This window comes from Pempheris klunzingeri, chromosome 2 (assembly GCF_042242105.1).
Source record: "Pempheris klunzingeri isolate RE-2024b chromosome 2, fPemKlu1.hap1, whole genome shotgun sequence".
Lineage (NCBI taxonomy): Eukaryota > Metazoa > Chordata > Actinopteri > Acropomatiformes > Pempheridae > Pempheris > Pempheris klunzingeri.
This window is the reverse complement of record NC_092013.1, coordinates 13,331,111-13,397,413: the sequence shown is the minus strand read 5'-3', so window position 1 is coordinate 13,397,413 and position 66,303 is coordinate 13,331,111. Positions and strand designations below refer to the sequence as shown.

The window sequence follows — 66,303 nt, the reverse complement described above, 5'->3', positions numbered from 1 at the left end:
GTCTCCTCCCACGCCACAAACTTGCCTGTTTGGACTTTGCAAGGGAGCGCCAAACATGGGGCATTGAAAGGTGGAAGAAAGTTTTATTCTCTGATGAGAAAAAATGTAACCTGGATGGTCCTGATGGCTTCCAACGTTACTGGCATGACAAGGAGATCCCACTGGAGATGTTTTCTACGCGGCACAGTGGAGGAGGCTCCATCATGATCTGGGATGCTTTTTCCTTCAGTGGAACAATGGAGCTTCAGGTTGTGCAGGGACGTCAAACGGCGGCTGGTTATGTGAAGATGTTGCAGCGGGCGTCCCTCTTGACTGAGGGCCCTCGTCTGTGTGGTAATGGGTAATGGGTAACTGGGTCTTTCATCAGGACAATGCTGCAGGTCACAGCGCCCGTCTGATGAAGGACTTCTTCCAGGAGAATAACGTTGCCCTTTTGGACCATCCTGCGTGTTCCCCTGGTCTAAATCTCATTGAGAATGTTTAGGGATGGATGGTGAGGGAAGTTTACAAAAACGGACGTCAGTTCAAGACCATGGATGCCCGTCGTGTAGCCATCTTCACCACATGGAGGAACGTTCCCACCAGCCTCCTGGAAACACTCTCATCAAGCATGCCTGAACAAATTTTTAGTTCTGTTTTGGGGTTTTTTTGGGCTATGGTCTTAAACTTTTGATCAGCTGAAAACAGCCTGTTTGAGTTTAAATGCAGTTTTCATTAAATTGCCTACTCTCTATTTTTTGTCTCTTGCTACTGTTTCTTCTTTTTGTATTTTGAAGCTCTTCTTGCAACCTCCTTACAATCCAGCAATGCGAAATGCGAATTCTTGTAATTTTTCCCCCAGTCTTAAGATTTTGATCAGGAGTGTATTTCTATGGTCATTTGTTATTTCCTGTGACATCCAACCTTAACTGCAGATGTAACCTCAAATCACATGATTTGTTTCGTCCTGGTCAATTTGACCTGACATGAGACTATACTCACAGTCAATTAATTTCAAGGTTGTGCAACGTCAAACTGTGGTGGAGGGAGACTAACTTACCACTGCTCGATTTGCTTGCTCGTACCTGTATGAGAGAAATAGTAATGTGTATTCTCATACTTAAACAAATTTTCTAATTTTAAAAAGTTGTTGTTATGGAAACACACAGTATAATCTGAATCGAAGACAACCTGTTCTTAGATCCCCAACCTATAATCACAATGACTACCTTCCTCTTGTACAGACACTGCGTCCTGGGTAAATATTTGCACGCCTCTTACTTATTTGAATGAGACAGTCTAGCGACACACCTGAGCAGACAATCCAGAGGGCTGTGGCAAATAATTTAAAAAATGCAGGGCGAAAAAGCTGAATCAGACTCAGGTTTTGCTGCAATGTACCATTACATCACCTGGCAAGGTGCTGATTTGGCCAATCTTATACATGAAGGTGCACAATCCTGGTGGGTTACTTTGTGCAAAGGTGAATGTTGTATTTCTACTGTCTACCTTTTGAAGATAAAACAGAAAAAATGAAAACAGGACAAAATAGTTGCAGCATTGATATATTGTAAAAATGTGTCTCTGAATATAATAAACCACTGTGCAGTGTTAAATGTCCCGACATGCCTTCGAATTCATGAATCTGTTACTCAAACTGGACTTGAAGTACCCTGAGAGGATATGAATGACAGTAGAATTGGTCATGACAAGATATGAAGGACAGCAGAAATGGCCACAGCGAGCCAGAAACTTCTACGATGATCACAAAAGACAAAAAGAAAGTGTGAATTGAAATGACAATGATTCAAACTCTTTTCAGTGCAATTTAGAGTAGTAATTCTTCACCTGGTCGCAACAGTTTCTTCTCACAGCTTCTTCTCACACTAATGCCAAAGTTGAGGAGGAACGTCTTGGGGAATTTCCTCATCTGCATCTGACACTGACATCTATTTGTGAGCAGTGGTTAGCTACAGCAGGCTTTGCTTGAGGCCCATGCTTACACTATCACCTGCCATTAATTAGCACTAGAGACAGGCTGTCAGGGAGAAATGCTCAACAATTTAACAATCAAATGATATGAAGTATGATAGATAGAGTTGTGGTTAAGTATTATATAAAACAATGAGATCATATTCTACTTTCTCCTACTTCACACCCATTAAATTATACCAGATGTGGCCGAGCCAGGATAAGATGTGTTTGAGATGCGGAGAAGCACAGTAACCTCCTCCATGAAATGTGGGAATGTCCTATTATACAACCAATATGGGAAAGGGTTTTCACATTGCATGGAGCATGTCCTTGAGCATCTAACACCATGAAGTGCTGGAGTGAGTCTGTAATGTGATAAATCAATCAATCCATTGTTTTTACTGCATATCCTTAAGGGTCACGGGGGGGTGGAGCCAATCCCAGCCGACACTGGGTGAGAGGCAGGGTGCACCCTGGACTGGTCACCAGTCAATCACAGAGCCAACACATAGAGACAGACAACCATTCAAGCTCACACTCACTCCTACAGGCAATTTATAGTCACCAGTTTACCTGCCCTGCATGTCTTTAGCACAGAAAGGTTCAAGGTTCAAACCACAAACCGGTCGGCCAGCAGAATTGAACCCACAACCTTCTTGCCGTGAGGCAACAGTGCAACAGTAATGTGATAAATCTCAGAATGAAATTGAATTAGATTGAATTGAAGATTGTATTTATTGTTTTTAAAATTCAGTAGAGTTCAACCCTCTTACAAGATAGATGGCTGGATGGATGGATATGAAAGTGCATGCCCGTGGGTTTAGATAAAGAATGAATTTGTTGTTTGTTCCCAAGTGCTTTATAGATATTTTGTTGTTTATGTGTTGTTCTTAGTCTATGTATTGTAGCATGACAGTTTCCACTGTCAATGTTCTGTGTATTACTGATTTTTTTTGAAATAACAAAAGGTAGAACCCAAATTCTGAAATCAAAAAAAGAACTGAGACTGGTCTCATTGTATTAACACTTTTTGTTTTCATTGCAACAATTAAGAGAGCAAGATCGTACCCTTTTTATCTGTCCATCAACAGCCCATCAAATTTTGTAGTAAAACAAAACCTCTGGCTTCTAGCTTCATATTGAGTGCATTCCAGTCTGAAATAATTCAAACATACTTTGTCACATAGAGCAGAGTATGTCAGAGAGACATTTCTTGGCTGCTCACTTGGTTTCAGTCAGATCTGTGTATTTACAAATGAAAGAAGATATTGTGTTTAAAGAGTTGGTGTGTGAAATGAAAGAAATCCACAGTCAATGAGTATAAAAGGCGAAAAAGATTTTCCTTTTGCAAAAGAGCTCAATCTAAGAGCTATCAACTAAGCTAACCAGGAATTAGAGGCAGTCAGTTAGAAAGCTTCATTTAAAAAAATATTAACGCTTTGGGACGATAAAACATAAATTTAAGACATCAAAGACATTCAACAGAAAGTTGTTATTCCTTCTTCGTTATCTAGCAAAGTGTCTTTGAGGTGGTTTATCTACAGCCAGAGTCCAAGAGTGAGCAACATAACCTTAGAGTCAAAACACACAATAAGTGAAAACACCAGACATTCTTTGGAAACCACAAGTGTCTGTGCAAAATTGTATCTTAATCCATCTAATAGCCTTCGAGATATTTTGGTTTGGACCAAAGTGGTGCACCGACCAACTGAGACGGTGGCAAAAAATGTATCTTTACAAAATAACCTCTTAAAATGGTTAAAGTAGAAAGGAGAATCATATTTAGACTACAAGTTCATGTAATTCATGAATTATTGTTGCATTCCCAGTGAAAAACTAAATGTCAGATGGTTAGGCTGACAATAAGCTACACCCTCATGATCTATTCCTAATATCTCAGTTCTATACAGTATGTATATGAAATATAATTTGCTTATCACCATTTAACACCTTTGTACATTTAACTAATTCATTCAATTTAAAGATTTAATTGGAAACAATACAGTTGCAGCTAATTATTAGGTTCATGTGCATCACAGCCTATTTTCAAAATAACGTGTATAATGTGTAAAAAACTCTTGAATCAGAGTTAATCAGGAACTATTCACTAATCGGTTTGCTTTACATATAATAGCATACATCTGAATTGTAATAGTCCTTTTTGTAGTCTGTCTTTGTTCAGAGAGAAGTGCCTCCACTCTAGAGCAGTATGTGCTCATTTCCATTTTTCATTTATGGATTTAATAAATAATATTTCAGACTAAATATCATGGTGCTGTTAACTTCCAACATTTACATGAACTGATACCAGACTGTGTCTTAACAAATGAATTAATTGTAGAACTGGTCCACTTAGGAACCAGCTAATAACTTTAGCAGTACTGAAAATGATAAAAAAAAACAATCTTTTTTTCCATTTTATCAGTGCCTGTCAGTGCCTAATGATTGTCAGTCTAATTTTACCTTGTCGTAGGGTATTCTGAGATGTTCTCAGACTCAGGCCGTAACCAAAATGGAAAGAGTGGGTGTTAGTTGCCCCAGGCCAAGAGTATGTGAAAACAGTGTAAAATAAATCAATGCTATCTGTCACATAATGTGATGACAGCACATGTAGTGTGGTGGGTTGATAAGCAATGCAAAACAGAGTAAGTATCTGTAATCAGATCATGTATGTTTCCTTAACCTTCTGAACCCTGGCTTTCCCCTTAAAGTTTCCCCATACATAGCTTTTCAAATATATGTCTGACAACATTACATATTTTGTATCTGCCTGTTCCACCACTTCATTGAGTGAACTATTTAAAGCCAAGACACAGTTTTTCTATGGCTGCACCATTACTTTAAATGGGAATATTCTATATATCTTATGCAGAATTTCTGGCTCACGTATTTTCGGAAATGTTGGGATCTTGGGAAGTTGTGTGCATGAACACGAAACACAAAGGTTGTTAACAAAACATGAGTTTGTATTGTCTTATGGACAACGAAACAAATAAACTGTGTGCATGAAACTAGTGCAAAAATGTTTTATAAGAATAAAGTAACAAATGTGCACCTCCCCCCTCTCTCCAGCTCATTCTTATTCATTCTGACTGACAGCCTCTCTTTTGTGCGGACACCATTGTAGTTTGCGCTACTGTGTTAGCTCAGTAACTTAGCTGAGTCTGTCGCTGGGCAGTGGCTCTGACTCGATTTTCAGCTCAGTTTCTGTGCTACAGGTTCACTCACTGAAAGATTCGAGGACTCACATGCACTAATATGCATGCCCCAACATCCGGACGACCAAAACAAAAGACAGAGAAGCTCAGATCACAACACATAACGTACATACGTAATTCCCTGCTCAAGTTGCCATCACTCCTCTATATCTTTACATAGTAAACAGTTGTTTAATGCTATTAATGTTCTAAATCTCGTACAGATAACCTTTAAATTAGTCCATGTGTTTAATATAGATTGTTTTAAAAGCACAATATACTGCATACAGTCCAGCATAAAAACATTTATGAAACAGACCCAGATACACTTTGAAAGTAATACAGTAGCAGTATTTTGTTTTTATCAGGACATGAGCTAAAAATAAAATCTTGAGGGATCTATGGCACCCTCTTCAACATTCTGGGGTGATTAAATTTTAACAGGAAAATTCAATTTATAGCTCACATTTAGGAGTAAGTGGTTAATCTTCAGTGAAATCTGAAGGCCTGTTACATATGGTGCTTATTACCTTGTCCATTTATGTCTTTTTCCTTCTTTGAGGCAGTTTCACAACATGCTATGAAACATGTTATCATGTGGCTCAGTGAGCAAATATCTTTCAACCTTCCGATTCAAGCAAATGAGAAATGTGAGAATATAGAAGGAGAAAAGATGCAACAAGTTCAAATACAAATTCTTAATGAATCAAAGGAATGGGTCAATACTTTGGGAAACATGTTTATTTTCTTTGTTACCAACAGGTAGATGAGACACCATACTTATACCTGTATGATAACTAAAAAGCTAGAGCAGATGATTAGCTAGCTTAACATTAACTCACTGGCCAAGCTAAGAAGTAGTTCCAGCATGTTCGAGCAATAAAATCACATATTTTGCTTTCAGAGTTTGGCTTTGAACTTGAACCTTTAGAGGTGCTGGTAGGTGTATTGTGTTTTATGATGAGCTAAGCTAACCATCTGTTGGCTAGCCTTATTATAAGCCTAAAGACTATAAGAGTGGTATCAAACGTCTTCTCTAAAACTAGAAACCAGTATACAATAAATATTTAATTGTGATTTAGTTATAAAAAAGAAAGAAAGAAGCAAACAGAGCCTAATGCAGTTATGCCACAAGCCAGACGGCCTCTTCTTATGTTATCAATCGCTCCTCCAGTTTAATAGACAGCAGTTCCTATGCTGTAGCAAGTGAATTTACTGTCTCATCTACTGAGGAAAATATACAGTGACAATAAACAACAATAAACGTGGCAAATGTATAAAAGTCTAATACATATGATAAACGTAACGATACCAGATGGAAAAAGAATGCAATTCAATTCATACCAGAGAATGGCAGGCGTGTTTATGTACCATTATCTGCCAGGCAGGTATGAAACTTTTCCTTTTTTGTCAGCAACACTGGCATGAGCAATGCAAAAGCTGTTCTCAACTAACATCATGATTTAATTTAACTTTTTCACATCAACTCTTGTTTTGATTTTCTGCCTGTAACTTATCACTACATCACTGAAGGAAATGAGAGTTAGTCACAGGCGGTTGTTATGTTTATAGAATAAAATAAGATAGCAACACACAAGAGGAAATTACAGTTTCCCAACCGTGGTTTACTTCGATCATCCTCTAAGTGAGCTCTCACAGGATTCATTTGAATGAATGTTCCTTTAAACATGTTGTATTCAGTCAGATATGTAAATGCACATGGATTTATTTCCTATTGATTTACACACATTAGAATTGCTGACAAACAAAATGCTGTTGCAACTTTTCCCACTAATCATATAAGGAGGATTTACACCCTCTGAGATGTACAGTGGGTACGGAAAGTATTCAGAGCAGGTGTGCCAAGCTTGTAGCATCATACCCAAGAAGACTTGAGGCTGTAATCGCTGCCACAGGTGCCTCAACAAAGTACTGAATAAAGGGTGTGAATACTTATGTACATATGATATTTCAGTTTTTTATTTTTAATACATTTGCAAAAATTTCTAAAAAACTTTTTCACTTCGTCATCATGGGGTATTGTGTGTAGATTGATGAGGAAAAAAAGAAATTAATCCATTTTGGAATAAGGCTGTAACATAACAAAATGTGGAAAAAGTGAAGGGGTCTGAATACTCTCCGTACCCACTGTAAATATTCTGTAGATAAAAGAAAATGGAAAAGTGCTGTTTTAGATGGATCACAACAATATATATGTTTTCATTGTGCTTAATAACCTAAAAACAAAAAAATCACCCATGTCCCAGACTGGATGTAAACTTTTGCTGTTTTGGGGTTAACTTGGTCAAACAACAATAAATCACTATTACCAAGCCCAGGCCTTCTTACATGTCAACACAAAGGTTAACAACACATCCACTTACCAGCTTAGTTGTGATGAAAAGTGGTTGACAACTGATCTGTATTTGTGTTTCTCTTATCTCCAAAAGTATATCAAAGTCAGATGTTTTCTTTAGATATGGCATTCCTGGCCATTAATTGACATTTCTACCAATGGCATCCAGACAAATTAGCTTTGAAAATATTTGTCAAAGTGAAGAAAACATTTTAGGTCCAGAAAAGTCAACCAAAGCATAAATCATGTTTCAGTGACTCCTGCCTGCCGCAGCATAGTGTGTCTACGATGAGTTCACCATTAATATCTGCCAGGCTTGGAGAGAGAGACTTTGTTTCTTAGCATTCATTCAACTCTTTATTTGTGAGAGTAACTAAAACCACAGGAAAACCTGAAATGTAGTGACACTAGATTAACGCAAAAGAGATGTACTGTATATTTATAGGTAACATATGGCATAGGATGAGGCCTTATTTTAGTTATCAACTCCTGCTTGGTTACTGGACTGGAAGCAGCTCAGTACTTTGTAACTGCTGTTTTGAAAAGTGTTTTATAACATAGTGTTATATTTATATATAGTGTTATATTTACATACCCTCTCCGCGGCTGTCCTTTCTCCACCCTCTTCCTCGCTTTCCTCCACAACCACAGAGCTCTGTAACCAAAGATAGCATCAGTTAGACGCCCTGGCATGTCCTCTTCCAATAGCCGTTTTTGTCTGTAAAGTTACTGTGCTATCGTGTTAGCTCATGTGTTAGCTCACTCACCGGACTGAGTCTGTCTCTGCGCCGCAGCTCTGTGTGTGCGTGCACAGCGCTAGTTTACCCTACAACTTAAGGACTTAAATGCACTAATATGCACATGTGTGAGTGTGTATGTGGCGACTCTTTATCTTTATTTATATAGCGCCAATTCATAGCAGCGTTATCTCAAGACGCTTTCCATAAAGAGCAGGTCTAGACCAAACTCTTTGATTAAGAGAGAAACCCAACGATTCAGGAATTCCAAATTAATGATTCAAGAATCCCCACATGAGCAGCATCAGATATTATATTAGGCAACAATGGCAGGAATAACTTCCCTTTAACGGGAAGAAACCTCGAACAGAACCAGGCTCAGTGGTGGGCTGCTTTCTGTTGGGGTCCATGTTGGGTGGAGGTTGGACAGACAGAGAGAGAGAGATAAAACAAACAGCAACCAAAATAATAACAGCAACTGTAGTGCTGACAATAGGAATATGACTAATAATTAGCAATATGGTAACATTGAAAAACTCACATGCGTGCAACATTTACTTGCAACATGTGCTAACATGCCCACACGGCCATTTGACAACCAAAACAAAAAACAGAGACGGTTGGATTACAACAAAGTGTAATTTCTTTCTTTGCTCAGGACACAATTACTCATGACAGTAGCCATGACATTACTACCACATGTTTACATATTAAATGGTTGTTATATGCTACATTCATATTTTGAGAACCTTTAATGTACATTAGAGGCTGTATAATTATAGAACTCACTTAAAAAGTGGCAGTGAAATTCTTCCCGGTACGGCAGGACAGTACCATGACAAATGACCATGATATTAGTGCAAAAGATGTCAGAATCATATAGACTTTACATGCAATTCAGAACTGTTTCCTTAACATAAACATCCTTTTCTATATAATGAATTAACTCTCATTGTTTCCATGTTCAAATTGTCTGATCAGACACTTTCTACTGATCTAACATCATTAGTCAGATCAAAGGAAAAGCCTTCTTTGATTTATATAACCCCTTTCAGTTAACATGCAGTCCTTCTACCGAAAGGAAAATCACAAGATATTTTTAGTTCCTGGTGTCATGTATTTCACTGATTCTCTCCCCAGCAGATCCCTGCAGACTGGTGGTCATTTCAATAAGTAAACAAATATAATCAGCTTTTCCAGTTCTGCCTCTTTAGATCTGAGCAAACAAATCCAGATACTAAACAGCACCCCAAAGCTCTTTGGCTAATCACAAACACATTGGATCTTCCCTTTTTTAAGAGAGCACAACATGCTAAATGTACATTTAGCATGTATAAGCATCTACATTTATAAATCTGATGAGTGTCAAACATTTGTATAAATGAGATGAAAAAAGTCTTCTGCACTTCTTCTAGCATCAAGTTGTAGAATAAAAATGAAAAGAATTATTACAATGTTACTGGAAGGGACAAATAAAAATTCTCTCTCGTTGTGAGACAATTTGTGCAGCTCTTCAAAAATGTCAGTGTTCAACTCATCACAGCATGTTGACATGACAGCTATCTCCAAACAGGAGTTGTAGTTGTTATGTAAGATGAGTCAAATTTGGTCTTCATAGCATGTCTGGAGTGAATCTGTAAAGTTGAACTGCATCTCCTGATTTTTGGATGAGTATGGAGGAGAAGAGGAATAAAGGAAAGCTCTCACATCTTTTCCTTCAATTCCTGGTAACAGATTCTAAATATTTACATGCTGAGCTGCGCAAACTGTTTGCAAGGATTACCATTGTATGGTTATTTAGCTGTAATTTGAAACTTCAGATCCTGATTATGAATGGGGTCTGACATGGGTCTGTGTTTCATATCAAGCCTTAAGAAAAACATCTAGATGGCTTTTTTAGGCCTAAAAAGTCATTACTGTATGCACAGTGAAAAAAAGCTAGCTTGAGCACTTGAGTTGCTTTGATGCAACTGTGGAAAATTGTGCATAAAAGAGGACTGATCTGCTTTTTATTTTGCAAGGATGGCCTTAAAGCCCGGGGCAGTCAAACAAACTCTGCTACATCTATCTATCTATCTATCTATCTATCTATCTATCTATCTGTCTCTCTCTCTCTCTCTCTCTCTCTCTCTCTCTCTCTGATGGTGAATTCTTTCAATCTGGTCATTTTCGAATGAGTGCATTAATATGTGACATTGCAGTTTACAGTAAAGAGCAATAAACAAGACGATGGGTCCTCATCTATGCTATCAGCTCTGTGAGGCAAATGTTAACATCAGCATGTAAACAAATAGCAACTTTAAAATGTGACCTGATGGTGGCGCTAGAGGACAAATCAGGGCGCCATGCATATTTGCACCAAATGCCACTGCAATCAAACTAGAAGCTGTAGAGATAATTCACCCTGGACTGACAGGCTGGCTTCGCCATCCACAGAGCTACACAGAGCGGTTTGGCTAAAGGGGAAAATTGGTTGTACAGCAAATTGTAGTTTCTTACATAACAAATACAATTGCTTTAAGGAAGTTAGTTATCAAAAATGTGAGTGCAAAAGAACAAAAATACAATCAACTTCTGAGAAATTCAAAAGAAATTGCTTTATGAAATCATTTTCTTTGCGTATCCTCAGGCAAGGTAAGGAATGCAGACTACAGAGTGGTAGCGTGCGTGGATGTCTAAACACATTTAGTCCTTCATCCCTCAGCGCTTTTTTACCCATAAGACTCTTGTAGCGTGATGCCACTGTCCACTGTGGCTACTTGCTTCTTTTCCACTGTAGGAGCAGAGGTAAAGCAAACAATCAATCCCCAGCTACAGTATTTAATCTATAACACAGTGCATCTCCAATGTGGGAAAGAGACCCTACATCTGTGTCTCATATTAGACAGAGACAGATGATATCCATGAAATCGATACAAGGGAGCTCTCAGCGGTGTAATGTAGTAATAAGGCTTCAAGCTATTCATGAGATTTACGAAACTCTATCCATATCAAATCTCAGTCTGTGTTGCTCCCGGCCATTTACATAATAGGCCCACTGGACCTTATTCTTGAAGGACAGAAATTCCTGTTATATGTTTAACAGATGGAGGTGAGGGAGTTCTCATGCAGTGAGATAATCCCAGTCTCAGTATGTGTCAAAACACAGTCTACGTTAACTGCGAAGATATTTGCATGCATGTTGAAACGGAGAATGATTCACACTGCTGATCACATGCTGGCTTCTGAGGTCCCTGAACAGACCAGAAAGGAAGTATCACCTTAACTCCTTTAAAAGACACTTGACCTTGACATCATGCTTTAGCAGTGGTGGAAGAAGTATACTGAAGTAAAAGTAGCAGAGTAGAGTGTAAATATAAAAACAATCAACAGTAGGGCCAAAAATCAAAAGAAGAAGAAAAAGAAGAGTTTAGTTTTACTGCCAGGTGAAAATTTTATACCAATGGGGTGGGGTGAATGTGCAAGCATGCCCATTACACACCCAGCAGAAACGTAGCAACATAAGCATTCATTTAAAATTGTCCACGTCACAATTGTAAAACCAATGTTCACTCTATTTTTAGCTCTGTTTTGGTCTCATCTACTGAGGGAAATATCTTTAATATGTTCACCAGCTAGTCACCAACTTTGCCCGTGTGCAGTTTGGTGCCGTTCAGAGCTACAAATTATGTTACCAGAGCGTTGAGAGCGAACCAGAGACAATATAAGATATAAGAGATACTAGCGGCAGGTCCTGAGCAGACTGGGTCCAATGGAGAAAGTGAATGCGATCACAGATTTTTTCGCAATTCTTCCGCCCCGTGGTCACCAGAGTAAACATTAGACCCAGTTTTCACGAGCCGCATATCTTCTGAACATTCTGACATAAAAAACATCGTTCAGACAAATATGAAACTAAAAATAAATAAAATAAAAATGAAACTTGTTTGTGTGCCTCTGTCTCAGCAACACAGATATAATTTCTGAATTGTGTCGGCTGTAGGCTGTTTAAGTATAGCAATAGTTATTAACAGTACCATTGTGTTTTTTAACAAAACCCAAAGACAAACAAATGTTTTCAGTGTACTTCTAATAGAAAGCTATTAGAGCTATTTTATCAAGCTGATGTAGTTCATAGTAGTTAGCATGTAAACCAGCAACAAAAACAGGCTCACAGTTGTTTCTGGATAGTCTAACTAACTCGAACCAACACTGATCAAAACCCAGAATGATACTAAAATACCAAACATATGTTGCTCAGTATAGGTCAGAGTTAGTTGCTGTTCATAAAAAGATTATTCATGCACCACACAGCCCCGTCCACTTTCCTCCATCAACACAATGTTCACAACAAAGTGATCACGCCCACTTGGGAGACTTCAAATGAATCTGCAAATCCCCTCTGCTTTATGGAGCTTTAAAACGGGTTTCAGCTCCTTGTTTAGCTGTTCAGCCCACAACTTAACTGCTTTGGTACACTCTCACTTCTTTCATAACATAGTTTTACGACCAAAGTAGGTAACCGTTTTCCACCAAATAAAAAAAAACCTCCACCGTGCACTAACTGCTCACCACCAAACGGCAACAAGCCAGTGAAAACAGTGGAGTATTTTGCAGCTAAAGAGCCAAAAAAATATATTAGGAGTTTGCCAAGTGGCCAGGAACAAAACTCCAGATGAATGATCTTGTTGCTCTGCATTGGATCTGTAAATAAAGAGAAGTATGCCGTATCAACATTAAAGGTCACATATAAATGTTGTGGTCACAGCTTGTTTCGACTGCTTCCAATAGGCCAAAAAAAGCAGCTATTACAAGTCTGATATTAAACTTTTGATGAGTGCTGTAAAGAATCAACGAACCGTTTGCTCCATAGAAATCACCTGCTGTGACCCACACGTATAGTTGCTCAAGCAGAAGGCAACCTTCAGTTAAAAATAGCTTGAAAAGTTTCAATTTGACTTTGAGAGGAGAGGAGTTTGTCTCTTTATATTCAAAGCTATCCCACTCACCTTAGGACACAGATAACCTGCATTTTTCCATAAGCGCATAAGTTCTACCAGTGAGACACAGTGAATGCGATATTAATCAATATGACCTGAAAGGAATATTCTGGCACTTTCGCATCTGCCTCCGGTCATCAGTTATTATCTGACTGTTTTCTACATCCTTCTTCCTTTTGAGCCAAAATTCATGTCTTCTGTGAGATTTGGGTGATCAGATGCTTACGTGTCCCGACAGTTACCTCAGCACCTTCCAGTTGTTGTCAGTAATATCTAGCAGAGCCAGGGAGCAGATGGGAGGAGGTGGGCCTCCATGTTCCTCTGATTGGAAACAGACACCTCAATATTTGCACCTCTCGTACTGCAGGGGCGAGAGGGGCCACAGGCTGCATAGTAGGATTCATTCCAATTGCATTTAATTTCTACGATTTTATTGGCCCAATTTTCATAAACAAGCTCAGCAACTAAATATTTTCGACTCACAACTTGATGCTTTGCAGTTCCGTGCTCTGCTAAGATTTTATCAGTCTCGTCTACATTGTGGTAGTTCAATAATAGCACTCAAGAAAGGAAATTGATTTTTCTCTGCTTTGGCTCTTCTGAGCTTCCAGCTGTCCTCATAATGTTGTCTTAATTTTATTGAATTAGATGATAAAGGACATGATTTTACCACAAGTGACCCCTGTGCTTCCCGTCCTGTTCCCCCTCTGACAACTAAAAGTGAAGTGCTTCTGTCCCCTGAGCTGTTTGCTCATCTCTAAATGTTCAGAAAACAGTGTGTCAAGACAAGCCAAGCGACCCTTTAGCTGCAGCTAATTTGAAATCAAAGCAACATTTTACTAAACCTGCCTGAGATGCTGTCCTGAAACCAGAAAAAAAAGCGCCCATCATTTGGGCTTGGTAAATGACTGAGGTGGAACATAAACTGGTAAAATGGAAATAATTAACAGGTATCCTGGTGTAGCGGCTGAAGCTATATTTGTCTCATCAAACTCTCAGAAAGAAGTGGAGAAATTTTACTTCTTAAATTGCTGAATCATTCTTTAAGACACATTATATTAGCAAAGGCCCATATTATAGAGGTATAATACTGCGCCGAAAATCTACATATGTGGTTCTCAATCTCAATCTTTGAGACATTTAACCTAGACCTAAAATATGTAGAACAAGATATATTAATCTTATTACAAAACATTTAAAACGAGGCCAACATCGAAGCAAAATCTGATCATTCATTGAGTTAAACTGTTTTAATACTTTGGCAACTAAAACTAAAGGTAAAATATTTGTTTCAATATGACACATCTGCACCATATTAATACTGCAAAAACACGTACTACTGTCTGAAAATATTTAATGATTTCAGTTTGTCATTGTGCTGGATTTTCTTTTGCATCATCGCATCTTGTCTTTGTTTGGCTGAAATATCCTTCAAGGCCGATTGTTGAATTAAATCACTACCTCTCGGAGCTTGCCTGGTTGAATTAAATTTAAACAAACAGACATACAACACATGGAGACTTTCAGTTCTGCCAGAAGCTGCATGTTAAGGCTGACCCAGTCATCCAGCGAAGGAGAACAGGGATGAAAGGAAACATACAGTATTCAGGCATGTTCCTGCAGGGAGCGTACCTGTAAAGCACAAAGACAAGGTAACAAGACAAATGTTGGCAGCTGTTCCTGACCATGAAAATCGTGCTGTGTTATTCTGTTATTCCGACCACCCATACCCAGTATAAAATACGGCCTTGAAAAGGGAACTTTATACTTGATATTAAGTCTGCATTCCAATTTCAGGTAATTCCAACCCATTGTCCGCATTTCCGAGAAAAAAATAAACATAGGTTGTAATTCTCTCAAGGGATATTCAAAAAAGGGGAAATTACTTTAATAGACAGCCTATATATACTGTATATGACTTACTATGTACAGGAAAGGGGCCATCAAGGTGAGGAGAATGAATTTGACTTATGTGAAGCATGAACTAGTTTACAAAATATGGAGAAACTAAAATTCCCCAAAGTAAACTTCTCCAACTGTCAAACCAGTCAGTGTGGAGAAGAAGGAAGAACAAGAAACAAAGGTCTGTTTCTCCAGATGTTTGTTTGCAGTGGCACATTAGCATGTACAAAACATTTTGTAATTAAACACGGCTGAATCTGTTGTTTTTGCCTTGTTCTAATGTTGTACAGTCGTATCCTGATATGCAGCTGGCTCAGAGGACACATGCACACTGCTGATGTTGCAGTTTGTCTGTTTTGATGTTTGACAAAGACAGATGAAGTGTAACAGTGAGCACACCGGAAATGATGGATGTAAAAGTTTGCAAAGTCTTAGTGACTGAGTCACATTACATGGTTGGTCTGTGGTCAGAAATTAGTTAAGCTCAGTTGAAACTGTACGCTTGAAGGACACCTAATGGTGTGGAAGACCTGCGAGGAGAGGGTGATGTTAGAGACAGGATTGGTTCAATAAATACAGCAATTCATGCAAAGTTAACAAATACCAAATTGCAGAGTGTTTAGAGATTTGTTTATTTCATTGGGCCACAATGTTTAACATACCTCCAATTTGTACTTGTTTCTGAATAAAACTTCAGTGACCTACATTACAGCACATACTTACCTTTAATTACCTGTCAGAGTGAACTTGTTACAAACACTGATCAAACAGCAACACAGAGTTAATCACATTTATGACACTGAGATGACTTTGGGGTATTTGCACCAGTGAGTGAACCAACTTGGTAGACGGATTTCAAACCGGACCGGGTAACAGGGATTGGTTAATCTTTTTACGGAAACATTAGATAATAAGGGACACAACACAAGTAACAGCTGAGGTGAATATTTAACTTCGTGTTCTGTATACGACTGCTCAGTCATCTGTTTCCAAGAACAATCAAAGCATCATATTTTCTCCAGTAACTTAGTCCTGGAAAAACAGCTCCTTTGTTGTTCCATGAGTTATACTTAAGTCATATTTCAGTCAGATGTTTCATGTAATGAAAAACAAATACTAGGGAGCATGTCACTGAAATATCAATTACAATCTATTTAGTTTAAATCCAAACATGAAGGATATCATATACACCCAATAATATTACTATGTAATATCAATAAACCCATTTTCCATCTGACCCTGTTGTTTCACACTGGAAACTTCTTATTAAATACAAAGGCCAAAAACCCATTGTAATATGAGGCTGTGAGCCAGTTCAGTGCACCTTAAGGTCTTGAGTCTGAGCTGTTTGTCGATTATGGATAAGCATCTTATCAATTAATTGCATGTTAAGTGACCACAATGGGTTGTATTGAATCAGACAGTTAAACCAATTGATTTAACACAGGCTAATAGATCAAGTGAACAGCGACCGAGATCTGAAACTACATGGCTTTGTCAAACAAATGCTTTGACAAACACATGCCCACCTCTGGCTAACACACAAACAGACCTGATCAAACCGCGAACAGATATGTTATAAATGGAGGAGATGAGTCTGCATTAGCAGAGTTTACATGGTTAAATATCATATATTGGAATTATTTTTGTTTTATTTGGGCCGAGGACAAATTAAATCTCACTACTCGTTATTATCTAGGACAGTGGTTCATAACCTGAGGGTTGCGAGATGAATCTGAGATGATAACTGGAGAAGAAAAATCTGATATGTATAATTTTACCTCTTCAAGCTCCTATAACAACAACTACAACGCATGACATATACCCAGTGATAAGGGGCAATAACCACAGTTAAAAGAAGAAAGTCAAACTCAACTCCAAACAACGCTAATGATGCTCAGCATTCGCTGAATGTTTGCTAATATGTCAGTGTGACAGTGTCATGAGTAGAGCTCGTCTCCACAGCCCTCAAGCAGCCAAAAAAAATCTGTGACATAGCAGGTTGTAAGGTTGAGATGTATTTAAATCTGGGCATTTTGGAAAGGGATGGATGGCCTGTTTTAGAAGATGATGATAGTTGGTAGACATGATACAGAGAGAAACAGGACATCAGCATAAATCAGTACTAAGCACTAAAATGCAGTATATTGGAAACAAAACAAAAATAGAGACATTAAAACTAGTGTTCTTATGTTGAAAGTTTTAAGACTGGCAATCGTGTTATTTGTGTTAGCTTCTGTACTAACAGCAATAGTTAAATGCCAGAAGCATAAATAAAGTAGGAAATTAAAAGCTTCTAATAAACAAAAGCTGTGTATAGGAACATTTATGCTTTTTTGGTCTAATCTGCTTTACAGAATGTCAAGTGTAACAAACATATTCTTTATGTACTCACATGTGTATTACAACGCTAACACCCTGGGAGAGAAGTGATGTATTATCTGGAAATACTGAGAGGACTGATACCGCAATCCCCAACCTTGTGTTAGCTGCAACTCTGGTGGGCTAACTAATCATATCACAGCATTAATGAAAAGGCCTTTTGAACTAGGAAGCCACAGCCAGAAAGCTATGTGTTAGTCCACGGGTGGTCCACTCCCTCTTGGCAGCCATTCAGGCCTTGAGCAAGGTCATAATCTGATATTCCCGTTTTAATCTCAACAAACACACCTAAATGAGTTAAACCTGGCACTGGGATGCTGGCCATGGAAGAAATAGAACAGTTAACCAGAATTACATTGATCAAGATATGGAAAATCGCAATAGAGAGAAATGTATTTATGTTTTATATGCTCACATTTATTTCTCTTTCTTTAATCTAAACCATGTCTTTTAGCTTTCAGATAATCTGTAATCAGTTCTGTAATCCATTTGAAATGATCAAAATGTGTGTGGCTGAGCATGGGGTGAGGGCGCTGATGGGGGGTGGGGTACACATATGTGCTTATGAGCCTTAGAGATTCAAAAAACACATTCAAGCACGAACCTGTTTGAGGAGAAGCGGCTGAGCTGTACGTGGAATTTTGTGTGTACTGTATTGGCGATCATATTGGTTCAACATTTAATGAAAAAAAGTGTGAATGTGACCAGATCTATTTTAACACGAGGACACTGTTGTTGGCTTCAAGTACACAAATCCATTACACCTAAAGTTTAGTTTGAAAGTGAGGTGGTACAAAGAACAAAGCAGCAGTGAAATTTCAAGCATTGTACCCGAGTACAATTTTGTGGTACGTGAGATTCACATGAAAACTTACTTAGAAAATAATGCATTGCAATAATCATTGATCCAGATGTGAGTGAGTAAATCTGTGGTTTCTAACCTCTTTGTTTGTGACACCAAACAAAAAAGAAGCAGACCCCTTTGTCATGTTACAAGTTTTTTTGGTTTTCTCTGACATTGTTCACTGAACTTCTAAGAGTTCTATTTAAATATCAAAACACAGAGAGACATTTTTCAGTCAGCAGGTTTTGGTGAACGTTTCTCTTTGTGCTCCAGGAGGACAACACCTCCATCCACAGGGCACAAGTGGTAACTGCATACTATCGTCAATGCGTTAACATGAGGCAACATTTTTACGTTACATTTGGTGTGAATTGGTTCATTTTATATACAATTAGTTTTATTTAAAAATGCATGACCATATTGTTTGTATGCAACATTTTACCCTGCAAAGTAGCCAAAGCTCTCATAAATTTAGATTGGTAAAAAAGTACAATATTTCCTTTTGAAATGCTGTAGAAATATAAAACAAGGAAACATTTGAGTGAAATAAAAATCATTAAAAGTGTACATAAGTACACCACTTGAGTGATGCACATGATTACTTTCCCTCCACTGTTGTTGTTGTTGTCATTATGTCACAGGTGGAAGCTCTTAATTCAGTCCGAGCTTGCAGCCACCTCAGGAGACAAGATTTCTTATGGAAGCCGTGACCCTCTGTTAAAAGATCGAAACACTATCTGCAGGCTGCTCTTGCAGCTCACGGTGCATGTAATGTTAATTTTTCCTTAGTTTTAAACAGTCTACGTCTGTGTGTGAATCTATGCCGACCAGTAGATGGCACTGCAACACCACTCAGGCCAGTGCATGTATGACAGAGCTGTCATGCGTTTGCTTGTTCATGCAACTTTTCTCCACTGATCAATTCAGTGTAGCACGGACATTATGGCTAAATAAAAGATAATAGTGCAGTGTCACTACAGGTGTATCAACACAATATTTCCATTTCCAATGAACATTGTGCACTGTCAGAACCATCATTGGCCACTGTTCACCTGCAGTCATCTCCATTCACCAATTTACATTATTACTGAATGTTGCAAAACAAAACAAGACATTTTTTTGTCAGGTTTCATTCATTTATTGTTTTGTTAATGTTTGTGCAAGGATAAGAGTTACAAAAATCTACAGACTAGACATGATAATATATCCTGTTCCTATCATACAATGTTATTTATACAAGCATCCTTTAACAGTATGTATATATTCAATCCAATGTACCTATTACGCTTTAAAGATATATTGATCATCCTTATAAGACAGACGACAAACACCACCAACAGTAAACAAGTTCATCTAAACACCCACACAGTCTGAACTGACCATGTGCAATCTAGACATTAAGCTTCAATGATACTGATGTGCTATATCATGTTTCTAGTACAACTTTATCAAAATGAAAACACAGAGCCTACAAACGCAGCACAGTTCCCTGTAGTGTTTATAAGTGCATTAGTCACTTGAATTGTAGGAGAACGTTTTACTTGTTTATTGAGGTAACACAGCTAATCTTTTTATATAGAGAGATGACTATATTATAAGAAAATGTTTCTGAATTTTCTTCTTTATATTTCCTTGTATTAGTTATATGGGTGGCATGTCTATAAGGTTCACAACAATTGTGAATTATGCTCTCTGTGCAGCTGTAGCCCTGCAGCCTGGTCTACTTCTGCCGTCCACTGACCCATTCTGAGATTAATGAATGAACGAAAAATACAGTTTCGGCGGAGATAAGATTCATTTTCTTGTCTCCTGTTATCAGGTGAAAGAAGTACATTTTGATAAAAGCTTGCCAGTACTGACATGCAGTAAACACAATGAATTTATCAGATATCAGAGTCACAGTGGCTTTGTAACAGTCCTGGTCCACTGCTGGGGAAATACAACAAAGAGAGGCACAGTCTCAGGTGGTTGTTGATTGTGCTGCTGCCACTGCCGGTCAGACTGGCCACTAACTGGCAATTCAAGAGGAAAGTTGGAGGATGTTTCCATTTAGTTAACAGCCATTATGTGTGGCATTTTTGTATTATTGTAACATTTTTTTAATTATTCTGATTGTAGAAAAATTAATCTGTGTGTTGTATCCACAGGTTGGATTGGTGTGGGGTTGGAGCAAGCACTGCTGCCTGCCACAGTGAGTATTTTTAATTCTAGTAGTAATTCTACTAGTAATAGTAGCTCTAATACAGATGTAATGTCCTTGGGAGCCAGCATCTTGTGGACATTAAAAGAACTGCAACTTAATCCAATTCTACCCTGGTTTTACGACTCAGCCATATACTGTGTCTGAAATCACGCCCTTCACATATTCACATCTCCCCATTTGACAGGAACAGTTGATAACTGTAACTGTAATTTCTCCATATATAAAATTAGACACATTGCATTGTGGGATTATGACAGAAAGGGGTTTACATGCTACGCACACTACTTTTTCCGTTCCATTTTTTTTCCAGGGTAGTGCATGGATGTAAATTTCCTCACTTAGAATGCAGAGATTCGAACAAAATGGCGGACAGTTAATAAAGTGCACTTCATTGTAAATAGAGAGCGATTTCAGACACAGCCATGGTGTCTATAGGACAGGAACCTAATCTGTCAACATAAATGGTGTCCAAGGAGTCATAGTTTTATTAGTCTACATAAGCCACCAGCACAGACTGGATGTCTACATAATAAGTGGTGAAATATTCCCTTAAGTGTTCCATCATAATGGAACATGGAACCAGATACAAAGTCCAAGCTCACAGCATTTTTGTAACCAAATAACATGAAATGTTTCATTGTCAGATTTCAGTAAACAGAAGTATTTTCATTGCATCCCTTTTTCTTTTTTTTTTTTTTTTAAATCCAGCATGGCTACTCAGCATGGTGGCATAAGAAAATTATTCTCATAGATTTGAATCCTTTCTCTGTGTAATATTGTAATATGGTACATTGACTTGTAAAATAACAGGTCAATGTGTGTGTGCACAGTTGTCAAAAACCAGCAGTAGCCATCCTACGCTATACAAGATTAGTGGTAAATATTCATCATACAGACCAGGTGTCAATGTGATGATAGTCACAATCACTCGGTACCCACAATGTTCCTCAGCCATTTAACCGGTGGAGCTACATGTTACCTTGTTTGTCTGAGGATGAGGAGGAGGTGGATGGTGATGGAGACGGAGGTTTGGGAAAGACCCTGTCAGTGGGTGTGATGCCTGGGCTGCCAAGACCAGAGGAACTAGAGCTGCTGGAGCGGTGCGGTCCCTGGCCCTGTCCAATCACAGGTGCAGGCCGGACGGGTCTGACAGGTGGTGGCCTAAGAGGTGCACTCGGTCTACGTGCTGTCAGAGCAGGTTTAAAAGTGGTCATAGTCTCCGAGGAGGAGCTGCTGCTGCTGCGTCGCTGGGCTGCATCTGGATCCCTGATTACCATGGTGTGGAGAGGGCTGCCGGGCGGATCCTGGGCTCCACCAGGGTGTTTGAGGGGCTCCAAAGTGTCCAAAACAACATCAGGGGCATGTTTGGCTACATTCTGTCGCTCCAGCTCACGCAACTCATGGAGAGCTGTATTCATTGTTTTCTCTATGTCCTGACAAACACGAGCAGAAGTTAAAAAATGTGTTGATATTTAGAAATTAATGACGATAAAATAATGAAAATAAATGCATTATGTACACTTTGAGACAACATTTAATCGATCACCAGCTGCTCAAACTAGTACAGAACATAATGTAAAACTAATATTTCATGGTTCAATATAAATTGAGCTTTATACTGAAAGAGCAGCTTGTGAGCCTTGAAAGGCGCCCTAAAAATAAAATGTATTATTATTATTATTGGTCATTATTGAAAGTTGAATATTGTAGGAAATGGCATTTATGGGTGTTAATTAAATGGCCATTCACTAATCACCCCCACTTCTAACTATAACTAGGCGCTCATGGATAGAAGCACTATACAAATGCTACAAATGTAATTATTATTGTGCCCTCAGACCAGTAATGTTTCAGAGCAGCAATAAGTAATATTTTTAATTTCCTTAGCCTTGGGTTTTGCTTCTCAGGCTACATGCAGTCTTACTTTCCAAACCTGTGGGTCGGTGGAAGTTGTCCTCACCATGTTTTTCCAGGAACTTAAATAATTTAATCTATATTTTTATTTACACTAACTGTATTTAACAGTAATTAACTGTATTTTCTGTTTTCTGGAGCCTCTGACCTGATGTGCCCCCACCACACACATTTGAAACCCAAACCTATGCCTCTGACAGCAATCAACGTGCAGTGGCTCAATCAGCGCTGCTCACACTGAATTTGTCCATTTTTAAGTCTATTCAAGCAACAGCACTCACCTCAGCGAGTGCTTCGGCCTCAAGAGCTTTGTGATCTCCTAAACTTGCATGCCGAGTCGTGCTGGGAGAAGATCGTTGAGAGTGGCTGTCGACAAAGGCCTTTCTGTCCGGGTGGTTGATGCATCCAGCACTGCCAAATGTGGTGAGACGCCGTTTCTCTGGACTGTCAGTTGGGCCCCTGCTAACAGATATTTTGTGTGGGCTGCAGGGCCGAGGCATAACCTTAGGGGGGTGTTCAGTACCACGGCCGGGGCTGTGATTATCAGCGCCGTTCCTGGTGCGTGGAACTGCAGCTCCATCTGATCGCACCCTCACCCTGAGAAAAATCACAGCTTGATGCTTTATCAAAATAGTTTGAATTTCTAAACTCTCAATACTTGCACATGGATTTAAAAGGCAGGGAACTGATAATATAATTTATCATGTCTACGTGTACACTGCATGTATTGTGTGTGCGCTAGTGCCCACAGAGTTTAAACTGACCCCACCTTCCCATTGCTGCTCCAAAGCGGTGCTCAGGTGTGTGTTCACAAGGAGACTGGTGGTCAATTCTGGACGAGGCTCTTTCGTCTTGGTGTGATCCACTGCTGGCCACACTATCAGTCCTCTGAATGCTATCTGAGAATGCATCATCCCTGATACAGACAGACAGACAGACAGACAGACAGAGGGGATTGATCTCCTTTAATAGCTGCTGTCCTCAGGAAATGTTAAATGTGGCTTTTACTCTGAGAGATCGAACTTCATAAAAATGTAATCGCTCAAAGTGCTTATTAGAATATACTGACACAAAAAATCATACACCAATAAGTATTTTATGTCTAATCACCATTTTTGTAATCACATGACCTGTCAGGTGACCCCTTTGTGCAGGTGTTTGTAGGCATGTGTCTGTCTTTGTCTTTGTGTTTGAATAAGAGCTTGTGCACAAAATGTCACACGGTGGCAGCAAATGTTTATGCAAGAATTATCTAGAGTGCTTTTCTGCTTTTTCTATCAGCACATATTTTTTAACAGACAAAATGGATCAGTTGTCAGTCCTTGGAAGCCATTGTTAGTACAAGATACATCATGCTTCTTCTTACTTTGGCTTTAATTTTGTTACCTGCCCTGTGATGCATGAATGGTTATCAAGTAAGAGGCCAGAGCAGAAATGAAAGACTGACTGAGGAGTGACCTGCGTACTTGCCCAGTTGAAAATGCTCCTCCTTACAGCTTTACAGCTAATTGCTGTTTTGGGGATCGCTTGCTTTGCTTTCATCGCAATTATTTGTGTCCAGAAAACAAGGAAGACATGCAGGAAACAGGAGCGTTTTATTCACACTCATCCTCATAACAGGCACAAGTTGTATAAGGCCAAGCTTTTTGGAAAAAAAAAACTTTTTGGGAAAAAAAAAAGCTTGCAAGGGCTTCAAGAATAGAAACACGCAACATAAATAATGACCGAGCTCAAAGTAGCTGTTGTCCTGCAGCAGAACCAAGGTACTGACCCTCCTGACTGGATCCCTTGCCAGATGCAGTTTTATACTAAAATCTTGTTGTGGTTATCTTTTTGTGTAAAGTGTCTTACTCACATGTCTTGTACCACAATGTATTGATGTGGAATTAGCCCATCCACACCATTATGACGACCCTCCCACCAGTCCTGAGAGGCTCGCAGGTAGAGTAAGAGAGAAGCTCCCTTCTTGAAGGAAAGCTCTCTAGGACTTCGGCCAACATAGTCAAACTTCGCTATGGCCTCAATCTGCTCCAGCTCTGCAACACAAAATGATGCAAAATACAATACAAAGAAAAGTGACAAAATCCAATTTGAGACACATCTTACAGGCAGTGCTACAGTCTGTGTTTGGTGAGTCACCTTCATCACTTGTGTTAGGTCCAGTACCATTGTCTACCTCATCAAGGGCTCCTGGCTCACTGTGAGGGCTTTCACTGAATGGAGAAATATGGGGCCAAACAGTCAGAAACACAAAGAACAGGCAGCCAATCATTTTTTAAAAACCTTTAAAACAGAAAAACTAAACAGAGAAAATGAAAACAAATCATACTGTCAAATGAAATCTGAGATTCACAACTGGATTTTGCATCCAAAGTAAAATCTCAGTGAAATACATCTTTGTAAGATTAAACCGAATGCCTAAAAGGTATAAATTGGTTATGGGTCCCTGGGGACATAAAATTAAAAATACACAACAAAATATAAATAAACTACAACAAAATACTGCTGATTGATAGTCTCCTACAAACAAGAAAAACAAGAGAAGAAGGTATAGAAAACAGGATTACTGTGTACTAGAAAAAAACCCAACATCCTCTCTTGGATTTCTGTCTGTCTGTTTTTACCTGATTAAGCATCGGATAAAGTATCATCTGTTATAATCTGTCCTCTGCTCAGTTTTATACTCTAACAACAAGCACTTTCTACACAACTGTAAGCTATTCAATACTGAGGATTGTTCCAAATGTATCAAACCATGCAATAAGTATTTAAGCCACGGTAAAATGTGGAAGATGTATATTTTTCTGTATAGGTTAACTTGTTAAAAACTGAGAAAATTACGCAGTAAATGGCTGCATGTGCTTCAAAATTTGCCAGCATTGATCTGTTGGAAAGCATCGCACTGCTAACCATCTGATTAGCTCTTCTTCCTGAGACACAGCCTATAAAACATACACTGCCATATGTTGGACCACCACTTACCAGTAGTCTTCACCACCGGCCATGCACTTCTCATACACAGGTCCCTCCAACTCACGCTGGGTCGGGAAGATGGCCTCATGGTGGATGATAATGGTCTTAATGACCTCATTAACATGCGCCTGGCAGGCGACAGGGTCCTGGTCATCAGGTATTGGCATCAATGTGGGGCCAAAGCAAATAGCCAAGTTGTAGGGGTCCATCATGTTCTCATCACTGTACTGAGAAAGACTGGGAAGACAGAGACAATTAATATCACTTTATTAGCGTCAAACAAGTGGGGTTTTTTTGTGTGTGTGACAGGACCGGACTTACTGATTTAGAAATGCAAACAGGTATCTCATGACGATGATCACAGGCCGCTGAAGAGTCACAATTATTTGCTGAAGGTGATGAGCTCTTTCTGCACCCAAGTCAAGCTCTGAAATAAAAACAAAAAAAACAAAGACAGCGAGTGAAAAAACTCATAGAACGCTACACTGAGTCAAAACCTTACATTTTTCCAAGGAATGTGACTCACTAGTTGTGGATATGAGATCGAGGAAGCGCTCCTTAGGGAACAGCGGGTTTTCCAGCCCCCTGAAGTAGAGCTTAAGAACGCCTGCCACAGAGTTGATGTCATGATCAGCCTGATCATCCACCAGTGGATCCTCTCCTACGGACACAGCATACATAAAACAGTAATTACAGTCAGTGCTAAAGTAACACGGCACTGATGCTTTTTTTTTTAACGTGTATTCGGGGTTGGAAGGTTAATATAAACATTGAGAGTGCAGTTAGGTTTCCTCATTTGTTATTACTTCAATATGCTGATCTAATGTGTTATGCATCTAAAATAGTTTACATGTCCATTACATGGTTACATGTGTGGCTCTTTATTTGCACTTCAGAGGCCCATGGGAGAGACTGTGGCTGGTGAGGTGAACAAAACACAATTTAAAATCAATCACGACAAGGTGGCCAAGGGCATAGGGACTAACCTCTTTCAAATGCATTTTTAATATCATTGACTTCGACTTGGGAACCAGGAACTCGAAATATACCTTGCTGCTGAAGACCTGTGGACAGATGGAGCCGTTAGTGCAAAATAAGGAAAAAAAGGTAAAAATACAAACGTCCTTTCGTTGAATTGATTTGTACATTTCCAGCACAAGAATAGTAACAACAATATAAGCTAAGCACCTGAAGCCAAAAGGTTAAAGCGCGTACACAAACCCAGTGACAAATGTTAATTTCGACCACAGTGTGCATGTTCGTGTGCACTGACTGTATGTGACAAAAATGGTGCAAAATGGTGTGAGACTGGACATGAAAGAACACAGCAGTCTAAAGCAGCGAGAAATAATGAAAGCAGGTGTTATGAGATTAAGGCTGCCCCCTGCCAGATGATTTCTCCACTAATTGGTCATTAAGGTCTTCGTTGACATTTTCAGTAGATTTGTTGTTTTTTTTTCTGGCCCCTTTATAGGATATAAGGTATAGGTTTTAGTCATTACTGGATGAAACTGAGTAAAAAATACTATGGCAATCATCATCATCATCACAATCATCATCATCCATTCTTTTTGGCCAAATTGCTCCACAACAATGGAGCCATTGTAGCTAAAACAAGAACATGGCGTCCATTTTTGTTTGTGTTTCTACTGTATCCGAGGAACCACCGAGACTACTTTAAGCAGACAGCAACAACATGATGGCGACTTTCGAAACATTTCATACATCAGCAAAAAACACAAAGTCATTGTGTTGTATCAACCCTCCGCCCTAATATTGATAGTGGCACACAGTGCTTGTTTATTGTGTGAATGAAGCTGCAAAGTTGTAGCAGCTAAGTCTGTGTTTCTGGGCCATAAGAAAAGACTACTGGACTTTTTTGGCATCAGGAACAGTGGTTGAGGTAATAGTTTATTCTCTGGTACCTCACGTTTCGACGTTTCTGAGTTCCTCAAACAATGACTGTGGTGAAAAGGGACTCTTTTCAGACTAAATACTTTTCCAGTCTCAGATATCTCAATTAAAATTATGGTAGATAGTAGCTATGCTTTGTTTAATACATTTCTAGGACAATGCAAACATATACAGCACTGTATACTGTATACTGATTCCCTGAAACAGCTCGTTAATAATTTTCATAACAAAAATGCACTTAAGAAGAGGGAAACAGATTATGAGAAAGCACAGTGGAAAGACAACATATGAAGACAACAGGAACCTACCATACAGATTGATGTATCGAACACAGCTCTCAACCACCACTGGTATAGGCTGCCCTGAGTCCTACCGGACGGAGTCAAGTGATCAATATTAGAAGCCAGTGCACAGATAATAAAAGAAAACAAATAGCCATGCCAGAAGGGTGTTATCATCAGAAGCTTATAGAGGCAGCCCCTCAAATGAATTAACTTCACAGAGTTGAGAGAACATTGTTAATCATTTAATGACTTTTTAAATATCTGCTGTTATGTGTGTAGAACAATAATAAGCAGAGAAAAATTGTGTTGGTGCTTGCACATGTTACTATTACTACAGTATCTTCACAGGGATGCCAACAGGACAGAGGCACAGAAATGTTGGTTAGCATACTGAAGACAGTGCGATGAACCCGCCCTGCTTCAAGACAGAGTACCTGACTCCTGGCACGGACATTCCGTCTTCCCCTGGGCAGAGAGCAGTAAGGCACGTAGACAGTGGAAGAGAGGCAACAACAACCACAACAGGTTAGTGAGAGAGACAGATCGTACAAAGAGAGAAAAAGAGGAGGCCTGGCCTGAGAGAATAGCCAAAGCATCAGTGCCTTGTGGGGTGTGAGACATGAGGACATGGCTCGGCGGGGAAGTGTGTGGGAGGGAGAGTGCTACCGGAGAGGATGGGGGTGGGGGCTACAAAAAGCAACTACAGGCTCAATTCTAGGGCTGCAGCTAAGTAATTATTCTAATTATCCATTAATCTGCCCATTATTTTCTCAATTTATTGATTAAATTTTTTTTTTCCTTAAAATGTCACAATATAGTGACTAATGCCCATCGCAATCTCTTGAAACCCAAGGTGTCATTGAATTACTTGTGTTTTAGCAATCAGCACTCTTAAAGCTAAAGATGTTTTCTAAATTTCTCTGTGGATCTACTGAATTCCAGTGTGCATCTCAAATGCCGTTAAGACACACTCTGTCTGCCTGCCCCTGTTTGATTGAGCATTAGAGTGGATGTGGCCATGTGTTTATTTGCATAGCCTAACATGGCTGGTGCACGGCCAACTGACATTCATGAGGCCAAATTAATTCAGCGTCTGGAGGCTGGCGCTCATAGGACGAAGAATGTTAAAAGCAAACCCTGCACCAGTGCACTGCTTATGGAATTCAAACCATCTCTGGAACTTGTTTAATTGGTCTTAACCTTTCCTAAATTGCATGACTGTGAGGACAAGGCAATGAGCAAGAGGAAAGTCAGTGCATGAGTGAGCCAACGTCTGGGTAAAAGAGTGGGCAAAGGCAAGAGAACCCCCAAGGACTGCTAGCGAGACAGCTGAGCTCACGCAGAGACAAAGAGCACAGATGGGCTAATACCTGAATGAAGGCCTCCATATTGCCGTTAAACAGCTTACGGTTAAAAATGGAGCGAGGTCTAGACTTCCGCATTCTCTGGGGTTTAGGGGGAAGAGTGGGGGGCCTGGGGAGATGGTGGGGGGTGTATGGTTGGTACATGGTAAATAAGAATAATAATGCAATTGGTATAACTACACATCACAACACTGACATTTTTCTAAAATGATTCTGATGCCATGTTTTTACCACAGTAATTTGAACCTACAAAAAAAACAACGTTTTAAATTCAACAGGAATAGTTTAATAATTTTCTTAGATGAGAAAATCAATATCACTCTCAAATGCTAAATATGAAGCTACAAAATTGATGGAGAGCACATCAATTAGGTGCAAAGTGCTGGCCTTTGTATTGCCGTCTTTCTCTATGTACCACATTATTATTTTCTATTGAATTGTTAATTATTTTTGGATGTTTACCACCCTGGGAGGTTTGGATGGTTAACCACACCTGCCTTCATCAAAGTTGGCAGTGGTGTGCATGATGTGTAAATATAGGCGAGGTTTCATTTCGTTTCATTGTGACGCGTGTCATTATCAAACTTTTGTGGCATGGAGCAGGTGTTTGCAGCCGTTACCTCTTCTTTCAGTAAATATAAAGCTACAGCTAATAATCGGTTAGCTCAGCTTAGCAAAAAGACCAATTAAAATACTAATTATAATACTATGCTTGTTTTCAGTGTTTACATAGATGTTTATCATGTTCTGTCCCATGATTATGACCTAAACAAGTATAAAAACAAACAATGCGCCACGCGATTGAATTCAACTCTGAGCCATTGGAGAGATGTGACACTGATGGCTCTTTCTGACAGAATCTGTCAGGATGCTAACAGCCAGCTGTCATGCCAAAGAGAAAGACGATCTTTTCTAAAGAGCTCCAGGGGGCTTCCTCCTTCCTTCGTAAAAAAGTACCCGGCAACAAAAATGTTGTGTTCATGGTACCCATTGTATTGTAAGGCTCTGTAGGTGTACTATGTAATAATTATCCTCCATCCCAGTGAAAACACTTATGGTGGGTGCATAAGCACATATATGTGTGTGTTCATTAATGTGTGGTACACTGAAGGATCCGGTTAGCATACTGTTAGCGGTAGCATCATATTTAGAGTAGAATCACTGGAGTGATACTGATCCTCTCATTTAACTCTTGGCAAGTACACGAAAAAGCACAATTCCTCAAATGTGAAACTATTCCTTTAAACTGTCCATTACAGCATTGCTGTAGTAAACTTTATCAAAGTCGGTGATAATGACAGAATCATGACACACAAATAGAGATGAAGATTTTACTGCATTTAACAAAATGTACCATTGATCACAATAGATAAAAGTCAAACCCTTGTTTTCAATTAGTCATGAGTCTGCCTTGTCAATATTTGTTCATTTTCTGCTCATGCTGAATTGTACAGCAGCAGGGTATTATCCATCTCACTGGCATTTCATTTCATAGCCATAACATATTTTTATAGATTAAAAGAGCCGCTCTGAGCACCTCCCTCCCTCCCTAATTAGGATCAAGCCCTTTGTTAAACACAAGTTGAGAGTACACTCCTATTCCCATACTGTGATCTCATTCCTGCCTCATCCAGGGACACAGGAAGGATTTTACACATCATCGCCTACTTTATTCACCCTCTTGTCACTGGACATCTTACCTTGTTGTTCCATATTCAGCCCTCTCCCCTAAAAGGAAAAATAGCAGAGAAAGAGACTAAATTAGTATACACCACTTTTACAATCACAGAAGTTTTGTACGGTTGAGTGCTGACTGACTATACAGGGCTAGCAGATGGAGACGGAAAGGGGTGTTATGAGAAAACGGGATTCTATTCAGCCAGGCTCAATGGGTTGAGCGCCATGGCTGCATTTGACTCTCCGCCAGGCAGCGGTCATTCAGCGGTCGCCCTAGAAACGGCACAAGAGCCCCAGAAGGGGATGGCCTGTCTACTCGCTCTGCAAAGTGAAAATGTATCCAGGGGCAACAAGAGTGGGAGGTTGTGGGAGCTGATTTGTACAGTGTGATGATTTCATGATATTTGCACCACATATGCACACACACACACCTCACTGTACGCTAAGAAATTAAGGCCTCACTTTGATCAGTCTATCAGAAAGGTTTGTTTAAGGATCCCGTCATGTGTAAAGCAGCTTCCAGCACAATCCTACTTTATGTCAGACACACGTAATTCCAACCCTAAAGCAGACATCTGAAGTAAAAACACAATGACATGGAACATATGCAATCATATTCACTCTTGGCTGAGGGTGATGCATGTTTAATATGAGGTGTGTGTGTGTGTATATATAGTATGACATATTCTTCAAGTACAGTACTACTAGCCCAGGGTTTTTTTCCTCTCTTTTTTCTACCCTGTGAGCTTCTTTTCGTCCAAAAGATGTCAAGCTGTCAAGTGAATGACGACTTCAGAATAAACACAATTATGTATTCTGTTTTTTTAGGTAAAATCAGTGCTTTGGTAGGTCCAGCTTGAGCATAAAATAGTTCTTTTTTTCTTGTGTGTTGTCTAAACTCAAAGTTTTGTTTTTTTTTATGATCAATCAAATTCAACCAAATACACTCCAAAGACCCACTGACTATATATAGCATGAGCTACGTATAAATCCACAAGTCTGAAAAACTGGAATATACCACTAACCAATATTTATATTTAACCAAGATTTTGAAGCAGCAAAACATTGGTAAGATTAACAACATTTAATCACACTCAGGTTCATGTGCCTTAAATACATGAACAGACTATGGCATATCATAGCCTTCTAGCAAAGTAAAGCAAGGGGTTCTTTTTAGCTATTGTCCTTGTCTTTGGTCCAAAAATGGTCAGACAAGTTCAGCATAAATTTGACAAATTCAGTATGAATGTTTGTTGATAAAATTGATTTGTTAGGAATTCCTTCTGACACCATCTGCGAGGCCCTAAAGGCTAGAGAACTCTTATTCTAGTACTGACGGGTGCTTTTCCCTCCAGGATACAGCTGGCAGAGATAGTGATAAGTCTTACCTTCTCCTAGCGTCTGCTTCAGAAGGTCATGCTTGGCCTGCAGTTTGACAATGAGATTGCTGCCATTCAAGTACTCCTTGTATTTCTGCAGGTGAAATGGATGAAAACACAAAAAGCGATGGGATTATTTTTTGTTAGACCGTACGTGCTCCATGCTGCAGTACCTCTGTGCTCTCAACTCACAGTGAAGTAGAAGCCCTCGGTCTCCTGCTGATTGGCTCGTCTCTTAGTGATGTTTGCCTTGCTCATGTAAGAGTCAGAGGAGGCTGATTTGACTGACTCTGTAGATTGGCTGTGCTGGAAGGCCTCTGAAACATCAAAGTCCTCCACGGTGAGCATGTCCTGAAGGGTCTGCATGGTGGCGTCAAGAGTCTTCCTCACCTGACACAAATGAAACATGTGACTTTAATTCTAACAAGATCCACACTAAAAAAATATATATATATATATTATATGTATTTTTAAAAATCTATAAAGTGAGTTATACACATAAAATCAACAAAGAATATTGTAATCACACCCAATGTACATACTTTCAAATACGTCCCAGAGTCACAAACAACCTGCATGGTGTAAACAAGCCAGCACAGTCTAAGATTATAACACTGCAGGCGATTTTCACAGCACGTTGACTGACAAACCGTAAACAGCAGAGTAATTAGCTTCCTAGCATGAAGCATCGTGACATGAAAGATTAACTATATTCCTCCCATGTGAGGCAGACAGGAAGGGAGTGCGCATTTCCATATTCATAACAGACAGAGCACTGACACACATATACACGCCCAGGTAACCTTTAAATGGGTCTGAGTGAGTCACAGTGGCCTTGGTGATGCCCATGCTGGAGTGGCCCCCCATTGGAGGCAGAGGAATGGATGAGAGACGACCCCAGAGGTCAGTGTCAGATTAAAGATGAACATAAATGCAAGGTGACAGTCCTAAAGACTGGTTGGTTGCTGTTACATGTTGGTGTGACAGAAATGTCAGTTTAAAATATAGTAATACCAAAGGAGGTATTAAAACGCCTCAAGTGCAATAAGTACGACAGTCCTTTGATGAATGCTAAACTGTAGAAATGGTAGTTCATAACATGATAGACATTATCTGTCACTGAGATGGTCCTCAGAGAGAAGCAACCTTTTAAATTAAGTGTTTTTCTTCTTACAAGGAAAAGTTCAACATATCACACATCACAAAAAGTGCATATTCACTTTTCTCCTGAGAGATGAATGAGAAGATTCATACCACCCCCACGCCATTATGATAAATATGAAGCTACCACCAGTAGCCAGTTAGCTTAGTTTAGCATTACTACTGGAATCAGCAAGCCTGGCTCTGTCCAAAGGTAACAAAAGTGCTTTCCAGCACCGTTAAAGCTCACCAGTTATATTCATAATCACTGCATAATAAACTATAAAAACTTCCAGTAAAACCACAACTTCTCAGCTTTACACTAAATAATTTTTAGTTGTAACAGATAAAACAAACAAGGTGTAATATGTTAACTATTGAGTTCCCTGTAAAAAAAATAAATAAATAAAAACCCAAAATATCAGATCAGTAGAAACACTTCCTAAAAAGACCCTGATGGCTGTTAACACTGTGTTGCAGTGTTAGTGTTAGTGCAACTGTTACGGACTATCCTCAGGTAGAGATGCAGCAGCAAAGCATCTTTACAGACATCTTCCTGGTCTGCTACATGTGGTCGCACTTGACTGAAACGATAAGACAGCCATTTCCTGCCACAACTGTTTGCAATAACCATGTGATAAGCAATGATTTCAGCTTTTTTGAAATTTCACTCAGCAACTCAGACCACTATGTGCACACAGTGTTACTCTGCAGCATACAATGTGTGTATGGTTTTAGGCCACCATCTACTTGCTAAATAGATCACAAGGGGAGGGGACCCCGTGTTTACTGTATATGAATTATTATCCACTAAAGAGTCCAAAAATGATTTAATGAGCATGATAATATCATATGACTCATTAGATTTAGCCATATGTCCTCGTCTGAGTCAGCGGGAAACAACGTTACTTCGTGTAGAACACTTGCAGTGAGCTTGCTTAATTTTGAAATTTAACGCTGACAGTGGCTACCGTCAACCCTCTGAGACTTGTGTTTACTCTCACCTCTTCGTTTTCTATCTTCAGCGTGGCCAGGCGAGACTGCAGCTGGTGGTGGCGCATCAAGAGCTCTGTCTGGACAGGCTGCTGCGCGCTCACCTGACACACCTGGGATTAGGGAAGAAAGAACTTCACCAGGAGGATTATACAACAATAACAGCAAAATAACAGCAAACACAGCGGGATGCACTTTGTGTCAAGAAATACAACTTAGGCATAAACGATTCTTATTGCCCTATTCTCTGGTGACTCACCTCGTCCCCCATGTGTGGCTGATAGTCAAAGCGTGCTGGAGGGCAGAAGATCTGGCTGTGCGTGTCCATAAACTTCAGCTTGTCTCCTCTGATGTCCATGGCATCTACTGCTCCCTCCAGCAAGTCCAGACCCTCGTGGCGAGAAGTCTCCAGACTATACTCCGCAGACAGGTAGGTTCTCAAGGTGCGTGCCAGGCTCGCATGGTAACCTAAGTCGCAACACTGAGGACAAGGAGTAAAACATACAGCAATTTCAAACCAATAAAAGTCCTGGAACTTATGAGTTAAGCACTGTGACTAAAAGATATTTTTTTCTTTCTTTCTTTTCAGTAACTTACATCTATCATGTCTGAGACATCGTGGATGTAGTATTTGGCCACCAGGGAATTGGTTGCTGCCAGATTGAGAAGATAGTCGTTCCGAGCCTTTGTGCACTTCAGCTTGTTTTCAAAGTACTTGGCTTGTCTCTAGGGAGAGAGAGAAAGAGAGTCCCATCGATGCAGGATGTAAAATGGATTACTAATGTATTCAAAGAACACATTACTACATCAATCTGATTCTTATATAATCAGTCAATATATGTAATGTAGGGATGGGCTCCTTGTAGCTTTAACTCCCTTTTCCGCTGTCATTTGTGCAAATAGCAACTGGTGAAATTCAAGAACATCATTACAAGTGCATTTGAAGATTATTTGTACTTGAGTTTGGATATACTGCAAAGCATATACAGTACAACACTTCACATAAAAACCAGCCAGGCAGAACAGACCTTCTCCTTCATTTTCTCCATCTTCTTGACAGAGCTCCGTCGGTGTGGACGTTCATCATGGCCGTACCGCAGAAGGCTGGAACCAATGTCATTGGCCTTGCCAATGTGCTTCTCTTCCTGCTTCTCTGCGTCCTTCAGCTTGCTCTCAGCACTTAGACTCTCCGTGTGGTACATGTGGTAAGTCTTCATCACCTGTAACAACATACATCTCATGTCAAACTCTACTCAGTGCCAAGGGCTTCGCAAGAACTTATTAAAAAAAAAAGGATGTGTGCAGATTAGCAATTTTTTGAGCATATAATCATGTATGTATGGTATGATATGGTTAATTACTAGAAATGTTTCCCAGCTCAAAGTGTATATGATCCTGTTACATATGAACTCATTTAACCCTTATTTTCAGTACCCTCATAAACATTTGGGAGTGTAGCTTACTCATCCTGTTCAAGGGAGCGTCACATTTTGATTGACACCTCTTACCTGATGTGAAGGTGTTCAATGATGGAAGCACCCGTCTACATTTTTGTGTTTGAACACTCCTACCGTTCAGTTTGCTTTAGAGCAAATTGAACAGATTCAAGTTATGCGGTGTTTTGTAAAGAGAACTAGTAACCCTGAATCAACAGCGCTATTAGACAACATCTGCTTCTCCATCACTCACTCTCAAGTTCTCGTTACCTAGCAACCCCGACTGTAGCAAATGTGCAAAGGACAGTGAGATCGATCAGCAGGGGAGGAAGGAGGTTACAACGTGACAGTGAGCAACCATCTCTTCTTCCCTACTTGATTTCAACAAAAAAGCCAGCAGCAGATCAATAGCAGAACCCTGCAGGCTGACAAAGACAAACCCAAACCTTATTTTACATTAACTCATATCAGGAAGAATAAACTAATTATACAGGTTTCACTTAAGCCACAAATGTTTGCGAGGAATACTGCAATTCCTTATGCAGTGTGTGGGAGCTGCAGACTGGCATTTAATAATGCATGAATATGAGAGAGAAAAAAATCAATAAGAGTAAAGCAGCAACGTGGCATATAATATTACATGTGAGAATATTTGTCATGTGGTTTAGATCGTGCAAGCATTTCTGCTTCAAATTTTTCCTACACATCCTTTTAAAAATGTTTTTCCATCTTATCTCTTTTATAAGCTACTTGTCTAAACAAACACAAAACACATTGCAGCAATTTGCTAAATCCTACACTGAGTAATAGTAGTAGTAGTAGTTTTATTTGTCTTTCCTCACTGTTCTTTTTTTTTTTTTTTTTAAAGAGAATCAAATCAGACATTGAATATTTCACTTTAAAATCAGTACAGAGACAGCTTACCTTTGGTGAAATTTTAGTTTTAGTTTGTGAAATTAAAGTTTGGTCTTTCACTCAAGACACATTTATCATAGTGAGGTAAAATTGATTGCGACCCCAAAGTTTTTTAATTATCTTTGATCGATCACTTACAGTATTTACCCAAAAACATTCAAGGCGTGCCAAAGGTGGAGTTTCATAAAATTAGTAATTAATAATAATTAGGCAGAATAGGAGTGCGTTAAAATAAGTGTGTTTGAGACATATATGGTCTTTTTTTGATTTATTTATCTGTCAGGAAATTTAATTCCATACAACATAAGGTGAAAGCTAGTGAGATTAACAATATGAGGTATTCTATGAGGTATATGAGGTATCTAGGTGTGACTTAATTAGTAAGTAAATTTACTTACTTATAGGCATTTTAGGCCTGAGTTGTGGATATGATATGATAGATGAGATGTTGGATGTTTAATTTTACAACCTGCAGTTCCCCTGCTTGCCTAAAGATACATGCACTCCTGGTAAATTCACGTTTAAACGACTTTTATATGAGCACATCAACTGCTTCTTTTTGCAGATTAGCATTAGAGTAGTAAGACCCAGAAGGAAGCACTGTGGTGTGTTTGTTGCACTGCGTCCCACATGCCGCAGATGATATCACTGCATCAGTTCATTTTCATCAGCCAAATGAAGAGGCATCAGCACTGAACACAGCTGTTCTCTCATTTCACTGCCACACAGACCATTTCTGTATGTTTTGTCATGTGTGCACACGTGTTTCCACATGGAGTGTCTCAGGGTCCTGTATGTACAGTACAACATGCAACAATAGACAACTGTGACAACTGTGACCAACACACAAACAGATGTGTGCGATTACATGTAACATTTGCTGAAGATACAACAGCAGCTCATGTTTGCTGTGAGCAGAGTGCACCTCTGCGACGCAGACTGCTGAGTCTGCTTGAAGCACAGCCAGGGGCAAGAACGCTCTCCCCTTCAACTGATGTAGAAATTCACAATGAGAGGAAGAATGCAAATTTTCTCCTTTCACAAGCTCAGGAGAAGGAAGAAATGACCTGTTAGAGGATGCACTGCTGATAAGGCATATCTGCTGCACGCAGTGTCAGGCCAGCTGCTCCACAGGTTAGAGGTTCAGGTGTGAAAAAAGCTCGGGCTCAGGGTTGATGAGCCACAGACAGCTAACATAGGGGAAAAGGCAAAACAGGCAGGCTGGTATAGACGATGATTGGTGAGGCACGAAGGGGCAATGATATTTGTTTAACTCACTGTGTAGAGCTCATTGGTGACCTTCACTAACTCTTCATGCATCTGCACTCCGATGTCTTTGCTCTGTAAAAGAGAAACACATGCGATAGTTTCAAACATGACAACAATTGTGTGTATAAATGAAGGACAAATGAAGGCAGGTATTAAAACGTCTAAGACTAAAAACTGCAGTGTTTAATAGAATTGCTTTCCCAGAAGTGAAAGTCGCTGTGCCAGTTATACTTTGTCTGTGAGGGATGTCAGCAGGCATTGAAATGCTGTCATTATTCTGCACCAGAAAAGATCTAATACAATGCCCAAAGTGCACATGCAGACAAAAATAGAACAGTGCAGTAACTGCAGAACATTTCCAAAGGAGTTGTGTCACAGTTTCAGCTCAGTTACAGGGGCTAAGAGCCTATGATGAATTGGACATGTCCCATGACAGGGCTTATGGTCCAAGAGGAGGAATGGGGCCAGCGGAGAGTGACTCTGGAAATCCTGTTGAGGGGATATGGAGCAACGCTTAGCCCAATCAATCCTGTTTTTTCCCCACCTCTCAGGGACCACTTGTCAAAACAGCAACCTTGCGTTTTCACATGTGACAAGAATTAAATTACAGCACATTCAGTACATTTAAACTTTGACTTTAGAAACGCCAGAGCTGATTCACTCCCTTCCCTACATGTGTAATTCATTAGCAGTGAGACTGCACTGCAGCTGAACCAGGACGCTACACCATAACAGGATTATTGTTTTGGAGAACTTTGTCACAATTTTAACTAACTTCTTGCAGAGGGAGACAGTTTTTTTCTGTAGGCGGTTATTTGTGCTCCTCTTTGTGCTGGCCCAAAGCCATTGCATTCTCATTCAGGCTCCCATCGTGACAGTGCAGAGCCCCCTAGAGGGCATAAATTACTGCAGACTCCTGCGGCTGTCTAACAATACTGATCTAAGATCCCAAGGGCACACTGTTCATCACAGCCCCTGATCCACAGTCACTGTGCTACTCTCACACACAACATACATTAAGAATATTCCTAAGAGATGTGAGAGCATAACAAAGACCAATAGTGTTACGCAAGAGGGATCTGATGACGTTCACATTCTAAACATAAGAAACACGTTAATTCTAATTCTCTCTGCAAGTTACTGAATGAGTCCCACTTAATGTGAAACTGGTTTGAAATGAAATGAGTAGAAGTATGGGTGACAAGAGTGATGAGGTGTAAAGACCGTAAAAAAAAGGTTAGTGATCTAAACAGGGAGCAAAATGAGCATGATGTTGAGAGTGACAATACACATGATGAATGAGGGAGGCTAAAAAGAGAGCTGAAATCTCTCTCCAGCCATGTTAATCTTTACTGTTGACATTCTAAGGTTGGTAAAACCTCAGTGATGGGGGGGAATGGTCTACTGCGCATCAACTTAATTACTTGAAAGGAAGCAATAAAATAGCTGGGAGAACCATGTCTGCAAAAGATAGATTGTAATTGAAATACTGATTAAACGTCATTCGTCACAACAAGAGATAATGACATAGTGAACCTAATCAGAGTCAGAACTTTCTTAGATTCGCCCCCAGAGGGAATAATGTACAGTGCGTCCTTATACATTTAAACATATTATTGCATATTTTTGTTGGAGTGGCGTCAATGTCTCAGCTGTGGGCATCAGTCATGCAAGTTTGAGCAGATTAGCTGTGTGACTGTGCGCGTTAGTAATGGTCGGGGTTACGTGCCCTCATCCATTTAATTCCGATTCTGACCTTTTTGAAAAGTCTGATGACATCCTCGCCCACGTGTGCCAGACGGACAATGACGTTGTTGTTGTAGATGTCGCTGAGAGTGGCGTGGTCTCTGCTCTCCCTTCTGGTCTGTTCCAAGACCAAATACCAGCAGTTCACAGTGGAAAGGAGATTCTGGTCCTTCCTGAAACAGCCAAGGAAGAGTTTTCACAACATGACCGATCGGTTTCAATAACCAATTTCTACAAAGCTGCCTTGCTAATACAACTAATAAAACTAATCCAACTACAACATTATTGTTTCTAACAAACTGAACAAAGCAGCTAAAGGACAAAATGTGCCAATTGTTGCATGAGTAGTTAAACTCTTGGTAATCAGGCTTTGGTAGTTATCATGTCAGTGTATTTAAAAACAAAACAAGGCGAAGACTGTCTTACGGACTGCAAAGGCCTTCCATTTGATCCATTGGTACCAGCTCTGGGGCTTTACAGGGGTTTTATAGATCAAAGGGTCACTGCATATGTGGCGAGGAATCGGCAAAAAAGGAGGCAGCTGCACACACACACACACACACACACACATACACATACACACGGCATGCTGACTGCATTTGCTTCCTTGTTCAAGGGAGCATGTGAGTTCAATTATACTCACACCAAAGACTTTGTTTGTCTTCATCTTTTGTCCTTAGAGAGCATTTAACTGTTTTTATGACCTCCAACAATTGTAACTACAATAGAAAAATGCTGCGTCATATAACTTTTTGTTCACAACCTTTGCAAAAACTGTGCGTAAAGTCAAGACACCCTTTCCTGTTGGCTGGTAGCTGACCTGTGTCGGCATCCAGTCCAAAATCAGATTTTTTTTGACAAAAGGACACGAGTGAAGTTAAGATGAATAATTTTAACACACTTGTGTGTCTTTGTTGATAGAGAACATTCAAAAGGCGGTTCACTCCCTGATAGCCATCTCTGCTGACGTGCACCCACAGAGCCTTTTATCATATCACACCAACAATCAGTAGCTAAAGGAAGAGTAATGAGCTGCTTTCGTTTGTAGACCAAAGCTGCCACAATTATCTCTAATTGAGAACTACGCAACACTCTACTATCAACACTCTTACATGTCATACTAAATACCATTATGTCTCTTGTAACTTGTAAGTATAACTTGCTTAAGGCTGCCCGCCCCTCCTTATTTTGACACAATTCAGAACAAAACTCCTGCAACAATGTCCTGAACTCAAGAAAAGTGCACTAAAAGATGAGCGATAAGGTGGTGCAATAACTTTGATGTAGCCTATTGCTTTTCACAAATGGTTAGTGGGCTAGAATTGCCAACATAAATACCTCTCCAGATATTAGCAATCTGACACATTGGAAGCTGCCTGCCAAATAGTTTTGTACAACACTATCAAGTTGCAGGAAGTGGTACTTGTGGCAGAGCGCTGCAGGTTTACACATCCCTAAGCCATAAGAACAGAAATGGTGCAACAATTCAGAAATATGGAACAAAAAACAGTGAAAATAGGGTTGTAGAAAATGCATCAATGTACAGAGATGACCAATGGATCCCTGGATGTGAAATAATCATTTTAATAGCGAATTTACTCTTTCTGGTTCCGACCCCGTACACCTTAAAATACAGCAGTTATTAGGGAATGATCAGAAGTAATTCTACATTCTTCATTGCTATTTCAGGTGCAAAGAAGCTCAATGTTATATTCTGAGTCTTTAATCATTCTGTATGTGCTGGTGAGATCATGCATATTCAGTAGGGGTCCAAGCAGCAACGTTGGCTGATGATCTTCTTCCTCTTCCTCCTCCTCCTCCTCCTCCTCCTCCTCTTTCTCCTCAAGTATTCATGCAGCAAAAACCCAAAGACCAAACATTGGCAGGTGGCTTGCAAATTCCACCCACTACTCAGTCAAACAAAATGACACTTCTTGACTTCAAGGTGATGTTGTAATAAACAAGTTTTCACAATTATCTGGAAAACAGCTAGAGCCAAAATTCTTTTCAAAAGTCATCTGCATCTTTGCACCACTAGTCTTCTAAACTAAAAATGTAGAATTTCTATTTCTGACAGCTTGTCAGAAATCACTAATACTCCTACTACTACTACTATTAATAATAGTAATAAATAAAATGTCTAATAAATTGGAGTCACTGCAAATCATCTGCTGTAAAATTGATCCAAAGCAGCATCTCAGACTGTGGCTCGAGTCAGAAACGCAGTAGCTATTTTTGACTCACATTGAATAAGCAGCCCTGATTTGTTTTCTGCCAACAGCTTCAAAACTTTGATCTTTTTTACACTAGCAAAGACTTATTCATGCTTTCATTTTCCTTGAAGTGAGTTATAACTGTTTTCCTGTCTTGGTGAAGCTCACTCTAATCTCCAGCTAATGCTAGCCTCCGCACTATGACAAAGAAGAGAGATGATAAGGAGCCCGTTGTAGCTCCCTCCCTGCATACATACAGTACCAAATTCAATACCAAAATCTGTTGAGTTGCACTGATGTGTTTAACTACATGTTTCTTTGATGAAATGTTTCAGCAGTTCAAAGCACATTCAGACAGTTCACATATGAACTATTGTTCTTATATGTACATTATCCGTCTATGTTCCAGGTCTAAATGCCACATTTGTAGTTTCACATTCTTGGCCATTACTGTAGATGTTCTCACGCTTAGTGATGGTTGTATAGTTTAGTTTCTCTCTTCTGTCTGGATGAATGGTGTTCAAAAAGTAGCACAAACTTATCAACGTATCAGAGGTCATCAAACTGAAAAATCCTGTGTCTGCAAGTTAAAAAAAAACCTGCATTCGTGATGCTAAAGGTAATCCACAGTGTTGGGCATCAGCAACTTCTCTCTGCTTTTCTTTTCATCCTCCAACACTTTGATAAAGAACACGAACACGCCATCCCTATAGGCCCTCCTTTCAAGCAGAGCAGGTGTTTGATCCTGTACATGGGATGCCAGGAACCTGACTGTAAATCTTTGGCTGTTGGCTACTCTTGAATAAGGATGAGACTGTAGTATTCAGGACACAAAGTAGTTGATGCAGAACTGTTCATGGAAGATGACAGAAAGAGGTTTCCTACCCGACAGCGTACATAAAGTACGAACGATACCCGTTTCACAACAAGATCTCCGCATCATTATGTAAAATGCAGAACTTTAGGAAACTGTCAATCCAAACACATACACGTGTATTAACTATTGGAAAACATGTTGAATATATTGTCAATCATCTAATCACATTTTTGCTGCACTCCACTCAATTACAGAGGGTTTTGAAAACGTTCCCTGGCAATCTCCTGCCAGCCCTTTTATTAGATCTGACACCAGAAATGAAAATCTGGTAGGGTCACGGATAAGAAAGAAGGGCAGTGCTCACTGGTTTTGCCGTTAATAAAAAAAATAAATAAACAAGAGACGGGTCTGAATCTCCAGAAGAGAAGCCCGCCTTGGGATTATTAATGATAGAGACTTAGTCAGTCCATTGTAGTCTGTGAGTATGAATCTAGCCTTTGACAGAGAGATATAATGATGACCATTTAATGTGACAGGGGAGAATCTGGGACAGCAGGGTGAAGAGAGAAGTCATGCATTGCGAGTCTCATACAGGGGTCTCCCTTTGAGGGAACGCTCCATTTATCAATGTCCCAGTGACGGGAGCTATCCGCCACGATTATGCTTTACGTCCAATTGGCCAAAGAGAGTGAAAGAGAGATGGAAAGACCTCTCCTGAATAAACCAACATGTTTGTTACACATGACTGACACAGCCAGGTCACGAGAAAGGGTGCGCAACTGCCTAGGAATCAATTATACCATCTGTACTGCAGTGTTTTATAAAGTTCAGTTTCCTGCACTATTAATTCAGTACTACTACAATGGGTATTAGAAAAGAGCAGATTCTTCAAACTGATTTTAATTGACAAATCCATCTTCAGTCAGATTCCATTTTTTGGGTTATCAGGAGCTTCCAACCACATTTGGCAGCCTTAATGGGGCCATTTCCAAGGTGAAGAGCCAGTTTTTTCGTTTAAGATTTTAATTGGACTAACGTTAATTATTCATATTACTTCTGATCATTCGTTTCCTCTTATTTATGACCACTGATTCATATCAATCAACACGCACATGGGCAGCATATACAGTTAGAGAATGATCTAAAAGTCAAAGCGAGCTGCAGGCTGGTCAGAGCATCCAAGCAGCAATTTATCAACATGCTGCAAGGGATGTTTGTTTCATGACCACAGATCTCCCCTACAGAAATATTTTAAAACGATTAAAAAGCCAATCTGGCTGAAATACCCCATATTGTTTTTTTTCTTCTGACTCCTAACTGAAGATTATGAACTGAAGTTGAGAAAATTTGGGTATTTGGGTAGAAGCGTGAAGTTAAATGGAAATGAAATGACAGCCACATAGAAAAGCAGGGTGGTGGTGGTGGTGGTGGTGGGGGGGGGTGTCTGACCTAGTTGGGAGAAACAGAGCAGCCTGAGGCCTTGAGCTTCCTTGGCCCTGGCTTCATTTCAGGTCATTTCTTCTGCTTTTATCCCTCCTCTCCTTTTTGTTGCTTATCCCTCCTCTGTCTTCCTCTTTCCCTGTTTCAATCTCTGTGCCGTGCCAGTGGTCAGTATGAATTATGTAACAGTTATTTATCAGTCCAACACATTGGATACAGACGTTCCGGTGCTTAGCAGACAGGCAGTGGTGAGACTCACTTGAAGTGCTGGTGCTCTCTGGAGGTGCGGATCTTGGAGGAATAGCGCTCGGCCAGTTTGTCCAGGCCCCTGGAGTACTCAAGCTGGAGCTCGGCCTTTCGACGGAAGAACTCCTGCAGGTCCTGCAGCAGCTGCAGCCGGGACTCAGACTGCTGTTCCAGACAACGGAACTGCTCCACCAGCTGGTTACGGATTTCTGCATATCAAAAAGGAAGACCACCTTAAGAATAAATAAAGCATCTCTGGGGGAGTGGGCTTACATGCTGGGCCTCATTTCTGCCTGCTGTAGGTCAACATTTAACACACAATCATTCAGCAGTGGATTGAGCAGAGCACACGATGTAGCAAATACAAATGTGTGAGGATACGGTCAAGCTCAAGCACTAATGAAATAACAAAGTCATCATAATTGGATAAAACTGCATGTCAAAGTGCATTTGTCTGGTGTGTGTGTGTGTAGGAATATGTGTGTGCATGTGTGTGAGTGTGTGGAGTGGGAGGGAGGGAGCGTGGGGGTGTCTAAATGCTGGGGTAGCACACGTGCATATGAGATGCATGTCTGATGATTGCAGCAGACAGCACGGAAAATATAAAATAGGTCAGCTTCTCAAAATGCATTGTGCTGAGCGAGCCTTCAGAGAAGTTTGTCTTGAGAAAAAAAAAAACAAATTGGAGGCATTCTTTCGATTACAAGATCGCTGTGGTTTTCTGTTTATGAGGTTTGGAAGCTTGCTGCTCCTATTCATAGTCTGAGAATGAGGAAAAATTGTGTTTTGGTTTAAATTTTTAAAATATGGTCGATATGGCATTTAAAAATAGCTTCATAGTTTCAAAATTAAATCCTTGACATTGAAATACAGCATTGCGACACAAATGCAACATTTGGAACATACAGTATTTCCTGTTTGTTGCATGCACGTTGAGATAAACAGACAGTATGTTCAGTTTAAGTAAAGTTGAGTTGAATTATCTGTATTCAGTCCTGAAAAAGTGTTAAGGTTATAGGTAATTCATCTATGATTTTCAAAATGGTTGGGGATAAATATACACAGACTCTCTGTTGGGCAGCTTGTATTAGCAGGTGGCTGTTACTAAACACTTCTGGTATTTCAGGTGATAAAAACGTCCGCCGGAGTCATAAAATCACTTTTACAGTCTCACATTAACACTGAAAAGGAAATACAAATAACACTTTATTTCATCCATATACGAGGCTGTCATAAATCCAGCAGCTAAGTGGCTGCTGAATGTGTGGCTACAGACGAACCATAAATCATATCACAGCCCCGGAGCCAACTGACGTGGTTGACATCGCTATCAGGATATTTTCCACAATGTCTGTGTCACAATATTGCAAATGTGTAAATATAATATCTGAAATATCTCATTGTTATGCACTACATGACACCAAGCTCTTCATTTATATCATACAAACACATTTTTAAAATCATAGCTTGTTCAAAATCATCAATTTGTTTGACAAAAATGTGTAGAGCAATAACACCATAAGAATACATTATCATTATTTTTCTAAGTAAGTAAATAAGTATTTTAAATTCCTGCTCAGGCTTATCAAAACCCCCGACATTACAACAAATCTGTCAGAGAGCAACTGAAGTTAGTGTAGCTGCATCATGCTGAACTACACTAGTAACTACTGGTGAACTCACATCTGTGGACTACTGCGCGCACACACACACACACGCACACACACACGGAATAAACAAAGCTCCTCTCTCTTCAGGACAATTAGAAGCAGCTGAGGAACACTGAGGTGGCTGAAGATTCCATTATGACAGACTGTTTCAACCATGCACATGATTGCTGTGCAGGAACGCACTAGAAATTTATCAATGGAAAAGATGGCCGAGCAGAGGAAAAAGCCCCTTTGTTCACTACTAAATGCTGTTTCTGTATCTACAATGAAAGGATTTCAAAAATGTCTCCCCTGTCGTCTGCGAGTGTGAGTGAAAATGTGAATGAAAGAGCAAGGACAAGGAAGACAGAGTAAATATGTAGTTCCTTGCCGTTTGGAAAAGCACCCCTCCTGGTCCCCATAGTTGCCCAGTTGCCTGGTTACATGCCTCTGGAGGCATCTCAATGCGAGCAGGCCAGTTCCCCGTTCTGACAGTCGCAGCAGTCATTCTGCTTAGCATAACGGCCAAGGACAAGGGCAACTTTCTCCGCTTTGAAATACTCAATAAAACAGCCTGTGCTGATGAACGAGTTAGCAATCATGTTCAAAATAGAACGACATTTCTCTGTGATGTGCTCCTGTGTTAAAATAGACCAGTTAGCAACACAGTTTGTTGGCCTGGGTGACTTTAATCATTTGTAATCATACAGTCACAGCGTAAAAGAACGAGCAGACAATATAATGAGCAGATTAAAATGGATTTAACGGCATAATTTTATCAGAGAGACATCAAATAGACTCATGATATTTGCATTCGCTCTCCTGTTATTTTTAGAGCTTAAACTGTTACTAGGGAATGAGCAATACTGCACTACATTCGATGAATGATTCAAGGCTTTGCAGGGTAATACATAATTACGAGGAAGCTGGCAAGGAGTTCAAGTGAATAATATGCAGAGAAGTGAGCTACAAAAGCTGAATGCAGTCTCGCTTCTATCTTTTTATTGATGACAAAAGAGTACAGGTGTCCTTCAATGAAATACAGTCATGCGCTGCTCTAGGTTCCCTGCCTGGGAACAGTGGATTTAGCCAAAATGAATACAATATTCCACACCCAAAGGCTTGTGGGAATTTCACTAATAGGACTTTACCCTTTTGTAATGTTTATTTTTCTCCTTACCCATATGGGTTAACATCCTGCTCTGTTCTGGTGACTTTAACAAGCACTTTGAGGAGAAATTAATTGCTTCCAGAGACTTGAGGGTAACACTAAAGGAGGACAAAATGAAGGAAAGAACTTCTCTAGATGCTCAAGTTACCAATCTTGTTGTAATTGACCAGAAAGATCCTGGTCGTAGAGTTTTCAAATACATAAAACTAAAATCAAGCCATCCAAATACAGAATGTCCCTCAATTGAAACATCATTTACACCACCCACATTGTTTAGTCATGTGTGAAGGTTTACACCTTAGAAGAGGACGATACCTGCCCGAGCTCAGCTGTTATGACACCTCGACCTCCTCTATTAACCCTGCAGATTCAGATGGACAAACCATGTCCATTCACCAAGATCAAACATTTTGCAGTGGCTACATGTCTGGATCTCTGACAGACAGTGTAATGAAATAGTGAAAAACTATTGGTCACTGTTGCCTTGCAGGATTGCCAGTTAGCCTCCTGTACTGCTGCAACAGAGAGCACCAAATATCACATAGTGAGGAGTCCTTGTCACCACAGTATCCTGCTCAAATTAGCCTAGCACTGCAATTGCAATGGCCAGTAGCAGTCTCCGGGGCTGCGTCTGCAGTTAGACATGCGTGGCTAGTCACATGTGGCCTAACCCAGACTGACACGTTGACATAATTTGGTACAAATCAAGGCTGTGTTCTGTGAACACTTGTCTTCCGAATGCAGTAATGGCTATGGTATGCCTTTACAGTGTATTTGCTTGAGTTCACATTTCTTCCTCTTTCCCCGTTTCTCTCTCTCTCTCCGTACGAATATCTCTAACTAAGAAAGGCATCCTTATTTGTGCAACCACAGGACAGGAAAATCCAGGATGTCGTGGGCTGAATTCCAAGCAGCTTCTCTTTAAATTTTATATCGCTCAACTGTGGATTTGAATCTGTCAACAGTTTATCATACATGTTACTAAGACACTGGAAAATCAGGTATTATTTTACTGTCGTAAAGCAATCCTGACATTTCAAGATGGTATCAGTCTAAGCATTCTTTTTTTATGATGAATATAACCAGAGGGGTGTGTCTACACTCTCCTCATGGAATGCATCTCCGCAGTGAATATGGTGGCGGTAAGAGTGCCTGTAGTGAGACACTGCTTGGTAACTTAGTGGCAGTTTGTGACAAAGCCAGTGTGCTAAATGTCACAAATGTAACAAACCTTACAAGCTTTTCAATTTCAGTCATTTTTTAAAATGTTTTAGGGCGACTGTTGCACAAACTCTTTTGCCAAACTCATTGCCATGTTCCCTTAGCAACAGCAAAACTTAATAATAAACAGTTCACAATATACCCTATTAGAGCAATTTGTGCATGAGACCAAAATGGCTCGGCTGCAAACAGATCAAATGGCATTAAAGATAATGTGGCCTAGAGCTAGTACAGTATGATGCATGATGAAGGGCATCCCCTCATTTCCTTGTGTTTTGGTTTCGGGATCAGCGGGAAGCTTAGAGATACCTCAGGCTGGTCAGCTACACTCTTTACAAGGAAAAATATTAGTTTAACTTAACAAACACTATGAAAAGAAAACATTAAGCTTTAAGAAACAGGTCATGTACTGGTCACAAAAAAGCACAAATGTAGCTGCTGATAATGACTAAATGACTTAATGCTGTGATACAAAGCAGCATCTGGTGTCCACGAGTGGCTATTCAGTCATCAATGAATCAGAGGTGGCGTGTGACAATAATCACAAATACAGGCCCAGCAATGTAAAGTTATTAGCTCAAATCACACACCAGCACACCAACAATCACTGTTCAAATGAGACCCCGCTGTAATGTGGCATGTTGGCAAATACCGCCAAGTGCATTAGATTTGTGCTTGATTGAACTGCTGAGGAGTCAGCAACTCAGCATTATTGGAGGCCAGTGTCAGTGTCAGAGTAAAGCACCCACAGCTCCAAACTGATCTAAGCCCAGTTTGCAAATGAGCTTAAAATGTCAGCTTAAAAGCTTTTCCTGAAACTGAGACGAGAGAGAGCTGTGATGGCTCTCTCACAGCCACATAGCTGGTGTGGAGACCACAAAGTGAGTGAATGAGTGAGTGAGTGAGTGAGTGAGTCTGAGATAGAGTGAAGGAGTCAAACAAATAATCAGACAGACAGGGAGAAAGTAGACCACACCTCTGTCTGCAGAATGCTAAACATGCTCTTCATTCCAGACACATGCTCACAAGCTTTGGTCATTTCCGCATTTGGTCATGTACGTACAACAGCAGTACGTCTAAAATAAGTCTGTGAAAGGAAAATTTGACTTTGATGAAATATTTGCAGAAATACCCTAATGACTTAAACACCAATACTGTCTTCAGTGACTGTTTCGCCATTTTCTAAGTGCTTTCATGCATTTGGCATATATATATAGATATATATATTCTAAATAGTTTTGTCAGACAGAGACACTTTTTATTATTTCTTATTATAAGAAAATCTTAATTTGGTTACAGTTAAACAACTGACAGATGGGGTACATTTTCTGAGTTAAACTCGTTCAAAACTGCAAAATTGAGAAGAAAAATTATATATATTAAAGCTAAATCAAAGATGGATAAATACAAAGCGGCCCTGCTTAGCCTGCTGCCACTACGACCTGACCCTGGATAAGAGGAAGCAAAGATGCATGATGACAGATGAATGCCTGGATGGATGGTGGCAAATGAGGTGATCGAAAAAAAATAAATATAAAACATTCAAAGCAAAAACTGCAACGCTTTGGGAACTACGCTTGTATGCTTTCTGGAGGATTGATACGATGCTCGTGTCTGCATGTTCAACATAAAGCTACAACCAGTTGCCAGTTAGCTTAGCTTAGCATGAAGACTCACTACTTATCATGTTATATCTTGTTTGTTTAGTCTGTACAAAAAACTATGTATAAAATGATTCATAATTCCAGGAAGTCAGTGCGACTGCTGTTTTCGCCTGCTTTCAGTCAAGATAAGCTAACTGTAGCTTCATATTAAGTGAAGTGATATAGGAGTGACTACAATCCTCTCATCTAACTTTTTTTTAAGTAAAAGCACTTGAAATTGCCATAAGTCTTTAAATTGTGCGATATAGATTTAGCCTCAATCTTTTACTGTTGACATGAAAGCAGATCAGTGTAAAATGTCTAACTAATCCTTTAGCTGAACTGAGTTGGCCTGTTCCCACTGAACCAACCAGCTTCATTACAGACAAAAATGACTGTAGTCCACATCAGTGTTAATACATACAGTACTGAGTGATGCTGCTTTAAGATGGTAACTTATTCTAGAGGACATCCTATACTCCGTCTCTGTGAATAAAAGCTGACACACGAGCTAAACCACAACCGTGAGAAGGTGACGCACAAAAGTGTTTGAGGTGTCTCTAAGGGGCTGAGAAGACAGCCCACCTATGTGCACCCTGCACTGTCTGTTCCCATACAGCGCTCCCGACTCCCTTCTCTCTGGGTGGTTTATCCAGTCACATATTTAGCGGCAGACAGTAAAACCCTTTCATGGTTCATAATTCATACAGACAGTATACATTATTTATGGACTTTCTGAACTGTTGTGCTGCGTGATCTTCATTCCCTCACTCTCCTGATACTACACTTTGTCCTGGAGTGTCAGGAAAAATACTCATAGCTCACCATGCTGTCTTTAAAATGACATACGCTACCACTATTTCTTTTCAAGTTCACTTTAACCTTGAAGAAGTTGTAAACCAGATGTCTCCTCTGCCAGCACCTGAGGTGCATGACCTCCAGCCTATTGGAAAGACAGACTGAGGTGGATTGGTACATTCCCTTGTTGGGTGTGCAGCATTAGGACTGTCTCCTTTATACCAGCTGCACTTTGAGACAAATCTTCATGTGGCTTGCATGGCCACACATGCAAGACTTGGCGTGTCACAGAGCACACAGTCATCTCCAGTGCAGACAAACTGGTTCAGCCAAGTTAAACCTTAATTACCTTCCCACTGGATTCAAGTGATAGCCTCATCCCAAATGCTGTGAGTTAATGGTTGGGTTAAAAAAAAAAAATTAAAAAAAAGAGATCACATGAAATTATGACAATTTCCAAAAACATATATATGTTAAAGATAAACGACTGTCATCTGCAAATACACAATCTGTCCCACCCCACAGCTCTGCACACTGAGAGCCATACAAAGCTCGTGGTTAAGTTACGCAATAGTGCCTTCACACACAGAATAACAATACAGGCAGGCCTGCACGCTACCAACCTTTCACTTGGGTCTCATATTCGGCAATAATCTCTTTGTCCTTCTTGACTTTCGCCTGAGATGACATTTTGGGGAGAGCGGATTGTGCAACCCTCGGGCAGGAATCAGCGTCTCAGTTTATCACAATGCAGCGTTTGCCCGTCTGCAGTCCTCTCCGGATAGTTGAGCAACAATCAGATGGGAATCATCGCCCGCTTGACACACAACTTCGGAGATTTAAACGCACTTGAGGCTCTGCGAGGTCGCCGCGCTGCCTTCAAGGCGACGTCGACCTAAAAGTGCATAATGATCACCGTCCTTGACCACTCCTCTTCTTCACCAGCACTGCTCAGTGAATCCGAGAACAATTCACGTCTGATGCACATTTCACAAAGCCTGGAGTGAAGCTCTGGAAGGGGCGGCTATGGCAGCCTCACTGAGCTCCTTCTGCACAACACTGTCCTTTTTTTTTTTTTTCCTCTTCTCCCTCCCTCCCTCCCTCCCTCTGCAAGTTCAATGCTGCTGCAGAAAAGGCTGAATGGATGCGAAAGTCAACCCGAGACTCCTCCCCCCCAAACCCCCTCCTTTCTCCACCAAATATCTTCTCATGGATGATTTTTAAAGATTTCTCTGAGTGACCTGATAGGCGAGGCAAAGCTTTGCCAGTGACATTCATGTTCAGTCAGCCGCTACATTTAAAAAAAAAAAAAAAACCATAAAAATGCATAAATACCTCGTTTGTGATCAGGACTTCATCTCTTGTTTCCAAGTAACACGAGGCTGAAGCTGGCTGAGGAGCACAGGGGTTACAGTTTCAGCCATTTTATTTTATTCAAATTAAAGTGTTTGGGTTAAGTTAGACTTTGATGATACACATCCAGTCACCTCTAACAGCAGTGACATAGATCATAAGACTGGTAGACAGTGGATGAAATACTGGCATCTTCTGGCATCATATATAAAGGCCTACATGTTTTTATGGTATTTTTTTTAAAGAAATCGTTTGTTGCTGAAATCCTCACCATTTGAAGTCTGTATGACTTTACATCTCAACCTTAGGATAACATATAATTATGAAAAATAATTAGAAGATCTTCCTCTCGTGAGTTCTTCAGGAATCACCATAAAGTGATTAGTGACGGCAGAGTTACAACTGACCACAGTGTCAGGCATGATAACAACTAGTGCCACAACTAACAATGACTTCCAGTGTTGATTCATCTGATGATTGTTTTTCGATTAATCAGTTATTACTTTTGTCAATAAAGTGTCAGATAATAGCTCAAAATGCCCGTTATAATGTCCCTCAACTTTAAGGTGTCGTCTTCAGATGTCATGTTTTGTTGGACCAAAAGTCTAAAACCCAAATATATTCAGTTTATTATCATGTGTGCCAAAGAAAAGCATCAAATCCTCACAAATGGGAAGCTGGACCCAGCAAATGTTTGACATTATTGCTCAAAATCACTACAACAGTAAAATGATTACCTAAATAGGTGTAGATTAATTTTCTGGTGATCGGCTTATTGATGAATGGACTAATAGTTGCATCTCTGGATAAACCATCAACAAAGGACCATTAAAGATCTGCCATTCTGCCCACCCAGAGCCAATGTTGGCCATTAAACGCATCACATTTAACACATTATATAGAAAATTAAAAGGTTATGAAACACAACCTCCCTCCCAAAAAAATTATCTTTAAAATGAGTGAAAGCGCAGCTTATTATTGTGCATTCTTCTCAGGTGTGAACGAGACAACTTCTGACTTCAAACTGACGTGTTCCTAATGATCCGCATTACCACCAAACCCATTTTCCACTCCACAGCCGCAACGTTTTCACAAAGATGACAGAGCATCTCCCCGGTGACATTCAGAAGAGCTCAGTGTGTCACTCTGCCCTGCTCCTTCCCTCTCAGTGCACTTCACTTCACTACAGTTTCCTCATAAATACTGTCAAATAACTTCCTGTGACTTCTCAAGTGCAACTTTGTGTACCCAAAATGTGTTTTTGCCACAAAGGACTGCAAAGTGATGTGCAGGACAGGGATAATTGAGCACTTTCTTTTTGATTCTATCTGTGCAAAGATTGCATTCGAGCTGCGCCGAGTTCCCAGTCTGCTTTGGCACCCAATTCTCTGGAAATCTGTGGGCTACTGTCAGCCTGTGACAACTGTTAAAGCTGGGAGAGAGCCCGGGAGGAATCTGCAGGGGGAACCGTTCAGTTGTTACCACACAATCTCTACTTCAACTTCTAATTTCCTGAGCAAATGTTACTCACCAATCACTGGCTCCAGAGCGAGCCTGATAAAAGTTGGGGTGGGCTTGGAAATAATGTGAAAAAGCTGTGTGTAACTAGGTCACGGAAACTTTAACACTATTCACTTATAGGTGTTTACGGGAGGAATGATCCTCACATGGTCCACCTAGGAAAGATTAAACATCGTCAAGAGGCTAATAAAGGTCCTCGCTGTGTGAATGTAAGAATAACAGCAGCATTTATGGTGTAGTTATAGAAGATTATCCCTAATGTTCTCTGTGCTTTTTTTTATAATTCAGGCATAGATTCCTGACTTTACACCGAGTTAAATGTTTATTTTCTCATCATTAAAAAAGATATTATTAACATTTAAGGTTATTTTACTGGATAGCATCAGGTTAAACATCTCTTCTATAATGAACAGATTAATCAAGTTTTTAAAGAGTGAAATTATAAATACATTACATAAAACTACAAATGATAAATACATTACATTAGTTATAGATAATTCTGTCTTTTTCTTCTTTATGTGTGTTTAAAAGCAGCTGAAGACTATATGGTAGAGATCCAGTTTAAATTATTGAGCACATTACCATCCTTATATTTGACCTCCTGGACATGACCGATGGCAACATTTGTAGTTTCTTCTTTACTTTGAAGTTAAATATTGATTTTCTTTAGCCATCCAACAGGAATGAATTTGGCCTCTGAGAGTTAAGCCCATAATAATAAAGACAAGACAGTCAATAATAGCAATTGTTTGCTATTGGTTTTAACGGAGAATGAGTTATATCACAAGGCTCAAAACACCAGAACCTAAAGGCTGGTGAGTATGTTTTGAAAGAAACGACAAACCGTTTTGTTGTCTGTGGCATTGTATGTTATGTTTGTTTATTCCAGAGGCTATTTGTTTAAATCATTTGGGTTTCCAGTCCACCACACCCACCTTTTATGATCCAGGCAGTTCAGAGTCATTAACATAATAACACTATTATTCCTGAGACACTGCCCCTATTGGACGGCAGTGCTGCTGCTCCCTTCCCTTCCCTCAGGGATGTCTAATACAATTATGACATGATGCACCTTTGACTGTTTAATTTAGAGAGCATTCAGAAAAAGAAAATGTATTGTCGTCAGTAACCATAATTTGAAGCTTTCAGTGTGTTTGTATGCGTGAACTGTGTATGTATTTTGTGTTGCCATGACATCTAAAAAAAAGCAAGGAAGTTATCTTTCACAAGCTAAAGACACCTCATGCATTGCTTTTCTTCTATGTGTTATCGTAACTAGATTGTTTAACATTTTGTGGGACATTTGTTTTTAGTGTAAAATGCCACGTTCAGCTGGGGTCACAAATGTGGGAAGTATCCTGTCTTGTACAATGGTAGGTTACAGGAATGTTTGTGTTCATCTACATATTATATTTACATTAGCTGGACGAGGCAGGATGTTGTTTTTTGTGTCAATGGCAGTAAAAATGTTTGGTGTAGGAACTAAAGTGTCAGCTCGCTGTATCTAGTCGGGTCACTTAGCGATGTGCACATTGAATGTTAGCATTAGCTGGCTGCAGGCTAGCGGCCACTGACTGTTAAATCCCCTCAAATTACTCCTTTAATTCCCCCTTAATATAATAATAAAGCCTTCGTTTTCATGTAGCTTATCCATGTACTCTCTTTTACCACCAAACATGGTCGTTGTGGACAAATAAAATATTCGATGAGGTTTTACTATGTAACGCTAAACTTTACTGTTGGCCAGTTAGTTACTATGGTTTTGTCTGTTAAACCACATACTGTGTTATTGTCGACATTCCTTAAGTATACTTAGGGATAACGTTGTTTGGGTTCTTGATTAATGAATTATAAAAACATATATTATAAGAACACTTGCCAACGCCTCCTGACTTAAACGTTAGTTTCATTTTGGGCTGTTGAGTTATTTAGTTTTAGTTTAAAGTAAGAAGTCGGAATGACTTCACCTCATTGTCTACTCCTCAACTTTTCTGCAGCTGCTTACTGTAAGTGCATGACTACCCTCTGCTGGTCCAGTGCCCTCACCAGCCAACAGTGTAACACAGAGCTATCACTAGTCCTCTTTAAGCTGCTTTTTATTTTGTAAAATCTTTAATTTCATGATCTGTTTCAGCATTTATCATAATTTACATGCAATAGATTGATTGTACATGCCATGACTATTAGCAAACTCAAACTAGCAACAGCTCTTGTTTATACCTCAGAGGTAAGTACATTAATCAATGGTTTCAGTGTGAGAGGCAGCGTCATCACTAGATACTTGCTGCCTGTGACTGATCCAGGAGTCATCGTAAGAGAAGTAAAAATAGAAATTTCACAACGTTGAAGGGAAGACTAATATTGTCACATCAACAAATTCTGAAAACCGGACAGTGTGACACCAGCCATGAACTATGTGTGGTCTGGTAAAACCCTTTTCTAATGAAACATGACGCCCTTTACCTGAATGATGTCAGTGCTATGAAATGTTCCGGCAGGTGGCTTTTCCATGTGTTGTGTGAAGTAGAAAAGAAAGATGTTGTGCAGGTTGTTTTAACAGTGTGCCGCTCCTATTTAATAACTCTAAATAGTGCAGCTAGTAAAGTGGCCTTTCCATTTGTGTAATTTTGATGTAGAGGTTTTTATGGTGTCTGACACTGTCTACTGTAGAGCGTTGTGTAACGCTTTGTGTCACAAACCACACCTTTCCACTCCCCCCTGACAAATAGTAGTCACAGCTGAACCGGCCTCAGAGATATAAGTGAACTCCAGGCAGCTGTGCAGTAAATTGTTTGCGGGACACAACAAGAATCAGACGTTACGGAATCATGTTATGGACAGTTTTCCTACTACTTAATGGACTGCTTGTACTAATTCTCCTTTACTCCGCTCGCACAAGGTAAAGCCACACATTAATATATCCATATAAGCAGTAATTATATTATTAAAGGTGAATTTCATGATTGAGTATGAAGGTCTGCAGAATATTGCAAAGGCATATAAATGTTTTGCTGTAAGTTAGAAAAGCTTTACTTTAGTTATTTTCTCAAGTTAAGTACATTTAAAAACATTCACGATGGTAAGAATTATTTTAGAATACATCCTTATTCAAATATTAATGTTATCTGTCTATTTGAACAATGCCGACTATTAAACGCAGATTCTTTGGCATTGACTTTGGTCTTTAAAAAACATAAGCGAATAAAACTCTATTCTTATGGCTCATATAGTGACTGACATGCTGCATGGCCTTTCAACCACACAATAGAAAGCTCTCATGGCATGACCTCATCTTAACTCCATACCTGTTGGTACAGATTCATGAATGAATGAAAGGTAGATAAGCCAACTGTCTCACATTGTTGTAATTCTACTGTAATTCTGACTTTCCGTATACCTGACAGAAAGACGAATGAGCCACCTCTGGACAAAGGTTTCATTCCATGGCTGGGACATGCTCTTGAGTTTGTAAAAGATTCTGCAAAGTTTTTGGCTCGCATGAAAGAAAAACACGGGGATATCTTCACAGTAAGTTCAGATAAAGACGATGTAGAACCTTTATCTCCAAAAATGGAAATGCTGAAGGAAATGAGAAGCTGCTTTGAAATTGATGAAAATCAATCAAAAGAGAGAAAAAATGTTCTGAAAGGAAATGGTCAAGGATGTCTGTGCATGCCGGAGCACAAAGTCTGTCCAGTGATCTGACATGGTGATCTGATATTTAGAAAGACACCATTAATGTAGCAAATGAACAAGCTCTCCTCAATGCTTTTAATCTGAACATAGGTAAAGTTTGTACTGCAGAGGCCTCTACAATCCATTGTTTTTCCACTGTAGAACAAAATGTTTCACTGAGTCTCACATAGCTTCCGAAGAAAATGTGTTTCCCAGAAGAACTCTAATAAGAGGGAAATAAGAGAATAAGAGAGAAAGCAATAGAAGACAATGAATATTGGAAGTAAAACCATGTCCTCCCAGGTCCGTGTTGCTGGTCATTACGTGACGGTGCTGTTGGACCCAAACTCTTTCGATGCCGTGCTGAAAGACACAGTCTCGTTGGACTTCACCCGCAGCAGAAACCAGCTCGTAAAAAGGATCTTCGGTTTGCAGCTGCCGAGCATCAAACCTGCAGCAGAGAGGAAATGGATGGAACAGTAATGAATGCATCTTTTAAAGACAGACTTTTAACGATAACAGACAACATGTTTTAAATGAGTGTTGCAAATCTCAATATCTATTTATTATCCTCTCAGGCATTTTCAAGGTCTCAGTCTCTTCAAACTCAGCAGTTCCATGAGCGCTCACCTTCAGAACGTGCTGCTGAGTGACCAGAAAGGCTGCGGCCCTTCAGAGTGGAAACAGGATGGACTCTTTAGCCTTTGTTACAGCCTGCTCTTCAGGTAACACTCTAGCATTTTAACCTAGAGAAATTCTGTAAACGAAATGATGTCAGTGTTTATAAGACTAGGAGTGACTGGCAGGAATATTTTTAACTGTATTGCTGTGCTCAGGGCCGGATATCTCACATTGTTTGAGCGGAGAGACAACGCTGCTGCAGTCTACAAAGAGTTCCGCACGTTTGACAATCTTCTCACCAAACTGGCTCGCTGCTCGCTCAAACGAGGTAAGCTGCACAATAGTGAATGAAAGTAAAATTATTTTATTTTCAGTTTCACATCTGACTTCATATCCATACAGCACAGTCAGGAATGTTTGCATTTATCTGCTGTCTCCAACAGGGGAAAGTAAAACAGCCAACTGTGCCCGGCAGCGACTGTGGGAGCTGCTCTCCCCAAACTGGTTGAGCAGAGCATCAGGTTCAAACTCCTGGCAGCAGAGCTACCATCACTTCCTGCAGCAGGAGGGAGTAGATGCAGAAATGCAGAAAAGAGCTTTACTCCTGCAGCTGTGGACCACACAGGTGGGAGCTGGTTTATTGTTTGTCTCTCTCCCCCCTCCCCCCCCACCCACCCACACACACACACAAGGCCGCACAACGATACTAATACATACAAACTTTCCACACCCAGACTGCATGCTTGAATTCCACACCAAGCTGCTCAGCCTGCCAACAATGCATTAGTGAGAGGTAATGGATTCCTCTCTGCCAGTTGCTCATAGCTGCATGCCTCAACTTGAAACTCAGAACGGAGTTTGGCCAGTTTTGATCATGTGAGCCAGTTTCCGTGACATCTTACCTTGTTTGAGGTTTCATAATTACATGTTAATGCCATTCGTAAGAGAACTGCGTTAGTCAGCCAAAACTGCTTCCTCTTTTTCTTACTTCACACAGTTTCAGGTGTTCATACGCATGAATTGTGCTGTCAGTCAGGTTTTCCACTACGTACTACAGTCCACCAGAGATGTTTAACCTGTATACATGGACATAGAGGTTGCGCAAATGCAGTATGTAAACTACTCTTGACTACTTTGCTTTGTGTAGTGCAAGACTTCACTTTAGATTAAAGTGTAACTTTTAACCTCACCCATGAATAAATCTTCCTGTCAGTTGTTATTTATTTAGTGTTGAATGGCTACCATGTCCAAAGTTGCCAATATCAACAATATGGACACAGGTATGAGTACGGAGTTGTCGCCTCCTCGACCTCACCCGTCCACACAAGTGCAGATCAACATGATGTCATTGCTCTGTGCTGCCAGGTGGGGGAGATAGCAAGCTGTTTGAGAGTCTATGTGTGTGTCTATTCATCTACTGAATGCTACATTTTAGCTGTGATAGCCTCAGCCCTCTGTTAACCTGCTAGCCTCCCTGGAAAAATGATTGTTCACCCAGTAACATTAGCGTACAGCATTTAGCCGAGGAAAAAACCTCTGCCAGGCCGCCCACGATGGCGTCTCTCAGATGCTCTGCTGGTTTGGGAAAGACTGCTGTTCCTCCAGCATGTTTGTTTGTGCTTGTTCATGTCTGCTGGGATATTGGAGCACACAGTCTGAGACGGAAACTGGAGCACCACTGCAGAGAATAGAGGGATTAGATGTGAGACTAGTGAGACGTGCCAGAGTGGATGTTGCCCGTACATGTGTTACAGGCAGACTGAGATGTCTCACAGAACAATGCTAAGATTTCACCACAGCCACCTACCACTTCATCGCTTGTCCTGCACAAATTGGATAGTTTCTGCTCTCTTTCCATTTGCAAACAATCAAAGTAATTGACTGAAAGCAATTCATGCAAACAGACGGAAATTGATTTATTAGTTACTTTCCTTTCAGGGGAGATGGGGATTTAATGTGTTGCGGTGTCTGCACACTGCCACCCACACACACATATATTTTAAAGTAAAAAGAATTCCTGATCATATCGAGAAAGTCACTTAATAAAGCAAGTCACTCTCTCCCACAGTAGTGTTTAGTGAGTGTTGCGATGCTAGCTTTTCTTAGTATACAGCTGCTGGAGAATCAAGTTATACCCTAAAGGAATAGTTTGACATTTTCGGAAATATGCTCATCTGAGCAGCCGGTTATTCACATTAGCATAAAGATGCAAACATGGGTAAACAACTAGCCTGGCTCTGTCCAATAGTAACAAATACAAGTACCTGTAAAACTCTTCAAGAGAGTGAAAGCTACACTAAAGGAACTACTTATTAGGGTACAGATACGTTAGTAATATCAATATTCTCATCTAACTCTCAAAGCATAATTCCCAAGATAACAAACTGTCCCTGTAAAAATCCCCCAACCTGCTGCTGCTAAGGTTACCAGACTCATATCATTATCTGAGGCATCGGATCTGGTGATCTGAACATCTAAGAGCTTTTGGGCATTTGCCCCAGCTGTCAATGGAGAGCTGACCTGAGATGTGCAGAGGTAAAAGGAACAGCTCCCTTAACCCATAGCAATTACTGTCTGACAGGCTCAGGTGTCTCTCCCCAAGAGGCTGACAGCAGCGTCTACAAAGTGTGGACTGATTCACTGGCTTCTACTCATATCAGTCATATTCAGACAGAAGTATTACAGAGAGCTGAGAGGAAATATTAGGAAATATTCCCCAAAATACTCAGAAGCATCTCTATGTTATGTGAATTGTGCACTTTATACAAAGTGCGCACTGACTTTCATGCAGTTTTTCATACCAGAAGCTTTTATAAATACTGAGTTTGTGCTAATTTGGGTGTTTTCTTCTTTCAGTGTAATGCTGGACCTGCTGCCTTTTGGCTCCTTGGTTTCCTGCTCACTCACCCTGAGGCCATGGAGGCTGTTAAATCAGAGATCAGAGGCCTCCCCCCTCAAGACACTTCCCTACAGAATCCCCCCATCGACCGGCTGGAGGCACACAGCACACCTGTGTTCGGTACGTAACAGCTGCCAGCAGCCTTTTCACTTATTCACTTCAGCTCCTCCAACTTGGGGCTTAGCCACTCAGTACCATGTAGACAAATGCTCATTTGACTTGTTGGAAATAACAAGATAAGCGCAGCGTACTGAAGCAATGACGGTGACAATGAAAGTTTAACCTTTGATTCAATTAAATAATGATTGCCTTTTTTCACATAATCATATCCGTCCAAATGTTTGTACCTCTCCAAATTATGCCCGACGGCACCGCTGACTTAATTCATGTTGACAGCCCCCTGACATCATCCACTCTGCTGTCCTCTCCATTCTGCAGATAGCGTTCTGAGTGAGACCTTACGGCTCACCGCTGCGGTAATGATCAGCAGAGAGGTGGTACAGGATAAGATCCTGCGCATGGCCAATGGACGGGAGTTCCAGCTCAGACGGGGAGACAGAGTGTGTCTGTTCCCTTTCCTCAGCCCTCAAATGGATCCACAGATACACCAAGAACCTCAGGTATTTTGTGTGCGCTAACCCAGAAGCATTAACAGCATAAATATGAAAATATAGCTGTTCAGATTCTGTAATCATGGAACAGTTTGTGGGAACTGGAGCCTCCACCATTATGATACATATACATGTAGCTCTATACCACCATTGTGACATGTAAGACATATTTTAGTACACAAAGCAATTTGAGGAGGCAGGATTAAGAAGTGTGATTTGAATCACTGATAGAATGCATCCTTTGGGATAAGATGCTAAATGCCTACAAATTAAAGAACTAGGAATTGACTATTAAAAGAGGTGACATTTACATATTATTTTTAAAGGAAGACATGGTGCAGGAGTCATGTGATCAAGCCCATTTGCATGACACGTATTTTACACCTTCATATTTCAGATTTTCAAGTATGATCGCTTCTTAAATGATAACATGACAGTGAAGGATGAATTCTACAAGGATGGAAAAAGAATGAAGTACCACACCATGCCCTGGGGTGCTGGGAGAAACATCTGCGTTGGGAAAGAGTTTGCTGTTACAGCCATTAAACAGTGAGTGTAGCTTCTTTTTCTTTTTTTTTTCAGATTCATATCTTTCCATGGAATAGCTTAAGTTTTAAAATCATACACTCATGATCAAAGCATTTCCTGCAATTTCATCACGATTACCAGACCAGACCAGCAAAATCCATCTCCACATGATATTCTCCCTATTATCGTCTCAGTCCCGCTTTCATGTCCTCTATCATTATTAGTAACAAGCTGTAATATCGTAATTGCTTACGCACTGTGATGAACTGTAGGAAAGAGGCTAAGGGCAGTAGAGTGCAGTCAGTTGGGAGAGCTTGTCTTTGTCCGGCGTCATATCCAGTTACAAAGGTCAAAGGTCAATACAAAAAGGAGGAGTAGGTTAGTTAATGTTGACATGTAGACTGGGGAGACTTTGGGAATCATTTATTTTTAGTCTGTTTATTTCACATAGGTTAATTTACTTGATGTGAGTTTCTGCCACATGATTCTTAATCCGTCCCTGGATTTAACTGGATATGAGGACCCTGCATTCGCTCATATTGTTGTCTAACACATCATGTATATCAGTGGGCAGTTTGTTGCCTCTTCTGAACTGTTTCGCCCTGTTTGGTGTCCGTAGGTTTGTGTTCTTGCTCTTGACCCAGCTCGATCTGAAGATGTGCGACCCAGAGGCTAAACTGCCACCAGTTAATCCCAGTCGCTACGGCTTCGGGATGCTTCAACCAGATGGAGATCTGCAGATCCGATACAGACTGAGGAGGACACAGCATGAATTGTGACTTTGTAATGTAATTAACTGTACAAATTGTTAATTGATAAACCTTTTGTCATATGTCCTGTAGCACTATTTATTCTATGTTGTATTTACTCAGCACATCTATATGTCATATCATATTTATCATCATATTTAAATGTATTGTTTGTTAATATTAATATGTTAAATAAAAAGGGAAAACAATGTAAAACCTGGTATATTTCTCGTTTTTGATCGCACATAAGTTGCCTCCATAGTTTGGGTTACACCTAGCAGAAATGCGTTTCCCTTATTGTTACTTCACTTGGATGTTTGACCTTTTTCTGTGCTGAATGATGAATGTGACGTGTCTGCTGAAAGTTTCTCTGTCCTCACTATGTGTCACATCACCACTATTTTTGGAAGCATCATGGTCCAGTTTTCAACTCACAGAAATATGATGTGGAAACCTGAAACCTCCAGCACATATAAATAAAAATGAGAATAATGAGAACATTTTCACTTACTTAGACTTTTTTTTAATGAGGTAGAGGAAGTAGATGTATTTTTATTGTAATGTCTTTAAACATGTCTGGAGGAGATCTTTAACAAAATGTGGAGAATATGAATGTAGTGTGGCACTGAAAGAGTTCGTTCAAGTAATGTAAGTACGAGGCAATTGTACTTTACTTTAGCATTTTATGCCAACTCCTACTTTTACCCCACTACATTTTAGAGGTAATTATGGTACTTTTTACTCCAAGCATTTACTTACTTTTCAGGTTAGTAAGGTACTTTTCAGGTTACGATTATACATGAAAAAACACATGGGCTTAAATAATCAAACCACTGTGTACTGTTTCCAAGCCTTTCTGTATTTCAGATGTCTAATAGTTGTTAGCAGCTCCACCAAAGAGTAATTTCCCCTCTAAACTTCTTCTCATTTAAATAAACTGCCTCACTGAAAGAGGTCAAACTATCCAATATTTTACAAACTAATAGAGTGTCCCAAATTATGACTAGAAATTGGTGTTGCAGACCTTCCTCTTCTTATCTATGAATCATTTCAATCATTAAGTCCCTTATCAGAGGGATGCTTAAACCCTCTCCTCTGCACATGCACAGTCATTGATTTTCGCTCATGTTGTTGGCTCCGTGCCTTCAGATCGCATTACCCGACATCATATGTACAGTGGGGCAAAAAAGTATTTAGTCAGCCACCAATTGTGCAAGTTCTCCCACTTAAAAAGATGAGAGAGGCCTGTAATTTTCATCATAGGTACACTTCAACTATGAGAGACAGAATGGGGGGAAAGAATCCAGGAAATCACATTGTAGGATTTTTAATGAATTAATTAGTAAATTCCTTGGTAAAATAAGGAATTCGTCACCTACAAACAAACAAGATTTCTGGCTCTCACAGACCTGTAACTTCTTCTTTAAGAGGCTCCTCTGTCCTCCACTTGTTACCTGTATTAATGGCACCTGTTTTAACTGGTTATCAGTATAAAAGACACCTGTCCACAACCTCAAACAGTCACACTCCAAACTCCACTATGGCCAAGACCAAAGAGCTGTCAAAGGACACCAGAAACAAAATTGTAGACCTGCACCAGGCTGGGAAGACTGAATCTGTAATAGGTAAGCAGCTTGGTGTGAAGAAATCAACTGTGGGAGCAATTTTTAGAAAATGGAAGACATACAAGACCACTGATAATCTCCCTCGATCTGGGGCTCCACGCAAGATCTCACCCCATGGGGTCAAAATGATCACAAGAACGGTGAGCAAAAATCCCAGAACCACACGGGGGGACCTAGTGAATGACCTGCAGAGAGCTGGGACCAAAGTAACAAAGGCTACCATCAGTAACACACTATGCCGCCAGGGACTCAAATCCTGCAATGCCAGACGTGTCCCCCTGCTTAAGCCAGTACATGTCCAGGCCCATCTGAAGTTTGCTAGAGAGCATTTGGATGATCCAGAAGAGGATTGGGAGAATGTCATGTGGTCAGATGAAACCAAAATAGAACTTTTTGGTAAAAACTCAACTTGTCGTGTTTGGAGGAGAAAGAATGCTGATTTGCATCCAAAGAACACCATACCTACTGTGAAGCATGGGGGTGGAAACATCATGCTTTGGGGCTGTTTTTCTGCAAAGGGACCAGGACGACTGATCCGTGTAAAGGAACGAATGAATGGGGCCATGTATCGTGAGATTTTGAGTGAAAACCTCCTTCCATCAGCAAGGGCATTGAAGATGAAACGTGGCTGGGTCTTTCAGCATGACAATGATCCCAAACACACCGCCCGGGCAACGAAGGAGTGGCTTTCGTAAGAAGCATTTCAAGGTCCTGGAGTGGCCTAGCCAGTCTCCAGATCTCAACCCCATAGAAAATCTTTGGAGGGAGTTGAAAGTCCGTGTGGCCCAGCAACAGCCCCAAAACATCACTGCTCTAGAGGAGATCTGCATGGAGGAATGGGCCAAAATACCAGCAACAGTGTGTGAAAACCTATTTTCCACCATAATTTGCAAATAAATTCTTTAAAAATCAGACAATGTGATTTTCTGGATTTTTTTTCTCATTTTGTCTCTCATAGTTGAGGTATACCTATGATGAAAATTACTCTCTCATCTTTTTAAGTGGGAGAACTATTCACACATTCCCCCGTGCGCACTGCCATTTCATCACGTTTTTTCATCTGAACCCTCCCTGAGCACAGCAGCAGGCCCGTGCGGTGGGTCTGGTCTGTGGCTGGATGCAGCCAGGCGTCGAGGCGCGGTGCTGAAAGAGTTAATCAGATGTGGAAGAGAGCGCTGAGCTGCCATGGATCCACCTTCGGAGAGACGCGGCGCCTCCTCGCACAGCTGACTGAGGAACACAGGTAGTCTGTCCGGATGGGCTCTCGGCGTACTTGTTGATCTTCGGGCGAGACAGCGGTGCGATATGCGGAGCAGCCAAGCGGCGGGTGGGCAGTAGCTCGTGCTGAGGATCTCTCTGCCATGTCGGAGGCAGAGGAGAGGGACATGGATTGGGTTAGACCCTGGCAATACCTAAACCAATAACGGCGCCTCCTTTTTTCTTTTCTTTTTTTTTTCTTTTTTTTTAATGCTCCTGCTTCATCTCCAGCGGATTGATTGTTCACAGAGCGGTACGTGCTGGTTTGATTCAGTGCAGGATGACAACAACTCACTACGGTATTTTTTTTTTAAAGATTAATCCATCTTTCCACTTTGACTCATCATATGTAACCTGTTATTTGCCATAGACTATCAGTGGCAGTGTAGGACTACTCTGCGTTAAAGCTGCACCAATATGGAGCAGGCATCTTGGAAAAAAAACAACAGAGAAATGCTTTAACGGTGGAGGCTTTGCATTCACAACATTGCAGTTGTAGGTGATAAAACATGACAGTGAGCTTATTCTCATTCACAATTGATCTACGCACCACAGCACAGTGTGTACACAGGAGGAGATGAGGTTTGTTTTAGTGGTGCGTTCAGTGCTAAATGGAAGCTTTGACTTCAATGAAACAGAAAGGGTGGAGGCTCCTTCAAATTAACATTTCTTTTTCACTGCCTCCACGCAGCCTGTTACTGCATGTCCT

At 40.2% G+C, this 66,303-nt stretch overlaps 2 protein-coding genes across 2 annotated transcripts; one reads left to right on the top strand and one right to left on the bottom strand.

The window, feature by feature from the left end:
• Nucleotides 1–19,478: 19,478 nt before the first annotated feature.
• Nucleotides 19,479–51,716, bottom strand: LOC139209198 (SLIT-ROBO Rho GTPase-activating protein 3-like). The gene is made up of 22 exons (XM_070838831.1): nt 51,379–51,716; nt 44,287–44,482; nt 39,568–39,730; nt 37,821–37,883; nt 35,220–35,411; nt 34,789–34,917; nt 34,451–34,672; nt 34,203–34,304; nt 32,251–32,448; nt 32,068–32,152; nt 30,703–30,730; nt 29,009–29,111; nt 27,663–27,723; nt 26,427–26,504; nt 25,967–26,101; nt 25,762–25,867; nt 25,450–25,677; nt 24,607–24,680; nt 24,323–24,503; nt 23,237–23,383; nt 22,749–23,064; nt 19,479–21,986 (listed from the first exon to the last, which is right to left on the bottom strand). The coding sequence occupies exons 1-22, from the start codon at nt 51,443–51,445 to the stop codon at nt 21,522–21,524; spliced, it is 3,339 nt and encodes a 1,112-aa protein (XP_070694932.1). The 5' UTR covers nt 51,446–51,716; the 3' UTR covers nt 19,479–21,521.
• Nucleotides 51,717–55,805: 4,089 nt separating this feature from the next.
• ptgis (prostaglandin I2 (prostacyclin) synthase) lies at nt 55,806–62,839 on the top strand. Its single transcript, XM_070837097.1, has 10 exons — nt 55,806–55,856; nt 56,966–57,157; nt 57,608–57,783; nt 57,883–58,029; nt 58,141–58,253; nt 58,369–58,550; nt 60,782–60,944; nt 61,263–61,444; nt 61,833–61,984; nt 62,583–62,839. Exons 1-10 carry the CDS (start codon nt 55,806–55,808, stop codon nt 62,740–62,742), a joined length of 1,518 nt encoding a protein of 505 aa, XP_070693198.1. The 3' UTR covers nt 62,743–62,839.
• The last annotated feature ends 3,464 nt before the right edge of the window (nt 62,840–66,303 follow it).

Bases quoted from the DNA above. Each gene is read 5' to 3' on its own strand.
- ptgis (XM_070837097.1), top strand. From the start codon at position 55,806: ATGACTATTAGCAAACTCAAACTAGCAACAGCTCTTGTTTATACCTCA. The intron at 60,945-61,262 runs GTACGTAACAGC...TCCATTCTGCAG, and splicing joins ACACAGCACACCTGTGTTCG to ATAGCGTTCTGAGTGAGACC. The intron at 61,445-61,832 runs GTATTTTGTGTG...TTCATATTTCAG, and splicing joins AGATACACCAAGAACCTCAG to ATTTTCAAGTATGATCGCTT.
- LOC139209198 (XM_070838831.1), bottom strand. From the start codon at position 51,445: ATGTCATCTCAGGCGAAAGTCAAGAAGGACAAAGAGATTATTGCCGAA. The intron at 34,305-34,450 runs GTGAGTCACCAG...CCCTAATCCCAG, and splicing joins AGCCACACATGGGGGACGAG to GTGTGTCAGGTGAGCGCGCA. The intron at 26,102-26,426 runs GTTAGTCCCTAT...CTGTGTCCGTAG, and splicing joins TAAAAATGCATTTGAAAGAG to GAGAGGATCCACTGGTGGAT.